The sequence below is a fragment of the Lactuca serriola genome, chromosome 1, assembly GCF_051521515.1.
Source record: "Lactuca serriola cultivar US96UC23 chromosome 1, Lser_US96UC23_V15, whole genome shotgun sequence".
Lineage (NCBI taxonomy): Eukaryota > Viridiplantae > Streptophyta > Magnoliopsida > Asterales > Asteraceae > Lactuca > Lactuca serriola.
Window position 1 is genome coordinate 23,860,295 of NC_136408.1, and position 72,089 is coordinate 23,932,383.

A 72,089-nucleotide genomic window follows, 5' to 3' on the forward strand; every position below is an offset into this window, starting at 1 on the left:
GTCATTATTTAAAAAATCATTAAGAATTATATTAGGCAATACGTTTTCTATTATTAATAAAATCACAAAAATGCTAATAAATACTACTTCATTAAGCATAAATATCATTTTCAATATTTATTTACGTACCATTCTTTTAGAATTCATACAAAGTGTTTGGAGTGAAATATTTAGTCGTAAACTAATTTCAAACTAAGTTTAGAACTAAGTACATCACTTTTAAGCAACAAAGTTTTCAATTTTATGTTCAAAAGGGTGCATACTTATTTGATAATGAATTACTTAATATTCTAATAAAAAAGATAAGAATGAGATTTAACATGCTATATTCTTTAAGAATATAACTTATTAAAGTTTAATTATTTCAAAATTCCAAATGGCAATCTGACTAAAATAAAAAAAATACAATAGCAAACAAATTACATCAACAACAAATATTCTAGTTTGGTTGATTTACAAACAAAATTACTTGCACAAAAACCATTTTGTCTTGTAGATCAATTATCATTCTTGAAAAAATTCATACTAATTGCTTTAAAGAATAGAAAATTTATTACCGAAGGAATTCAAAAACTAGACTTGACTTTTACATGCTTTATTCCCGAAGAATATGATTGCCTAATTCTTGAAGAATATAACTACTTTATTCATAAAGAATTTGACTACTTCAGGCGATTATCTTTAAAATTTCATGTGTTAATCAAACAAAAATATGACTGCTTTAATTGTTTTATAAATTTCACATGTTAATTAAACACGTAGGAATAAAAACCTCAATATTACATCACCAAAAATATTATGTTATAAAAATGATTTTATTTTCATATTAAATATTATTAATTGTATTGTAAAATATTTTTCTTAAAGAATTATATGTTATTATTTTGTATATGAGGTGTATTATCTAAGAATGTGACTTAAGAAAAATTTGTATTCAATAAGACCGAGAAACTGAAAGACTAAAAAAAACTATTAAACAAAATAATATTCTTTATGAATGAAATAACCAAAATATTTGTTCATGTGTTAAATTAAGACGTATTATGAAAAAAAATAATTTAATTTAAATAACATGAATAACATATGAGATTTGATTTGAATTTTATTAATTAATTTTATATTGTTGCCTAAAATATAGATAATTAACATTTCTCTCTCTTTATTAAATATCACAATTGTCCTAATAATTAATAATTGTAATTATATAATACATGATACTCCATGTTAATAATATGTACCTCAAGATCACATTCTTTCATTCTTTTTAATCTAATAGTTAGAATTTGGTCACACATTCATACAATATTTGTTATACATATTTGATCATAACTATATATATATATATATATATATATATATATATATATATATATATATATATATATATATATATGGAAAGAGAGAGAGAGAGAGAGCTAGGTTCAAATGTTTTTAGCAATTATTGTGTGCATGTATGCACCAATAAGAAATTAGCAAATAATTAAATAATTAATTAAATCAAAAAAGGTATTTCTGGTTTTTTACATTTTTAATTAATGGGATCATTTAATAAAATCCCTGCAATTAAGGAAACAAAATAAATAAGTTTGACCTCTCTCTTTTATCTCACGTTAGTTCTTCTTCTTCACCTACAAAAGAAAAGGAAATCAAGGAAGTCGGCCATAACTTCACTTATCCCAGCAACCCGTCTCGTCACCTGTCCTCAATCCTTCTTTCACTTTCGTTTCTGTTATCGTGCAATTACGAACACAATTGATCGTGAAATAAAGACCAACACTTCCTTGAACACTTTTCTAGATGGTTTTCTTAATGTCAAATCTTCGATTTTAGAGGTTTTTTTCTTAGCTGGTCGCAATCAAGTTCACAATCTGAAGTTTAGATTCATCAGGTTCATTATTTTCTCCTTCTTTGACTTCATATATTTCTGTGATCCAAGTAAATCTAGTTTTTTCTGATATGTTTGATATAATTCTGCCATGGACTCCATGTGTTCGATAAATTGCCTCAATGAAAAAATAGTTAATAATATTTAATTTTTTAATTTCTCTCCAACAAGAAATCTGATGCCTTCTGCTCCAACCAGAACTTCAAAAAATTAACAGTGTAATTTTTATATACAGAGCAATGGTCTCGATTTGGTAATTACCACAAAATTTTGATTATGAGCGTATCTGACAACAATTCTATCGGAATGGAAGATCAAGATTTAATTTTGTCACAATGGAATCTCGACTTTATGGCATGGAATTTCAAATTACTTGTTAGTATTTGAAGGTATACACTCTTTTTTTTTTGTAAATTTAGTCACATTCATGTATTTAATAATTACATATGTTATATGTTTCATCAAATGGAGTATAAAGATATGAGCATCTGATTTTGCCAGCCAAATGTTTGTTAAAATGTTTGAATAAGATATTCTAGCCAATTTTTTTTTGTAATCTTTGAACTATCATATCTCTCTCTCATACTAACTTGGAATGATCTGAAATTTTTTTCTGCATATTCTCCTTTGTGTTAGCTATAAGTTAGGTTCCAATGTCAATTTAATTGGATTAATATTGGTTGAGTTGTAGTCCTTCGAACATGGGATGTTACAATTGTATTCTCTGTATTCTATCAGAATGTATTCTACTAGAATAAAATCGATGTATTCTGCCAGAATGTATTATATGTATTTTGTCATATTCTATGTATTATACCAGAATATATTAATTGATAGTTAATTACAAGTAACATGTTTTTAACAATTATTAGTTTTTGTTGTATTTGTGATAGGAATGGCTGGAAGAAGGCGTTGAAGACCTAATACGAATAACTTGAAGAATGAATAAAGTTTGATCATACACACAATTTAAGAATGTTGTTATTTTTTATGAATTTTAATCATTTTTGTTGATACTCTTTTAGAATATGTATAACTATATTAAAATGTATAAGGATTTTAGTCTGTAAGAATATGTATGAATTGTATTTAAGGTCAGATGTATAAGAATATATTAGAATGTTTGTTATTTTTCAACATCTGATTCAAGAATTTTGTTTATCTTCAATAATATTCTATTAGAATAAAATTCTGAAAAAACATCATTCTAACAAAAAATATCATGAGAGAATAAAATCGGTTATGTTTACAAATTACGTTAGAATTAAAATTGAATTAATTAAAAAATTCATATTTTTTTTAAATTAGGAGAATTAATCATCCCTAAAAATCCAAAAATTTCCTTTTATAAATGTAGTTAATTGTCCAAAATACCCTTTTGATAAAAATTGTGTGATTATGTGGTACATGTTACCCCATTGTAATATCATACACTCTCAAATCATGTCCATTGATTAATTTCATCCTGTGATCCAGATCTGTGCATTCTGAGACACAATACTTAGTAAAAACAAAATAACATAAGCATATATATATATATATATATATATATATATATATATATATATATATATATATATATATATATATATAGGCAAAAGTTCAACAAGGAACCATTTTAAACCATAGAACCAAGAAATCATTATTTTTTCAAGTTTTAGATCTTATTATTTATCGAAAAAAATCTAAAATTGTAGAAATTCTTAACTTTCTATCTTCTTTCCGTTGATATCAAATTCGATAATTTTTTCTTCTACTTTTTTTATCTGTTCGAATTCACATTGAATCTGCACTATAAATCATTAATTTTGTATAAATTTATTGTATAATCTGCACAAATTCACAATATGAATCTGCATAGATTCAAAGTATGAATCTGCACAGATTTCACATGATGAATCTGTACAAATTCACAATGTGAATCTGAACATATCATTTTTTTCATCAAATTTGATATCAATGGATGGAGGATAAAAAGTTATGAATATCTATATTTTTAATTTTTTTTATGAAAAATTCGCTCTAAAAGTTGAAAAAAGATTGGTTCCTTGGTTCTATGGTTTAAAATGGTTCATTGTTGAACCCAATATATATATATATATATATATATATATATATATATATATATATATATATATATATATATATATATATATAATCCTATTATGCACAACGCGGGAAATTTACTTAGATCAAATTCATTTGAAATTTTCACAACAACAAAAGAGTTTCTAATTTGTGTATACTTATGATTTAAAAAATAAAGTTATTATTCACTACAATCAATCGTACATGCACACAATAAATAGTTAGAACACACTAACCTAACCATATATATATATATATATATATATATATATATATATATATACACACACACACACACACATGGGCAAAGCTTTATTAGGGCGAGGTTGGGGCGGGGTTGTGGCCCCCCTGATTTTTTTGTTACAAATAGCCTCCTATACTTTCATTTTATATATATTACACCAAAAAATATAAAATTTTGACAGTGGCCCCCTTCTCACCGATTTTTATACATTTTATATTTTCGCCCCCCCCCCCCCCCCCCCCCCAAATCATATGTTGAAGTTCTTCCCTATATATATATATATATATATATATATATATATATATATATATATATATATAGAGAGAGAGAGAGAGAGAGAGAGAGAAATGATTAAATGAGAACACCAAAAATGTTGAGAACGCGAGAACAGTTGTAAACCAATCATTTTATAAGGGCATGAAAAAAATTTTACAATATAATTAAATATGGAAAATTGATGGGCAATTAATTAATTCCTAAAATCATGAGATTTAATATGATTAATAGATTTTTAAAACCTAATTATTAGGAATGCTTATATTCTATTTTTAATTAACAAAATCAATAAAATGATAAAAAAACATTTTTAACATAATTTAAAAAAACATTTTTTTTGTTTTATGTTTATTTTTACCAACTACATCAAAAGATTGACGAATTAATCATTTTATCCAAATATTTGTAGTCATACATGAATAAAACATATTTGTAAATCATATTTGAATCTGATAATTATCTTGAATAAATAAATGAATTAAGTTATATTGATAAATTAATAAAACACAATTTATAGATTAAAAATTGTCATACAACTATAATAATGAACGAATAAAACACATTAAATATATACATAGATTTTACATTTATTCATAAATAATAACAAAAAAATATATTGTAATATTTATCTATTTCTAATTATCACAAATGAATAAAACATAAACAAAAGTTAGAATACAAATACTATTATTCTATAATTATAAATGAATAAGTCAATATCTTTTCCATTTTGTTGTGTTTGGTTGTATATTAGCACTCCAAAATTGCATTGTAGAAACATTTTGATTTTTTCTGCACATCATTAAATAAAAAAGACAAACACCAATAACATTTATCAACATCAAAAAGATACAGAAAAACTCAAATGACTTCATGTCATAAATGAATAGGCATGAACAAATTATGAAGTACATATGATTGCTATAATTATAATTATATTCATACATGAATGTATACCGTTAATTATAACTGAATACACCAAGCTCATTAAATAAGATATATTGTAAATATAAGACCAAAGTTAGCTCCAAATTTAAAGAATCAACTAAGAGAGTTGGACACACCAACAACTTACTTCCAAAATTACAAACATTGGTAGATAAAATAACTATTTATATTTCTAGTTCACAACCAAATAATTGATTTGACTAGAGACGAAAAACAATAAGAAATTATGTCGTTCAAAGAAAATCATATTTGCAACAAACTCAATCGGGTATAAAAATGATTCATTATAGAAAAGACATGAACTAGATTAAAAAAGTAATAACCAAATAAAAACAACTCAAAAGGAGAGGCACACATAATCCTATCAGTTAATCAACATGAGATGTATAGAGAAAAATGTAATGAAAAGAAAAAAGCAAATACTTGGGCAGTAGCTCTGGAAAAAGGAAAGGAGAGGGAAGAAATCACCACAATCAAAGTAACAAAAAATGTATCCTATTTTCCAGAATACGTGAACCCTTTTTTTTTCTAGTCAAAGTAACATAATGACTCCATATAATAAATGAATAGGCATGACCAAATGCTTGTTCTGGAAAAATAAACCAAGTGTAAAAGCAAATTTCTTTTGAAGTTCAAAATACGCAGATGTCGCCTAATGCTTATCCTGATTGAAGGCAGAATAATTTCATCTTTCTGTGTTGTTTAAGATGGATGTCCAAGTGTAATTTGAAGAGCTTCCAAGTACATATCTAGGGATACTATGACAATTTAGAGAAGAAATTCTCTCAACACAAAACAACAAAAAAGAAGGAAGGATTTCATCTGTCTTCAACAATGATGAATCTGAGTCCCAATTTAATATCATTGGAAAGCAATTTAATATCAATATTGTAATTCAGTTTGCTGGAATTTGACCTACGTACACAACAGAAAGAAGAATCAAAACTTACCAATTGTTGATTTATAGGTTCAATTTCATAGGAAATCCTGTCAAAATCCCCCCCCCCCTTCCCCCCCCCCCCCCCCCCCTTTTGCATCGCCAAACTTGTACCCCCCTTCATGATCCTTTTTTTCCTTCCTTGTCAATCGACTACAACGACATCAAGAGTGAATTGGTATTGTTGAGTTCATCGTAGCCCAAGGTGGATTGAAGGCTTCCTTCTCGTCACTCCCTTTCTCTCGCTCGTCTCTATTCCCTTCCTCTAAATGCACGACGCAAAGCACACAATCCCAAATCGGCGGTTGGACCAGAAACAATGTCCGCCTAGAAAAACGGACTAAACCATAAATGCTTGAGTTTGTGAATTGTAATGGTCTGATTAGGGTTGCGGGTTGCGAAAGGTGATGGTGCGAACAGGAAGAAATCATGGAATACAAATGATGGAGGCGGTTTATTGATTCAACCCTAGGGGGAGAGAGAGAGAGAGAGAGAGGGAGAGAGAGAGAACGAGAAAGAGATGAATAGGAGGGCAAGTAATTTGAACAGAAACATGAAAGAGATTGAGAAATTATAGGAACGGGTTAAAGTTGCAATTACCATTATAGCCTTATGACCTTTTACGAGTTACATTTTAGTACCTATAGTTTTAGAATTTACATAAATGACCCGTTTGATAATAGCTTCATATCCGAATATTTAGATGGTTCAGATTCATTCTCGCGTTCTCAATTTTTTAAGTGTTCTCATTTGATCCTACTCGTATATATATATATATATATATATATATATATATATATATATATATATATATATATAGAGAGAGAGAGAGAGAGAGAGAGAGAGAGAGAGTTAGGTTCAAATGTTTTTACTATCTATTGTGTGCTTGTAGGATTCATTATGGACCAATTATTTTAGTTATTTTAAGAAAGTAATTAATGCATATTAAATGCTGATGTTATAATTAATGCTTGTTATATCTTTAACATCTAATATGCATTAATTACTTTCTTAAAATAAATAAAATGATTGGTCCAAAATCAATCCTACATGCAAACAATAGATTGTTAGAACAATATAACCTAACCCTATATATATATATATATATATATATATATATATATATATATATATATATATATATATATATAGAGAGAGAGAGAGAGAGAGAGAGAGAGATGTGAGTTCAATTGAGAAGATAAAAAAGGTTGAGAATGGGGGAATCATTCTCAGCCACTCATTTATTTTTGCCGCAAAAACCTCCGTCGTACCAGCGGAAATGGAAAAGGAATAGACATGTGTTTTCCAAAAAAACATGTTTCCTTAAACTATGCTAATCATTACCTTAATACATACAAAAACATAGTTTTTTTCGTTTTTTTTTTTATTTTTCAGAAGCTATTTTTATCGAAAAATGATTTTAAATATACCAAAATTCATGATTTTTTATTCTCTACAAATAGACATCCATATTGATATAGTTTTACGATAAAATAATTTTTTTTTTTATATTTTCAGTTATTGTTATTCATAAGTGAATAAAAATAAATCAGGTTTTTACTACATTACATTCGTTATTCATTTATGAATAAAAACTATGATTTTTTTTTTTTACAATTTAAGTATCATTCATATATGAATATAACATATAATAAACATATTATATTAATATTTAAATATTAGACGATGCATTCACTTATGAATATTACATAGTTTATTCACTTGTGAATATTAGATTATATATTCACTTATGAATATTATATGATATTTTCATATGTGAATATTACATAGTATTACATGGTATATCAAATGTGAGAATTACATAGTATATTCACTTGTGAATATTAGATGATATATTCACTCATGAATATTACACAATATATTCACATATGAATATTACAAGGTGTTTTCACAAATATATATAATTTTTATATGTTATTCACATATGAATAACATACAGACTTGCATATTTGTTTTTTCTTTTAATAATCATATATTGATTCAGGTGAAAAAACATATTCATATGTGAATATAACGTGGTAATTTAGTTTATGCATTTCATCAAACAGTTAGAGTGCATACAAGTTAACTTTTTTAAAAATGTTAAAAACATGATACTTTGGCTGGTGGGGGAGTGTTCCTCTAGAAATGTTGGTTATGTTGATTGTAGGAAGCTACAATGTGGTGGTTTTTCATCATCTGCTCCTACTCCAACTTCACATTCTGTTCCCATTACACTAGTGGTTGCCATGGAAATCGATCCCTAAGACGTCGCTTATTTTCGCTTAGCGGTCGTCGGAGAAGGACAAAGATAAATTTCGAGGTCGCCGTTGACTGAGATGGTGACGATAACCCTAATCGGAATTGGATCTGCAATGGTGGTGCTAAATCGTCTCCTCTGACGGCGGTGCCAGATCGTCGCCATCAAGTGGATTTCGTGACCCAGATTCAGGTTGCTTATGTGTAGATTACAGACGAAGATATTGATGGAGTCCAAGACAAATTTGCCACCGCTCATTATTGTATTTGGATTATTTACAAGTTTGCCACCGTGCGTTTTTTAAGCTCATTAAATGATTGGCTGAGAATGGTTCCCCCATTCTTAACTTTTTTTTTTCTCAATTGAACTCTCCTCTCTCTCTCTCTCTCTCTCTCTCTCTCTATATATATATATATATATATATATATATATATATATATATATATATATATATATATATATTGTAGTTCTTATTCCAAAAAGATAACCGACTATAAAAGAGATGATGATTCGTTTTTATGCCCAACCTTCTAGACCGATCATCAAGTGACAATTTGAAGTTTGGAACCCCATGAATCGCACCTCAACTTTGCGATTGTAATCGATAATCTTACATTGAATTACATCTCGGGACCTCAACTCTACAACCAACTTTCTCTTAAAAAAATGTTAGCCATTGAATACATCATGTGCGATTTGTGTTTTTAACTAAAACGTAATTATATATTTTTGCTGTTTTATACAATAGGATAACAATTGTAAGTAAAAATCGGTTTATGGAGTTGATCTATTCTTGATTCTTTTTTAGATACATCTCGATTTTTATATTGTCTCATGCATGTTTGATATAATAGGCAATTTTTTTTTTTTTTTTTTTTTTTTTTTTTTTTTTTTTTAATTTTTTTATTTAAGAAGTTTTATTTTGAGTATTAAGTAAATATGATTTATGTTATATTTATGGATAATATCTTTTGGAATGTATTATAGATTTATAGTTGTGTAATTTTAATATTGTAAATTTGTCGGGTTAATAAGGTAAATATTTGTTTATGCGGTGGATATATATCCTCTCTAATAAATGAAAGTTTTTTTTTTGCCACTTGTCAATCTCTCATTAATTTTGACACTTGTCATTTTGTGGTATTTTTGAAATAAACATTATCTACTTGTCAATTTCTGATTTGTTTTAATTTTTAAAATTAAAGTCATATATTTATATATGTAAAGTATTAAATATAATATATATGAAATTAAATTGCAATGAATACATTTTTCCTTTCTTATTTTAAAGTTTTACATTAAAAAATATTTACTGCTTACATTTTAACGTTTATTTTTTTTTTAAAATTAATTTGTATAATATACGGGTTTCCACCTAGTATTCAATTATTTAAAATCAAACGGGTTATAGAAACAAATTTTAAAATTTTGCTAATGGGTTTGAATCAAGGTTGTTTTTGCTCTAAATAGATCTAGTTTTGAAGCTTTGGTATCACAACAGTTTGATCGACTAGGTCGGTTTGATTTTGGCACAATCATATAAGTGGATTTATAGTAGTACTCGTAGAGAAAATATTGATTGGTTTAGATGGTTAAGAGATTCAAACGTAAAATTTTTTATGATAATAAAATATTATATTTTATCCTAAATTTATATAAAAAATATATATTATGTATGAATGTCTCCCTTAATTTAACTATTGAACCACTTATTTTTCTCTATTTTGCAATCTTTTTTAATAGAGTGGTCTTCAAAATGAGGTTCCTTTCTTAGTCCGGTTTTGTTTACTATTTACGAGGCCTACCAGGACATTTTTTTCGTTCGGCCCAATACTTGAAGTACACTGTATACCATCTTTATTTGATCTTAAATTGACTTTTCGTTTTGATAATTTTGGTTCTACAATAAATGTGTAAATACGTATATGGTTGACAGTTGGTTGTTATTTAATGATATTAATTTATATAGCTTTTTTTTATAAAGAAATAATGCTATAAAATTACTTCAACTTTCAAAAAAAAAAAAAAAATTACTGTAGCATTATTTTTTAATTAAATAGTTTTTTCGAGTATAAATATCTTTATTTGTATGAATATTTATAACATGAAAATAATTATTTAGGATAAAAATGTAAAAAAATTTATAATTTTATGGTTTTTTTTGTGATTTGTGTTTTATATTAACATGAAACCTATGATACTAGGTATAAACAAAAAACTTATATAATTTTAGTTTTAACGTACCAAAAAAATAATGTTAATATCCATATATTTTAAAAAGTTTAGAGGTTTCTATGTCAATATCCTATTTCCTTTTAATAAATATAGTAGTCTATAATCTATATAGCAATGATAATGACGGGTTTTCTCAAAACTTATGTAAGATTTGGTTCCGTTTAAAATTTGTTGGTAAAAGCCATCTTAAAGTGAATAATTCAAAAAAAATAAAGTCTATCACAATTAGATCCTGGCATCCTGCATGTACCACTTATAGATAAAGCGTAAATATTGAGAGCAAGTAAAGTAATGATGTATACCTGTTTACATGAATCGTAGCTTTTTATAAACACTTCATTGTCATCTGTACTCAAGAAAGACGCAAAAACATATTAAAAACTGATTTATTTTTTTATAACAAAAGTCTGTGCTCTTTCTGATGTATTTGAGCAAATAAATTTCAAAGGTTATCTTATATCATAATATGATTCTTTGATGAGATTTTACAAGGCTTACAGAACTAGAAACCGACACATCAAAAGTCATTCGTTCCATGAAATATGGGTCAACCTGGGGGCTTCGTATCATACACATATAATACATTCATATATAGAAATGGCACATATAACACATGTGTAGATAGAAATGGCACATATATTTTTATACTTTTATATAAATAATATATTTTTAAAACCAATATTAAATAATATATATAAATCAATAAACCAAATAAAACACTTTATAGAAAATAGTTATCAACAAATTAATTTGTGTTTTTGTTATCCTTGTAACATAAAACAATCAATATTTTCTTTCATGATGTAGCTTAATTCGTTTCGTGATGACATGTTGTAGGTTGTAATAAACTGATAGATTTGAATTTTGACGATGATAACAGTGCAATTTAAAGTCAACATTACCATAAACTCAACATTACCAACATTTTTTAAAAAACACGAACAACACTACAAAAGTTCTAAACAATATTATATGGTGTGGCTTTAATACAACTTAATTAACACTCGTATTCATATTCAGTGACGTAGTCAAAATTTAATTTTAAGATATCAAATAATTTACAAAATATGAACAAGTAGCAGGTCCACTTCAAATGGTAACAAAATGTACAATGTATGATTTTAACTTAAATTGTTCATTTAAGTTAGAAATAATTGATTAATTAAAATAATAAAAAAATATAAATATACAAAGTTAATGAGTGAAAAATTCAGTGTGGAGATTGAATTGCAATTTGATCCATTCAAAAAATTATTGGCTTTATTTTTTAATCGACATGTCTCAACGGGTAAATTATTTCATTCGTTGTGAATCTAAGTTTTGAATGGGGTGTGCTATGTTACAATTCACATTCTTAACATTATTTATTCAAAAGAAATATAATTATAGTATATAATATATATTTCACCTAAACTTTGTCTCGCGTGTGCCAAGACCCACTCTTCTATCCATGTAGCTACGCCTGTGCCTGTACTTTTGTTATCGTGTAAGTTTAGTTCTTTATATCCATAATGCACAACTTAATTTCTTAAGTTTAAAAGATAATATAAATGAAATACAACTTAATTACTTTTTTTAGAACGATAAATCTATTCTATTCAACTTCTACAATTCTCCTAAATCTCCATCTGTGTCCCTCACGAGACTTGAACCTCGATTTTAAAGAGGGAGGATTATGTAAATGAAATTTACAAGCCTACAAGGTAAGTATTGTTTTTCGTCCTCGGCTAATTAATCCAACTGTGTGAATTAACTAACATGAAAGATCGAGGTTTTGTAAAATGAAAGAAGTTGTAATATCTACACAATTATTGATAAAATGTTGAATGATGATGAAAATAAATCTTTTACAAACCTTATTGTATATTTCGGTTTAAAATAATTACAAATGGAAAACATATCACAAAGTTAGAATTTAGAAACCGTAATATGTCGTGAGTACGACTTGTGAAGTTTTCAAAAATTCATGCGTTGAGATTTACCTAATATATGGTCCTCTACACGATTATATTGATGTTGTTCGTACATCATACACCATCAACGGCCACAATTCGATTGTAAATTTACCTGATATTCCCGTGCAAATTAAATCTTCATTGCCAATGATTTCCATTAAAGGATGAATATTCAAATCAAGAAACGAGAAGCTTACACGTGGGGAATAATAATTGGTGGAGGTTGTAGGAGTACTAAAAGCAAGGAGGAAATCTTGGTGGTGGGACCAACTAGCAATGTCACATGTGCCGTGCGAACAAAACAGCCGGACACGTGGAGGAAGATTAGCCAGTCAGGATGTCGTAATCATCAGATGACGCTTTTTACGTGTCCATTGTTCATGGGACCACCAACGGGATCCATTCATCCAGACCGTTTGTTCCGGGTTATTGGATTTCCTTTTCCAAGTTTTTCACTTTGAATTAAAATCCGATGGATTAATTCAATATCCAAAATTATGATCGAATTTTTTAAACAGTATAGTTTAAAACATTATAAAAGATTACATACATTCTCAATAACCTTCAAAATATTAAACTCTTTTATATCAAAATTTTAATCTTCCTTGTTTGACCTAAAATCAATGAAATGTTATATACAACATAGAAATGCCTTTGAATTTCTATGGGTAAAAATATAGGTATTAAGTACTTTGATATTAGAGGTAATAAAGTGTATTGACTATATTGAATTTATCTTAATTTAGCCGCTTAGTTATGTTTAAGTTGTAAAAATTATGACATCTCTAATTTCACAATAAGAAAATACCGATTTTTTATGTTTTATTTAAAAATCAGAGTATCATTTTGAAGAATAATATTACAGAATTTGTTCCCAAAATATGATAAAGATATTATCGAATCATTTTCGAATAAATGTATTTTAATTATATTAAAAACGTTGGGATGTAATCGTTAATACAATACATAAGCATAAACGGAAATAACAAAGGTCTTACAAACATCTATTATTCTACTGGCTTATAATTCATAAATCTCTCATCTGATCATCACACCTATGTCTTTTTGTTACTACCTGTGATACAATAAACTTAGTGGGGCAGACTTGGAAGTCTGGTGAACACATAAGGTTTTTAACCCACAATAATTAAATTCTTTATTTCCATCAAATCATTTAACCCGATTACCCGTTCATGTTATCCTTACTTTCTGTCTCCAAAGCATCTAATTTAAGGGACCTATTATAAAGATTATCTTCGAGATAGACAATAATGCTTAGGGGATTCATCAGCAATATATGTCTATAAGGCTACCATGAGGGGGATGGAGTACAACTGGTGAACAATTACTTCAAAAACACATACAGGTTGTGAGCCTGTCAGCGTTCCACTGGACTGTCTAGAATAGTTTGTGGTCGTCATCTATAGTCCGCTAGATGACTTGATCATCTTTAAAATCAAGGTCTCTCATCATTTATGATTTATCTCATCTTTCATCTTTCATCATTTATATCATCTTTCGTCTACTCATCTTTACCTAACATATTTATAGGTATAAAATACATATACTGTTTAAATCAAGTAAAAAATATATAAATCATTTATCCAACATAAATATCAAGAACACAAATAATATACACATATAGCATGAATTTATATTAAATATTTCTTATCTATGTGTAAAATGAAAGTAACTATACACTTACTTGTTAAATTGACGATTCGAAATTCGGACAACACTTCGCTTCTAATAATTGTCTTTTCCTTTGACGTAACCTAGTATAATTATCACTAATTCTTAATCTAATATTTATTGCGACTAATTATTAGTTTAGATTCATCATTAATTCGAAGTCTACTGATCTAGAGTTGATAAATGACAACCAGGTAGGATCCATTTGATATACAAAATATAATGATTGAAAATCTCACTTTAAACACCTCTCTAAATTCAGCCTAAACATCATCCTCGTAGGTAGGATCCTAAGATCGTAGGATCGGGATTCGATCCGATCCTACCTTCCCTAGATTTGATGTTGATTATTTATTATTATTATTTTTTTGAAAATGATATTTTTTTTACCATTTTATATCTTTTACCCTTTAGAAATTTACCGCTTATCATTTTGTGTTGTGACTTAAGACTAATATTTTAAAGTTTTTATAACTTTTAAACGAAAAATTGAATGTTTGAAATATTTTTCATGTTTTAAAATTATAAATAAAAATTATGTTTTATTTTTATAGAATCTTAGGATCCTGATCATGCAAACCAAAAAACGATCTTACATAAGATCTCGATCTTGACAACCTTAAAATAAATACAACTACAATGTTATCATAAGTATCATAAATCATAAATAAAAATTAAATACATTGTTTATATTGGTAACAACAAAAAGATATGTTGTTATTTTTTATGAGCGTTTGTTAGTACCATGAAATTTACCTCTTCATATGAAATGGATAATATTATTTGGAGACCTCGGAGGTGTTCTCTATTTCTTTGTTTGTAAAACAATCACCTTGTTTTTTGATGCCCAGTTCTTACCACTTGTTAGTCATGGTGCTCTTCATATGAATTATTTCGTCGTTTCAAAATAAATAAATAAATAAATACGTAGTAATAAACAAAATACTCTATACTTTTTAGAGTTCATAACGTATTAGACATAAGATGTCCCTACTTCAAATATTATTAATGTTTTTTTTTTTTGGTACATTTTTTTTTTGTTTTTTTGTACAAGTCATATAATAGTTTTTATTCTATATTTGTCTGAACTTTGCTCCAATGCTATTAACTATTTATGAGGTGGGCAACAACACCCTCATTACTTGGCAACTATACATCACCCTTTACATTTCTGTTTTTTAAAAGCTTGTTCGTAGTTTTTTTTCATACAATACAAATATTGATCAATCAAGTTTGCCGTATGGATTCAATTGTCACCCCACATAATGTAATTTGTTTCATATGCTTGATAGCAAGTTCAACTTGCTTACAAACCATAGGTTTGTGGAATATTTATAAATTCTTCTTTATTGTATTAGATTTTTAGCGATAGTTGATGACTTTTAAGATAATATTACAATTGTTTTTTCTATTGAACATAAAAAAAGTCATGTTTACATCGTAACCTTGATTCTACCATTTTTGTCTTCAGGTTCACAAGTGGTTGCTTCTACAACGCAAGCAATGATGATTATTTGATACGTTTTTTAAGAAATTTTCAGAATAAGAATATGTAGTCCCGTTAAAACTTGTATATTAACTTAGCTCAAGTATAGTTTGATCTTTTGTTTTGCTTAAATTAGCAAACTTTTTATGGAGTTAAGTTTGAAATCGACAAATTTCTAACATTTTTAATTTTCCAATTGTACTATAGCGTTAGCATGTGAATTTATTTGGTGTATAGATATTGTGCACCTTCGAAAATAAAAGATATTTTGGTCCCTATAACACCATATAAGGTAATCTACTAATGGTTTGCTTTTCTTATAAGGCTTGTCTCTTTATATACCTAAAACCTACTAGGTAGAAAAGTATATGTCGCCTATTTTGTAAAAAAAACATCAACTTTATTAATCTATATTGATCATTGTAAAACCTCAAACTTCGTTAAATTTAAGATTCATATTTCCCCATAACCATGAGATAAAACACTAGTTGAATCTTATTACATTAATAATAACCTTTAATGGTTTTTTAAGGTGAAAATAATCAAAGTAGTGATGATTGGTTCAAAGGCAGAATGTTTCATTAATTAGATCTTGATCAAAAGGCAGACAAAATAAAATTACCCAAAAAGAATGTATGGAGCCCCGAAATTCCCTCCTCACACAAATATTTACTTTTTACCCCCACGTGGCATCATCTCGTTCACCATTTACCCCTCCCACTTAAATTATTTCTATTTATAGTTCATCTCACCAAATTTTCTCACTTTTCCCCCCACCACTACCCTTTCTTTCTTTTTCGTTCTTCCGTTATATTTCATCATTAACAAATTCTTGGAATTCAATCTTGAATGCTGGAAGACGAAAGGAGAATTAAAATGTCATCGTTGAGGGAAAAAACCGCTTCTTTACCTCCAAAAATCAGCAGCAACGCCGTGCATAATTCTGATCCTAACCTCTCCGCTAATTTTAATTTCCCGGCCAACGACGACGACGACGGCTATAACAACCGTCGCAGCGACGCCTCCGCCAATGAACCCAACCGTATAAGCTGTGATGCTTCACCTATTACGATGTCACCCTGGAACCAGACTACTCCTTTCCAGTCATCTCCTTGGTTAAGTGGTGCCGCCGACAGCTCCGGTCATCAAAAGAATGATTTCGTTGGGTCTATTGTCCGGGAGGAAGGCCACATTTATTCACTTGCAGCCACCGGTGATTTACTTTACACCGGATCCGACAGCAAAAACATCCGTGTGTGGAGGAACATGAAGGAGTATACAGCGTTTAAATCCAACAGTGGGTTGGTGAAGGCTATTATTTTATCCGGCGATAAGATCTTCACCGGCCATCAAGACGGGAGGGTTCGTGTTTGGAAGAAGAACCGAAAGAATCCCAGGAACCATAAACGCATCGGTACATTCCCGACGTTTTTCGACGTCTTGAAGACGTCGATGAGGCCGAAGAATTACGTGGAAGTGAAGCGTAAATGCACCACGCTTTGGATCAAACACTGCGATGCAATTTCTTGTCTTAGCATCGAAGAAGGAGAAGGTCTTTTATACTCAGCTTCGTGGGATCGAACGTTCAAAGTTTGGCAAACGTCGAAATCGAAATGTTTAGAGTCAGTGAAGGCGCACGATGACGCTGTGAACTCCGTCATCAGCACGAAATCCGGCTTGGTGTTCACCGGATCGGCGGACGGGACTGTGAAAGTCTGGAAACGCGAAGGGAAGGGGAAGACGATGAAGCATCATCATGTGGAGACGCTTTTGAATCAAGAATGCGCAGTGACGGCGTTAGCGGTGTCGAAAAATGGTTCCATTGTGTACTGTGGTTTGTCCGACGGGTTGGTTAACTTCTGGGAGTGGGAAAAACAGTTATCTCACGGCGGTTTTCTCAAGGGCCATAAGTTGGCGGTGCTTTGCCTTGCTTCCGCCGGAAATCTCCTGTTAAGCGGCTCAGCTGATAAAACGATATGCGTGTGGAAGAGAGAAGGGAACGTCCATAATTGTTTGTCGGTGCTGACGGGGCATACCGGACCGGTGAAGTGTCTGGCCGTGGAGAGGGAGGATGGGTCGAGCTCCGGCGACGGAAAATTGGTGGTTTATAGTGGCAGTTTGGATAAATCAGTGAAAGTATGGAATGTGTCGGAGAAGTCGCCGGAGACGCAACAAATGGTAACGATGCCATCTTTGAAGGAGTTTGCCGTGTTGTAGTTATTTGGACCGATGATCTTAGAAGATTGATTCTGATTTCGTTTTAGACGCTGAGATGAGGTTTTAGTAGTGGGGAATGGGGATCTTTACTCGATATTTATATATCCGTTTATCATAATTCGATAGAATTAATTTCAAAATTCAAATGGTCCGATTTCATCGTAACATCGATTATTATAGTTATATTTCAAAAAACCCACCCTTAATTGTTGTTTAATTTCTCATATTTTAGCTCGTTTAGGTATATCTTTCATGAGTAATGCTGCTTGGAATCCCATTTCAAAAGTTATTGTTATGTTTGTGTCAGTTCACAACCAAAAGCCTAAATCAAGAAATTGGAGACAGAGTTGATGAACATGATTGATATTTATGTCATTTGAATGCAAAAGATGATTCATATGCTAGCTTTAGTGTCCAATAATGTTGGCTATATAGAGTCTCATGTACCTATGTATGTTGAGACTATCCATCTTTTTAAGGGGTTTTTTGAATTGAAATTTGAAAATCTAAGTAAGACTCCAAATTATCCTTACCAATCTAACTAATATGTAAAATGAAAGAAAAAGGAACGAAGAAAAGTAACGCAGAAAATGACTCGATTTGGTCGGAAGTGTAGTTCTTTGAATAAAAGGTATCACACATTAACAAACCTAGGAAATTTGGACCCAAAAATATAGAGTTTGGATATTGCTTCATTACAAATATCTCACATTACATATTTCTTATTGAGCTCGCACATGATTTATTCCTGCCTTTCTATACAAAAAAACGTAACTCAAAATCTTGATTGATATTAAAACCGAAAATTAACAAATCAAACAACATTTTGACAAGATTGAAACTCGTAATTGGAAAACAAAACCAACATTTAACCATTTTTATGTACTGGAGATTACCAAATGAAATCCAAGATTCTAAAGATGTAGATGATGGCTGTTTTGTTGTCTTTTTATTTAAAAAAATATTCATGATTTTTTGTCAAGTGTTTTTTTTTTCAAAATAATAAAGTTTTGATTTTCTAATATATAAGAAGCATTAACCGAATTATTAATTCTAAATAAAAGTTACTATAATTAAATATGATAAATATTAATTATATATAATATTATCATAATTAAATTTAAAATACATTGATTATAAAAAATATTATTTATAATTAATGTTTATCCTATTTAATTAAATATGAGAATATTTTTTATAATTAAATCTTTAATTAATGCTTTTTATATATTCGCATATATTAGAAAATCGTAGTTATGACTTTTCATAAATAAGGTAAGGACTTTGGGTTTAAGAACTTCTTTAATAGTGAAATTGTCGCAACATTTTATGTTTCTTTCTTCATTGTACTTTATCTTGCTTCCTTAAAAAGAAGTACAAAAAATGTCGATTCAAATAAAAATAAGAAATCAATACAACAAACAAACATTTTGAACTGATCTGAGACAGTACTATATCAAAACATCAAGGAAACATTGCTATCACCAGGGAAGATTTTAAAATTTAGAAAACTCAAAATAGCAAAGTTTAACAGTATTCGAGTATTACATTCCATTTCACAAAAACAAAATACCAATATACCTATATATAGATTTATGACACACGATCACAAGCATCCTTGCAAGAACAAAAGGGAAACTCGTGCCATTAATTCATTATTACCAACGTAGAAAGAAGTGTGTTGTTGAAAATATATTTGTGGAGTAGAGTTCAAGAAACTAGCTTAGTTGTATAAATTGGGTGCTAATCGAGGTGAGATGAGAACGCTAAGCGGAGTAGCTTTAGAGGTTATCATCCCTGGGTAGTGTTCGCTCATATCAGTAGGTTCTCCGGTTGGAGTTTCAAAATCAAAGCCTTGCAATAAAGTGGCGAGTGTCAATTGCATAGACTGAACTGCTAATCCTATTCCAGGACATGTTCTTCTTCCGCTGCTGAATGGAAAGAACTCATACGACTGACCCCAAACATCAATGTCCTTCTGAGTCGTCAAGAATCTTTCTGGTTTATACTCCTCCGGTTGGGGCCAAAACTCTGGATCACGTTGGATGTTCCACAGGTTGACCATCAGTCTCGTCCCTTTCTTAACTTTGTAACCCGCCACAATGCAGTCTTCAACGGTCTGGTGAGGAGCAATGATTGCACCCGGTGGGTATAAACGCAGTGATTCCTTGATGACGGCGTTAAGGTAGACAAAGTTCTTTAAATCTGATTCTTCCACTACTCTCTCCCTTCCAACATGTGTCTCGATTTCTTCGTGGGCTTTTTTTAGCACCTCAGGGTGATTCACCAGCAAAGCTAGAGTCCATGTTAGAGCCACCGTTGTTGTGTCTGCTGCGCCTCCTATAATCGTCTGTTCATACACATGTACAAACCAACAAATTAGTTAAATAAGACATCAAGTTTTATATATTATGTATGTATATAGCTATAGCCTATAGGTATATATATCAAGAAAGACTTAATTACCGAGCATGTAGCTTTCACAATTGTTCCTTTATCGAACACCGAAAGATCCTTGTCTTGTTCGCTATTCAAACGGGTCAGCAATGATGCCACAAAAACTTCGTCTTTGGGATCCACAGGCTTCCCAGAACTCATTTTTTCTCTCTGCTCCCTTAACCAATCTTCCATAATAACGTCGTATTCTTCAGCGGTTTTCTTTACCTTTCTGTGGAAACTGAAATCCAACCATCTTAGCCAAGGAATGACATCACCAACCACCACTGTCCCCAGTTCATGGACGTAATCCTTGATGGTGTTCTTCACATGATCACCTTCTTTATCACCAGTCGTATATCGTCTCCCTGCTATCATCCTCAGAACCACATTAAATACCAACGTCTCAAATCGTTTCTCCATTTCTTCGACGACTACCTTTCCCGTAGACCCTTTGCCTTCCGCCCAAACTTTATATAAATCGTTCATCAAGAATTTCACTTCGGAGGTCCGAACATGTGAAAGCATCCGAAGACGACTTGGCGAAAGGAGATCAAGCACGGCTATCTTTCTCAAGCCTCGCCAGTAAGGACCATAAGGAACGAATCCAAAGCTCGCAAAATTGTAGCCGAGAAGTTCAACTGCAGCTGATCTGGGTCTGTCTGCAAACGACTTGTCGTTGGTGGTGTAGCACTCTCTTGCCATTTCTGCACTGTTGACTACCAGAGCTTCATGAGCACCAAGATTTAGAGTGAAGATTGGTCCGTACTTTTTGCCGAGGGATGCAAGTACTCTGTGAGGTAGACCACCTTCGCCGCTAAGAAGATGAAGGTGCCCGATTATTGGCAACGCTCCCGCTGCTCGCGGAGGTGCTTTCACATCTCCGGTCTTTCTCGTAAACACGAAACGGAGGATTAATATAAGAGAGAAGATGCCAGCAAGTACTGTAAATATCGCAGGGAAAGACATGGTTTATGGTGATCAGTTCTATAGTGCGATCGAAGTATTTATAGGAGACGAGGGTTCCTTTTAATGGAGGGCTAATTTATTAAAAGAAAATTGGCTGATAGGGAATTAAAATTCCTTTTTTAAATGGTACTAGTCAACATTGTCATGTAAGGTATGGTCAAATCTATATGCCTCTCGACTTTAGTCAATCAAATCGTCCATTGACGATTTTAATCTAAAATGTTAATCTTCGACTAAAATATATTAATATCATAATATTTTTATATTGAAGATTTGAAAATAAGCTGTGTTTTTCAATTTAAAAAATAAAAGTGGTAACATTTTATGAGGAATATGTTTATTTTCGGCACTTTATTCGACATTTTTTCTTCACGGCAGGTTACTAAAAGGTTATTAAACACACAAAAAAAAAAAAATAATAAAATAAAATAATTATACATAATACAACCATATATATTAAAAAACAACAATAAACCCAATGGCCTCCCTCAACATACCATCATGTTCAAACAAATATGCCAACATCACAACACCTCCAAGACATCTCACTTAGCCTTCCAATCAGCATATTCTGGTTCATCCCCATCACAAAGTGTTAAAAGCGGTTTCCAAATTTCGAAGGATAGTGTCTCAGTTTAAGATCAAATTGATGCATGGATGGATGAATGGATTTGTTATATATTATAATTTTGCTATATAAAAAAATAATAATTAAAAAGTCTTAAATTAAGGGAGTTAATAAAGGGTTTGTTGTGAAAAGTAAAAAAAAAAAAAAAAAAAAAAAAAAAAAAAAAAAAAAAAAGCAAATTAATCAAATCATTTTACGGACTAAAATGGACTATTAGTTAATGGGCTTAGATTATGATCTTGGCCTCTTGGGTTACCAAAATAGGCTTAGCTTATGGCTTATTAATATTTGATTGATGATCAAAGATATGGCCTTGAGTCAGGACTCGTCTTTTTTTAATTCATTAAATAGGAATTTAATTTTTAATGACCAATTAATTTATGTATTGATTTTTAATTAATCGCCCAGATATGTATTCATTGGCAGTTACAATTTCAGTTATTTGACAATTAATAATAGGGGTTGATCCGTAAACAATAATATTTTTTCATACACAACAATTCATGCTTTAAAATGTTGTAAACATAATTTGTTGTGTACGGATAAAAGACGTTGTGTACGAATCACTTCCTGTTAATAATATTTTCTTTTAGAAATTAAATATCTTCTTACACTTTATTATATACTTATAAAGGAAGCATTTTTCCTTTCACCATATTCATTTGAAACTCTCATTCATTTTTCCTTTCATCACATTCATTTGAAACTCCTATGACTTTTCAATTTCTTTCTAATAATGATTATAACTTGGTTAATAAGGTTAAATAAATATAAAACCTAAAGTGTAATCATATATAAACTAAATTTCAATATTAAAAGAATATATTTGCTTCTACTTATAAAGTTATGTTTTTAACTTTTAACATATTATACTTAATTTATTAGGTCTAATATGTTGTTGTATGCATACCATTATTATTTTAAAGCTACAACTTTTGAACAATTTATATAAAATACTTAAATTGTAGGATCAAATTAAATATAAAATTTAGTTTAACTTAAACAACCTAAAGAATATTTTGCAAATAGTTAAAAGTGATAAATTATAGTGTCTTTCTAATAATGATTATAAGTTGGTTAATAAGGTTAAATAAGTATCAAACCTAAAGTTGTAACACCGTAAATTTTCAAATAATTTTTCTTTTTCAAAATCACATAATGTATCACATCACAAATCAAAATCCATAATCAATACTGTTTTTAAAACAAATCCCAAGATCTCTACACATAATAAACTCCATCGGTGTGTGTACGTGTCAAGCCGTCGCCTTCCCACGGTCCTCGCTGGTACCTGAGACATCAAACACAACAACTGTAAGCATAAATGCTTAGTGAGTTCCCCAAAATACCACATACCACAAATACGCCACTCGAGGCTAAATCCGACCCTCTGGTCTAGATGACTCGGCGGGACCCTCCAGTCCCGCAGCTCGTCGGACCCTCCGGTCCAGTCACAGCTCATTGGGCCCTCTGGCCCGGTCAGAATCGTTGGGCCCTCCGGCCCGGTCAAAATAACCATACAGCATACAAATAACACATAGCACAAAATCTCTAAGACAACACATAATCTCATAGCACATAAGACCCTCTGGTCAACTCGAAATACCACTCAAGGTAATGTATAGTGAGAAGACTCACCGAGTCACTCACCCGACTCGGTTACTCAACCCCTGGTTCGTAATCGTTGAACAACCCGCACCAACTCGCCGAGTCTTGGGAATGGACTCGGCGAGTGCATTCCATGCACAACCCCAAACGACCTTCTGAGGCCAGATCCGCTTCACTAACTCATAGATCCAGTCTCCTTAAGCTTATTGACCACGTAAAGTCCAAGTCTTGATGTTCATCAAGCATTGAATAGCTCACGAATGGTGTTTTAGCCTCAAATACATTGATCCCAAGCCAAAACCTCCATGGATGCATATAAAGCTTTGGTAAAGAGGTACTCTGGACCTCTATGGGTCCAGATCCAGGACCTTAACTCGCTAAGGGACCATGAGGACACTAGATCTAGCCACAAATGGGTTCAAAAGCCCTAAATCTACATGAACATCACAATAACAGAGAAGGATTCGAGATTGTACCTCAGTTGTGATGTTCTGGACCTCAAATCTTCAAGAGTCCACCCCTCTCTTGCTTCCTCTTGGCTAGATCTCCTCTTTCCTTGCTAGACAACAACTCCAAGATCAATAATGGCTCCTTCCCTCACTTGAATCACTCAATCGCTCTAGGGTTTCACTCTGGGGACTGATGAGTGCAAATGACGGCCATAAGGCCCTTTAAATATGCCTCAAACCCGAGAAATTAGGGTTTCATTAAACAGCGTGGACTCGTCGAGTCCGGACGCGAACCCGCGTCCAAATCCGCGATCATACTCGGCGAGTCTAGGCTCCAACTCACTGAGTCTCCTCACAAAACACCAAAATAAATAAATAAATAATACCTGAGAATCCGGGCTGTTACAAAAGTGTAATCATAAATAAACTAAATTTCAATATTAAAATAATATTTTTACTGCTACTTATAAAGTTATGTCAACATATTAAACTTAATTTATTAGATTTAATATATTGTTGTATGTAAACCGTTATCAGTTTAAAGCTACAACTTTTGAACAGTTTGGACAAAATACTTAAATTGTTAATTTAAAAATAACATTACAGGGTCAATTTCAATATAAATTTCAATTCCATTTAAAAAACCCAAATAATATTTTGTGAATAGTTAAAAGTGATAAATTGTAGTTCTAAAAGCAAAAACTAAATTGTAATATCAATTTAACTAAAATATTTTCTAAAGATATTTTTATATTGGTTAAAAAATTTCAAATAAGTAGCTTAAAATAACTTACAATAACAATAGTTAAAAATACCTCTATATGAATGATTATATTGTTACCATTAAAATTAAAAAAAAAAATTTGTTAGATGTTTTAAATAATTACAATGTTAAGTAAATAAATTTTAAAAAATTAATTAACAATAACAACAACTATACATAACATTAAAGCATATATTATATTTAATTTTATTTATGAGTAACCCGATGGTAGAGTTCATTCAAAAGATTGAGATTATGCAGTTTTAATAGATGTATATATTATCATATAATTCATAATAATCAATATATTATATCAACTTAGTATACAAATTATTATATCAAATTTAACAACAACATTATTGTTATATTTAAAGAATATATATTTGTAAAGATTCCAGCTATATAAATGCTTCTGCGCAACGCGCGGGCATTCGCCTAGTTATTTATATTTATCGTCCGTCCATATAAAACGTAGACATGTGTTATATTTAGTTACATATTTAATAAAATTGATAATATTTTAGTCCATTTGTTACCATTTAATGTGGATATATGAATAGTAGGAATAAAATTTTGGAGGATGTTTTATTTCTCATTTTCTTTTCTTCTTTTCAAAATGAGAAATTAAATATCTTTCTACTTTGTTTCTTATATATCTTTCTATCTATATCTATTTGAAATGATGACAAGTATATTAAAATATTATCAATCTTATAAATATGACATGTGTCATAGTTTCATTAGCTAGAAAGATAAGTTTTTTATCTTCAAAATATATCAACAACAAGGGAATTTTTCGTGTTAAGCCGCGACTTAGTAGACCACAATCTCTTATCTGCATTTGTAATCTTCAACTCTAAATATGTTTAATTGATTTGTTTACTATCTATAAAGATTTTATAGTCTTTTTTTTTCGGTTTTTCTTATTTTCATAGATTGTTTACTAAACACCTAACATTGATTGTTTACTCCACACCTAGCAGCAACTATCCTAAATTATATTTTATATGTGTCATCGATTCTCTTGTTTTCTGTCTTCGTTATACTTCGGTTCTAATATGAATTTTCATCAAGAATTATTTGAAGTAGAATATATCAAGGACCCAAATGATATATGTGAATTATAAACTTCCAAAGAAAGTGATGGAAATTTGTTAGTTTCACTTCATACATATCATTCTTTCAAACGACAAAAAGAAAAAACAAAACATAAAGCAAGATAATGCTTTTACAACTAAGCATAGAGCTCCGATGGAAGGCGTGGGGTCAAAAGCACCTCCAACGGCATCTTTTTAGGAATAGTCATTCCAGGGCTCTCAGCCATATCCACCGGAAGACCTCCTGGAAGATCCAAATGAAACGAATGAAGAAGACGAGCCAAAGTCAAATGAAGCACTTGAAGCCCAAACGTAGCCCCGGGACAAGAACGTCGACCCGACCCGAATGGCATGAGCACAAATTGTTGTCCTCTGAGGTCAACATGTTCATACTCAACACCCATAAACCTCTCGGGATTAAATTTAGATGGATCAGTCCAAATCGTATTATCCCTTTGAATCTTCCATACATTTACTATCAATCGAGTTCCAGCTTTCACATTATACCCAGAAACTATACAATCTTCTATCGCCTCCCTTGGTCCTAGCAGCGGACCCGCCGGATAAAGACGCAGAGTTTCTTTAATTACAGCTTGAAGAAATACGAGGTTTTTTATGTCGGATTCCTCGACTTGTCTGTCTTTACCTACTTCATCGTCTAACTCCTGTTGTAGTTTCTTTAGAGCATCAGGATGATTTAGCAACAATGAGATAGCCCACGTTAACGTCCCAGCTGTCGTGTCGCTACCTCCTAGAATCAATGCCTGTAGGATGCATGCATATATGCATATATGCCTCGAGTGTTATAATTAATAAACTAATTCTGAAATTGCATTTGTAAGTTACCATTATCATGTAAAATTATATAACTTACCAAGCATGTAGACTTGATGCTTGTATCTGAATCATGCTCGAAACCTGAGAGTTGACCTTCGTCTTCAAGTGACAACATCACGTCGATAAAATCTTTTACGTCGTCTTTATTTCTCTCTGCATCTGATTTCCTTCTTTGCCGATGTTCATCGAGCCACCCTCCAAGAACCAAATCCAGATCCTTTGCGGTTTTTTTCATCTCTTTCTCGTATCCATGTAAATCCAACCACCAAAAAAAGGGAATCGCGTCTGATACTACGAAAATGCCAATCAACCGGAAGAAATTGCTGATGGCTTTCTGACACCTGTCGGCCTCTTGGCCACCACCTCCAACACCAAAGTACCTCTTTCCGGCCACCATCATCACAACTATGTTTAACATCATGTATTCCAACCATTTATTCAGTTCGACAGCCACAGGCAGACGGCCATTTTCAGCCCATCTCCCGTACAGCTCTTTGATCCCAGAGTTGATCTCCGACGAACGGACATCTTTGAGCATCTCGAGGCGGCGGTTGGACAAGAGCTCAAGGGTGGCGATCTTTCGCATTTCGCGCCAAAAGGGAGTGTATGGGGCGAAGCCAAACACCGCATAATTATAGCCCATGTGCTTCACTGCGGCGGTTTTGGGCCGGGAAATTAGTGCTTTGTCGTTAATGGTGAAACATTCTTTAGCTACTTCCCAGCTGCTGACCACAAAAGCACGACGGGTTCCGAGCCGGATATTGAACGCTGGACCATATTTGTCTGCCATGGCTCCTAGTGTACGGTAGAGAAGCTGGTCACCGCCAAGTAGGTGGAGGTGTCCGATGATTGGCCATGCACCACCGAGTTCAGGAGCTTCCCCAACTATCGATTTGGACTTGATTCGACGGACAACTACAACGTAGAAGAGGAATACTAGAAAAATGAGTAACAAAATTAGTTCGACTGAATAATTCATTGTGCATGTATTTTTGTCGCATGCGGTGGAGAATATGTGGCATGGGAGAATACATGTATACATACAATATATATACGTGTGTGTTTGTGTTATGAATCATGCCTTGAATTAATGTCATGGAAGGTGAAGCTTTGTTTGGTTGGATTTTGGAGTTCTATACGAGGGACTTGGCAAATATTAAATACATACCTAATAGCAAACCGTAATTTGACTTTATTATTAAAATGTATAAATGTGACGTATGATTTATTCAACGGTTTGGATTTATCGAAAGTAATGTATGGTTTTTTAGTTTATCCCAATGGAAGTTATTGATCTGATAAGTTTGGTGGAAGACGTTCAAATATTTCTTTTCTTTCGAGAGAAAATATCAGATTGGATTTTATCCATGATTTGACGCATGTCAAAATATTATTTAATATGGACTGATTTTTTTAGATAAAACTTATATTGTTTGTGCCCACACCCATGTGTCTTATCTTTGGTGCTCTCATTTTTTACCATAGATTCATAATAATAATAATAATATAATAATAATAATATATTTTTATTATTATTCTTATTTGTTTTGGAATATGCAAGAATCTCGAGTATACAGTGGAAACGATCATGTGGTGCATTTAGTCGTGAAAAAATAAGCCGTTTTCCGGAAAAAAAAAATTTCAAAAACAAATAAGGATTTTGAAAATGGGTTTAGTTCGTCTTTCTTTAAGATTGCCACAGCACAGTTTTTTTCTTTCTCTTGTGCGACTGCCAAATATTGTTCCAAAGACGACTTCAAGTTGTCCATTTTGGTTATTAGTTTATCGATGTCACCTGAAGCATTTCTCGAACAACTTGTCGCCGTTTTTCCCTTCGCTTGGCTCGGTCTCTTTTCATAAGACGAGTGGCTCTTGGAGCCTCTAAAGGCTCCTCCTTATTGAGGTCAATCCTGACATGCGCATCAGACGATTAACTATGCGTCGTTTTAGATGTTTTGTTTTTTTAGAAGAACTACTTGTAAAGGTTTTAGAAGCATCGACCTCTTGCCATTTTTTGACAATTTCAAAATATTCCAAACATGTAGAAATTTGAAATCGGCTCATTTCTGATTCCGGTACACTTCAAGAGCTTTTTGCAAAATAGTTTTGTCGTTTGCGCCATTTTGTCATTGTCGTTTGACACTCGAAAACACCTCATTAAACTCTGTCACCACTTTGAAATTGGTTGTTTCCGACCACTGGATTTTCAGAAACATCCACCTGCCCAGGAGCTAACGCCTTTTCTTCGGCCGGTTTCCATTGTTTTGGAGTCATCCTTCCACTTATTTTGGGGTGGTGGATTCTCTTCCGGCTCCGATTTCGTTTCAGGGACGACTTCAGGTTCCCCTTTAGTTTGGAATTAGGTTTGGAAATTCATTAGGAAGGCGGAGAGATCTGATAATGGATTGAAGTCAGTTTTCATTTGAGATGAGAAGTTTATTTGTGGTTGGTTTTGAAATTTGAGTTGTCTTTGAAATTATGAATGATTTTGGAATTAAGGTTGGTTTTGGTATTGTGTTTGGTTTTGGTATTGAGGTTGATTTTGGGTTTGAAATGGGTAGTAAACACCACTAAAGTGTAAATTTGGTGGAGGATAAATTGACTGATCGTTTTGATTTTTGAACGAAGTTCGCTGAAGAAGGTGAAATGTTTAAGTTTTGGGTGTTTTTTTTTGGGTTTTTTTTTGAACTTTTGGGTTGGTAAGAAGAAGCCATTTTTTTTCAAAAAATTTGTATTGTTGAGTGAAAATATGAAGATGGTGAAGTGGAATAAAATATAAGAGGTAGTGGTATTTATATTGGATAAAAAGGGAGGATTTTTTAAAAAAAAAATTAAAATTAAAAATAGCCACAAGGACCCTCCAACGTTCACAAATATTTAACCCAATACACTCTCTCATCGGCAACTATTAGCCGAGTTGCCGAGTCGAGTTTGGCATGCCGAGGGCTCGACCCGGTGTTTGCCGAGCCAGCCGAGGTGCTTGCCAAAGCCACTTCCAGTAGCCTAATGAGGCACTACTCACACTGTAACACCCGGATCTCGGATGAGAAATTTAAGAGTTTTAATGCACTTTGGAGAACCTACTCGACAAGTTGGTTGGTCCCGACTCGTCGTGTATGAGCTGAGTTGGCCGCATAGAATATGAAGCCTACTCGTCGAGTCGAACGGTGGACTCGATGAGTTGAGTATGTGTAGTGAAACCCTAATTTCTCGGGGTTGTGTCCTATTTAAAGGACCTTAACCCCTCATTTCCACCTCACCAGCCTCCTTACTCCCCTGTATGAAACCCTAATCGTCCATATTGATCTAAGAGAGAAAGAGAGTTAATCCTTAAGCATGCTAGTATACTTTTGGAAGAGAAAAAAAGAGTATCAACGCTTGGAAACGAGAAGGGAATGTTGGATCTGGTGTCATTTCATCTATGGCTTCTGTTGAAGATAAAAAGTCCCCACCTTGCTCCTTATTGTGATTAGATCTTGTTTTATGGAGTTTTAGGGCTTTTTCCATCTTCCCTAGAGACTTTGAGTGTGTTGAGCTTACCAAGAGGTCGAGACTTCAGATCTGGACCTTGTGAGGTCTCTAGAGCCCAAAGGTCCCACCTTTATCCAACTAGAGTATAGCTTTTATTCTTAAGACCCTAAATGGAACTTGTATTGGCATTTTAAGCCCTAAGAGCCATGCATGGACGTAAAGCTTACAGCTTTACGTGGTATCTCAGCCTTAGGAGGCTAGAACTAGAGTTTGGGGTTGTAAATCTGCCTTAAAATGTCTGAATGGGAAAAAGGTCTGAAGGGACTCGACGAGTCGATGAGCTGACTCGACGAGTCGGTTAGGGTTTACCCGATGCTTTGGACGCGTGACTAACTCAACGAGTTGAGATGGTTTTACCTATCTCTGGATTCAGAGTGGACTCGACGAGTTGATGAGACAACTCGACGAGTAGGTGGGGTTCCCTGGCCTTTTGGACGTTGCATGGACCTGACTAGTTGGCTAGCAACTCGGCGAGTAGAACCGGGTTTTCACGATTTACTGAGTTCTGAGGGACTTGACGAGTTCATGAATTGTACTCAGTGAGTTAAGTCAACATGGACTGTTGACTCGAGTGTTGACTTTAGGGTTTGGTCAAGACAAGGATTATGGGGACCGTAGAGGGGTAAAATGGTCTTTTACCCATCCCAAGAGTTAAAGAGAGAAAATAGCATTGATTTATTTAGAGTTGTTATTGGAATGTTAATTAGAGATAATTATCATATGTGTTAGGCGGAGGCTAGATCGGTGATTCATGTACGAGGTTTATTTGCTTGCTTACGAGGTGAATCTTCTTACTATACTTACCTAAAGTGGTAATCTTTGTGTGACCGGAGGGTCTTATGTGCTTATATTGAGTATTGTGATATCCTGCATTATGTCTTTGTGATTTATGATGTGTATTATTCTGAGCTTACTGAGTTAGGAAAGGAGGGTCCACCCGAGTTGTGGGACCGAAGGGTCCCACTGAGACACATTGACCGGAGGGTCTTATTCGAGCATAGCTATGAGAGGCTAATGAGATATGTGTGGTATTTTAGGGAACTCACTAAGCTTCGTGTTTACCGTGTTATGTGTTATGTGTTTCAGGTACTTCTCAAGATTACGGGAAGGCGCCAGTTTGATTGTACACACGAGATGGAGTTTGTTTTGAGGATCTTGGATTGTGTTTAAACAATTTATGAACATGTGTTTTTGATAAATTGTCATTTTGGAGAGTTGTGAATCATGTTTATGAGAATTATATGATTTATAAAATGAAAATTTTGTTTGAAAATTTATGGTGTTACAAGTTGGTATCAAAGCCTTGGTTTGAGGGATTCAGATTTACTCTCGGGTATGTATGGACACAAACTGAGGATTTGAGAAAAAATTTCTAAAAGAAATGATTTTTCTAAAACAAGTAAGAGTTTAAAGAGAAAACGAGATGAAGCAGTGTATACAATCAGCCAGAGCCCGAGCGGTGATTTCCCAAAATACCATTATTTGTTTGCATGATAAGATATTTATGAGATATTAGAGCCGCATGCCAGAGGATAGGGTAGGTATTATAGAAATTAGGGATAGAGTTGCATGATTCATGATGCCTTAGCCTAGGGAATGCTATTGATGGATATTACCTACTATTTGCTCTATATGTGCTGAGTCAGTGGAACGTCCGTGTTTCGAGGCTAAGCATTGATGCGATGATGTAATAGTCTAAGTCAACCATTGTAACTCATTTTAAAGTAATAAAGATGAATTACCTGAATATTATTTGAATTATGTGATTTTTTGTGATTATTACTTGATTATAATAATATAATAATTAAAGGACAAAAATAAGCGTCAAAATTAAAGTGTGAGATAAACCCGATATCTTTACATAAAGTTATAGTGGTCGTGACAAGGATTCCAGACATATAAGGAGCGCCGAAATCCGAGTTACCACGAAGAAGTTATGACTCGTCGAAGTTTCGCGACGGAACCGGCGACGCCGGGAGGCGTAAAAAAAGTGAATTTGCGATAGAAGACTTTTTGGCCTTAGTAATCTAAACCAAAGTCGCAGAATATGTTAAACCAAGAACATCCATAAAAAGAACGCCCAAATCTGACTTCGTATGAAGAAGTTATGATTTTTCTAAGATTCGGCTTAGAAGTGCACGACCCGAAACTCGAATTTTAGTTCGAGCGGTTTTTGGCTTACGCAGCCTAAATGAGAGTTGAATATCTCATTAATAGGAATTCAACGATAAAAATACAGTCGAAAACGGAGTCCATATGTAGAAGTTATGAATTCTAGATGGTGGTTTAGCAGTGTAATCTTCGCATACTATTAAATTTAAAATCGGTCAAGAATTAGCCGATGGAGTCTAAAGGAAAGTTGTAGATCATGTCCCCAACTACACGTGGATATAAAGAACGTCAAAAAGGGAGCTCGTATGAGAAAGTTACGGGGTTTAGAAGTTGGCAGGGTGCTGCAGCGAAATGGGTGACGTGGCGCAATCTGATGACGAAACGTGGCACCAACTCGACGAGTTGGGGTCAGAAACTCGGCGAGTTGGAGCTTTTTCCAGCCTATAAATACCACCCGAGAGCTCCTTCGTTTCTCACACTTTTTACCATTTCTTTCCCTCTCTACTTACTCTCTAAACACCGAAAACACCCCCAAAAGCCTAGGCAACTTCCCTAGCACTTGAAGAAAGCCCCGGAGCGCTAGAAGGCTCTGAGAAAAAGAGTTTTTCGTTTTGAAACTCTGCCTGCGCAGACCCCGGTTTTCAAGCAAACTTCTTAGTTTCGTCAAAGAAGATTGTTTTTAGAAGCGAGGTGCGGTCCGAATCACTTCGTATCAGGTGAGTGTATAGTCACTTTCATCTTACACATAGATATGAAGTATTTTATATAAATTATGTGCTATGTGTATATATATGCTATATGTTTACGTGAGATGTTTGTTGGATGAAAGATCTATACTTCTTTCTTTCAGATCTGAAACTTTTTCCTTTAGATCTACACTTTCTCATCTCAGATCTAAACTGTATACTTTGAGATCTATGTTGGACGAAAGATTTGAACTTCTTTCTTTCAGATCTGAAACTTTTTCCTTCAGATATACACTTTCTCATCTCATATCTAAACTTTTTCTTCATATCTAAATTGTATACTTTGAGATCTATGTTGGATGAAAAGATATGAACTTCTTTCCTTCATATCTGAACTTTTTTCTTCAGATCTAGAGCGTATATGTATTTTATGCTTTGAAAGTTATGTTGGATGAAAGATGTAAACGTTATTTTTCAGATCTAGACTGTATAAATATGTTATGCTTTGAAAGTTATGCTGGATGAAAGATGTAAACATTGTTTTTCAGATCTGGACTGTGTATGTATTTTATATCTACAAATATGTTGGGTAGAACAATGGGTAGATGAAATAGATGATGTGTGTTAAAATGATGAGAGGCCTCGATGTTTATGATGTTTAAGATGATCTAGTCGTCTAGCGGAGTATAGATGACGACCACGAACTTTTCTAAGCAGTCCAGATGAATGCTAGCAGGCTCGCAACCTGTAAGTGTTTTTGAAGATGTACTCCATCCCCCCACCCATGGTTGCCTTACGGACACATATGGCTGAGGAATCCCCTTAGCAGTAGTGCCCATCCCGATGAAATTCCTTAGGATAGGTCTGTTATAATAGACGCTTTAGGGACGTAAAGTAAGGATAACGGGAACGGGTAATCGGGCTAGTGATTTGATGAAAATAAATAATGAACTTATTATTGTGGGTTGAAAACCCTATATGCTCACCAGGATCCCCAACCTGACCCACTCAGTTTCTTGTATTATAGGTAGTGGCAAAAGTATATTTGGATGATTTGACGAGAGATTACGGATTTGAGGCCAGATAGTGTCTTGTGGCCTAAGATGTTTATTTCTTTTTAGTTTATGCTTATGGTCTGTATCGATGATTGAAATCCTAAGTTTTTATAATGCAATGAAAATACAATTCTTTAAGAAATTCTTTGATAAAATTTATATCATATTTTGTTTTGGGAACAAATTCCGCAATACTTTTCTTAAGAAGTTACTCTGATTTTTATTAAAAAGCATAAACGAAATTGGTCTTTTCTAGCCATAAAAATGGGGATGTCACATTCAGAGTACCCAACAAGAATCTTTTAGTGGGAGCTTTGAGTAGAGGAGTAATCTAGGAGAGATACCTAGATGTGTATGTGAGGAATCTACTGAGAGAGTAGTTGGATACCCACGAGAGGTAGGGTTGCCTGAGTTCGGTAATACCTTTAGAGTTGCGGATAGAGCGAGTGGAGTTGTATGCTAGAGTTGTTTTATGTGTTGGTGGAGGTGATTCAATGCTCGAATGCTACTTGCTTTGTGCTTTGTGGAAATTTTGAAGATAGGAGACAGCTACTGAGTGAATATGACGATATTCAGGAGGTAGATAGCTGGCATCATGAGGAGTTCTTTAGCAGCTGATGGCAGAAAAAGTATGAGAACCTAGGAAGAGCCTAGGGAGTGACCTTAGTCAAATAAGTACGTTGATGAAGGAGAGTATTCGCTGTAGAGCGAACATGTGTAACGAGATTGGTAATCAAGAAGGTTGACCAGCTACCTAGGAAATCTGGGACGATCCGTGTGGAAAGTATGGGTAGATGTAGCAGGTAGTATGGGCCCGTACTACTGAAAGCAGAGGACCCATACTCGAAACAGGGAAAATTCCAGAGGTTCTAACTAGCAGATTGAGGAGAGATAACATGGTTCGGGTACCATGATTCGTAGCAGAGTGTGTTTCCATCTTTACAAGTTATCCGAAGATGGGTGTTCGTACTGAGAATGGATATGGTAAACTGTGGGGCTAGAGGTCCATGTCGATTGAACCTCGATAGAGTGTATCTTGCAAGGAAAATTGAGTTTAGATCTCGAAGAGTTTGACTGATGAGCGACCAGTTAGAGTCGAAGGATTTGAGGAAGAGTGGAGATGATATGATATTGCTGTCTCGGTTGAGCGATCGGCGGATGGTTAAGATGTTACTTCTTTGACAAGAATTACACTACTTCCGCTTCTCGTGTGGAGAGAAAGAGATGGATGAGGACAAGGAGATGTCTTAGTCAAGTAGGGCATACTTCTTAGCAGCAGTTTCAGGGAATCAAGAGGAGTATATCTGGGTGGTGGCCCTCTTTGCCTACGTTGTGTACCGACTATGAGAGTGAGGTCTCTTGTTTTTATGATCATCCACGCGATGGGATGTTGGTTGAGGGATCCGAGACGAAGTGTGTGATAGTGCATTATTTCTAGATTGAGAGTCGTGACTAATTCACGATAGCTGGGATATCTAGCAGTGTGTCGGTATGAGATTTCCGGATGACTAAACGTTGGGAGGATGGATTTCATCTGAGATTTGAGATAATTGGAATTACTTGGTCTCTATCAGGAAGATCATCGAGTGTTACGTTGTACGTTCCAAGAGTCAAGTGTGATGTACCTGGAGAGACAATTTGTGAAGTAGACTGTTGGTATGCCAATTGGTGATGGTTTGAACCATGAGTGTGGGAGAATTAGGTATTCTAATGAGAGGATCAGCGAACAGTTCAAGTACGGTTAGAGAATTGGTAATGGAGATCTGCGGTACGGACACATGAGACTTGGTTTATTGGGGATAAGTCAAGGTGCAGAGCGAGATGATGCATGTTGTAGTGGTTGAGTCCGAGGCGGTTGGATCGTTTAGGTCCAGTTTCGACTATTGAGAATTTCTTGTTCGATATATGGGTTGTTATAGGTACTCCGAGATGGGCAACAGTTGATTTGGCAACCAACTTTAGAGTCGGTATGAGTATTCTCGCATGGTTTTTGAGCAGTAGAGGATGGGGTTTCAGATTGTCGTCAACGTGTTCTTAGTCATTGACGATTCCTCTGTGTCTCAAATTGTGAGTTGTAGTATTTCGAGGTTACGAGTTGTGCGAGTGGAATATCAGTGGTTGAGGCAAGACATTATGATATTCTGAGAGGGTGTATTGTGGCGTCCGAGTATGATGTCGTGAGAAGAAGATCAGTGGTCGAGGCAAGACATTGTGAGATTTTGAGAGGGTGTACTACGGTATCCAAGTATAATGCCGTGAGTGGAAGATCAGTGGTTGAGGCAAGACATCGTGAGGTTCTTTGATGGTCTACCGTGGTATCCGAGTATGATGCCCTAAATTTTGAATTATTTTGAGACTTGAGTTGTGAGATGGCAAGTGGAGTACCAAGTGACTATTTTTTGTTCCAGTGGGATCCCTTCAGCTAATTGTCATCAAACGGTATTATCCAAAAATGTGAATTACAGCGAGAGAAAGTGTTTTGTTGCAATGATTGTCGTCAAAAGTAGTGATACTTAATTTGGGTTGGTATGTGTACCTATTTATGATTGGACTGTGGATCATGAGTTACGGAAATCAGTGGGATGATGACTCGAGGATGATATTTTGGGGTGATAAAAGAGCGAGTGGATCCGAGTGCGAGTAAGCACTTGTGACTGTCATGGAATAACCTTGGGGTGAGCCCACGGCGAGCGAGAGAGTGTTGTGGAACTGCGGGGAGCTCTAGCTTTCACGATTCAGTAAGAGTGTGTCATAAGCATACGGGGAGCTGTAGTGTTCACGAGTCAGAAAGAGAGAGTATCGTATGACTACGAGGAGCCATAGCAATGTCAGAGAGAGAGAAAGTATTGTATGACTGCAGGGAGACGTAGCATACATGAGTCAGAGAGGGGGTATCGGAAGACTGCAACGAGCTGTAGCATTCATGAGTCAGCAAGAGAGAGAGAGTATAGTAAGACTACGGGGAGCCGTAGCACATGTTAGTCAGTGAGAGAGTGTTGTATAACTTCGGGGAGCCGTAGCCTTTACTAGTAATGGTGTGACACATAAGGGCTCTCAGGTCTAGGTAGCTTTGCCAAATGAGTCTGTGGGAACCTGGTGGCCGAACCAGGGGCCAGACTGGGGTCTCAACAAGGGTCAGAAACCGTGGTGTTTTGAGTTAGAGAGGGGTTGTCGCAAATCGGGAGGATCGAGGTGTAACGCATGCGTAGGTTCGTGGGACATGGGTCACGAGATGAGTACTAGGTTGGGACGAGTGGTTCTAATTCTGTGTCGGACTAGACTCTTGTGAGCGAGTTTGGCTCTATCTGTGTGGAGGACGAGTAGGTTGGGATTTCGGAGTTTTCAGAAGGATTTCATTATGAGTGGTATGTGCTTCCCAAATGATGTTTTAGACTTGGGTGAATCGGTTCGTTGGTTTGAGGTGGACCACGATGCGCATGAAGTATTAAGTAGTAGACGATCGAGGTCGTATGTGGGGTGAGATTTCAAATCGGTTGTGGTATTCGCTTGAGGTATAGTGAACTTAATGATTTGATTCGTCATGACAAGTTGAGATAGCTCTGGTTAGAAGAAATTTTGCACGTTGTTTTGTTGAGGGTACAAGGGGTAGTCTTGGAGATTCAACTGTCGAGTCGGGAGCTGACCCGGCATTCCGTGTTGGACAGAGCATTTGAGAGTGATTTGGGGGTTTTATGAGTATAGATATCAAATGTAACACCCCGTTTATTTAATAAATAAATAAACAAATTAATGAATGAATAGTAGCCCTAAGATAAATAATTATATAACAAGGTATTGGTCTCGTGGGTTAATTGTTACAATTTTAAAAGTCAGGGGTTAAAAATCCTAGTTCGGGATTAAATTTGAAAGGATTTCGGAAGTCAGGGTGCATTTGGTAATTAATGGACTTAAATTGAAAATATTTGAAGGCTTAATGGGCTTATTGGTAATCTAGGGATTTATTATGAAAGGAATTTATGGGATCAAGGTTTGAAAGGTAAGTTTTGGATTCAGTTTGTAAAGATCTCTGAGGGCAGGGTCTGTTTGGTATGTTTTGAATTTAAGTTGAAGTAGTTTTGGGAAGGAGGGACCGAATATGTAAATTTAGGTTAATTTTTAAACAGGACGGGAGTTTAAGAACCGTCCATTCCTCCTATATATGGAAGCATCGTTCAAACCAAAACCCTAGGGTCGCCACTCTTCAGCCGCCACCATCGCTTCAGAGCACCTTGTCAGCCGGTTGCATCACCAAACCATACCTCCGCCGCTACAACGTCGTCGAGTGTTGCCATCACACGCTTGTTGTCGGAGACGTCGGGGGTAACCGGAGGACCACCTAGGAGAGAGGAATCGTTGTGTTCGTTGCTGATCGAGTCGCGAACTACCGAGAAGTCACTGGTAAGGTCATCTGCCGCTTCTTCTTCCCATTCCCTTCGTCCTTTTCGTATTTTGACGTCTTGCTTGGCGGCTGTGGGCATCGACGACCATTGAACCACCATTTATGCCGTTCCGACGACCACAACCTCCTAGTCGGTGGTTGGATGGGTTGATCTCGAGTCGTTTCATGTAGGTGTTGTTGCCACATGTTGTATGTGTAAGCTTAGACTTAGAAACCCAACGCCACCACCTCATGGTGGTGGCTACCACCGTGTTCTGCCGCCCATTTTCGCCACCAGCCACCGTAGGAGGTGGTTGTGTGTCTGTTTATTATTATTTGTGAAGTAGTATGTGTGATTTTTGGACAGGAACCACCACCATCACCATTAGAAATGGTGGCTACCACCATTGTGCCGCTGCTGTTGTTTTCGGACCTCCGCACGCCACCATAAGGTGGGTGATCGTGTGCATTCCCGAGCAGGAGACGTATTTTGTGGTGTGTGTTTTGTCTAGCCGGAAAACCAAGAAAGCCACCACCACACGAGCCACCGTCGGCCACCACTAGGGTGGCTATGTGTGTGTTTATGTTAGGTAGTGTGTGTGTTTATTTTGGATTAAATCTTTGTAATTTTAATTAGCAAAAAGAATAAGGAAAAACAACTCAAAACCACCACCGTAAGTTGGTGGCCGCCGCCGTGAGCCGCCATTGACCACCACTACCCGAGGTAGTAGTGGGTGGTGCCCCACTAGCAAAACCCTAATTGACCTAATAAAACCCTATTGGGCTTAAAGATTTGTTGTGGGCCTATTGGGACATGTTTGGGTGGGAAACCCTAATTGGGGTTTAGAAAAACCTAATTTTAGATATGTGGGCCTTGGACTTATTGGACCCACTTTTGGGCCATCGGGATTGGGCTATGTGTTAAGCCCAACTACTCCATATCATTTATCTAGTAGATTAAAGGACTTAATGGATTAAGTCCTTAATGGGTTAAGTGAGAAACACTTAACCCTAATTGTCATTTTATGTGAAACTCTAATTTCACTTGGGCCTTAGGTTGGGCCTTTCTATTGGGCTTTGATGATTAGGATGATAATGGACCATCCAAGAACAAGCAATTGGGCTAGAATAATTTAATCGGCCTAGGGTAAGGCCCATGTAAGGGGTTTGGGACCAATTTGGAAAATTAGGCCATAGATGGGCCTTTATGATTATGAGATATTGGGCCATTAGAAATACCAAATGTTGGACTGGACTTTTTGGTTGGGCCTCAGAATGAGACCATGGGAAGGTTTGGGCCCAATTTGGAAAATTGGGCCATATGTTGGGCTTTGAGCCATATTTGGACTTTTGGGCATTTGGTTTGGGCCTTGGGCTTGAATCAAGCTAAGAAACGGATAAGCGGTCTTTTACCCCAAGCATGGACTTGGGTATATATGATGGAACGCAATTATTAATTAGGTGATATTTTGATGTTGACACACTCGGGAATCTGTCATCCAGCAGCTAGGGTTTTGTCAACAGGACTTCAGCAGTGTGAGGTGAGTTTTACTCTAGTAGGAATGGGTGTAAGGCACCAATGTCGGCCCGTTTATGTAGTTGCAGTATGTCGGGGTAAGCCCGATGCAATTTATATGTTTCCGGCCTTCAGTCCGATGTCAGGGCGGTCCCGAGAAGTAGTTATGTATGCTTGATGTCTTTGTGATTCATGCATGTTTATGTTATGTGCTATATGTTCCGGGCTTTGGTCCGATGTCGGGCAAGCCCGATGCAATATATGTGATTATGTTATATGTTTATGTTTATGTTATGTTTAGTTTATACCGGACTTCGGTCCCGATGCCGGGCGGGGCCCGATGCAGTGGGCGGGGCCCGGTGCAGTGGGCTTGGACCAAGTTATGTCGAACTTCGGTCCGATGCCGGGCGGGGCCTGATGCAGTCGGCAAGGCCCGATATTTATTATATGTGTTATTGTATGGTATGTGGTAGTTTGGGGGAGCGCACTAAGCTTCATGCTTACAATTTTCAGTTTTGGTTTCACCTCTTAAGTTTTCAAAAGCGGAGCTCGGGAAGATTGCAGTGCACACACCATTTGTTCAGCCTGGGATGTTTATACTCTGATATGTTTAATAGATGTTATGTTATTTTTGAGATGCACGACTTATAACTTTTATATGTCAAGAGATAATTATGGTTAAGTTACTGATTTAAAATAAAATTTTCAGACTGTAGTTTTAGGATGTTTCATCAGAGGATAGTTTCGAGCGGGCAAGATCATTTTATTGTGTTTGAGGACAAAGTATTGAGGCTCATTTTTTAAGATGGGTTCTAATATCAGTACAGGTGGTGGGTCCCTGGAGAGATGTGACCCTTTCGTTCCTTTTGAACTACGATCTGGATCGATTGGTATATCTGACATGGGTGATTAGTAGCCAATTATTGGTTAACGACTATTTTCTATCAGTCGCAACAAGAAAATCCGAGTCGGCAGTGTGTTATCAGGATCTGTTAGTCGATGGGCGAGTAACAGGTTGATATCTTGCATGGGCGGTCTAGCAGAGAGACAAACCACTAGATTTTCCAGATTCTGGAGAGTCAGAACTGGTACCGCAGAGGCATAGGGGTCCATCCTACTTCGGGATTGGGACTTCCTGATTAGGTTCGGGGGTCTTGGAAGGGAGATTCTTGTATGATATGAGATTTTTGGTGGTGCTTCTCGGGGTATTGGGTTTGATCTATGTGTTGTCAAGGAGCAATTTTGAGGGCGAAACCTAATTCAAGTGGGGGAGAATTGTAACACCCCGCATCCTGGATGAGAAATTTAAGAGTTTTAATGCTGTTTGGAGAACGTACTCGACGATTTGGTTGGTCCCGACTCGTCGTGTAGGAGTCGAGTTGGCTGCGTAGAATATGAAGCATACTAGTCGAGTCAAAGGGTCGACACGACGAGTTGAGTCTGTGTAGTGAAACCCTAATTTCTCGGGGTTGTGTTCTATTTAAAGGACCTTAAGCCCTCATTTCTGCCTCACCAGCCTCCTTATTCCCCTGCGTGAAACCCTGATCGTCCATATTGATCTAATAGAGAAAGAGAGCTAATCCTTGAGCCTGCTAGTGTACTTTTGGAAGAAAATAGAAGAGTATCAAGGCTCGGAAACAAGAAGGGACTGTTGGATCTGGTTTCATTTCATCTATGGATTCTGTTGAAGGTAAAAAAAATCCCCACCTTGCTCTTTATTGTGATTAGATTTCGTTTTATGGAGTTTTAGGGCTTTTTCCATCTTCCCTTGAGACTTTCAGTGTATTGAGCTTACCAAGAGTTGAGACTTCAGATTTGGACCTTGTGAGGTGCCTAGAGTCCAAAGGTCCCAGCTTTATCTAGCTAGAGAAGAGCTTTTATGCTTAAGAACCTAAATGGAACTTGTTTTGGCATTTCAAGCCCTAAGTGTCATGTATGGACGTAAAACTTGCAGCCTTACGTGGTATATCAGCCTTGGGAGGATAAATCCATAGTCTAGGGTTGTAAGTCTGTCTTAAAACATCTGAATGGGAAAAGGGTATGAAGAGACTCGACGAGTCGTTGAGCTGACTCGACGAGTTGGTTAGGGTTTACCCGATGGTTTTGACGCGTGACAGGCTCTCCGAGTTGATGAGACCACTCGACGAGCTGAGAGGGTTCACTCGTCTTTGGATTCTGACTGGACTCGATGAGTTGATGAGACAACTCGACAAGTAGGTGGGATTCGTTGGGCTTCTAGACGCTACATGGACTCGACGAGTTGGCAAGAAACTCGGCGAGTAGAACCGGGTTTTCGCGATTTACTGAGTTCTGAGGGACTCGATGAGTTCATGAATTGTACTAGGCAATTTTAGTCAACATGGACTGTTGACTCGAGTGTTGACTTTAGGGTTTGGTCAAGACAGGGATTTTGGGGACCATGGAGGGGTAAATTGGTCTTTTACCCATCCCAAGCATTAAAGATAGAAAATATCAATTTCTTATTTAGAGTTGTTATTGGAGTGTTAATTAGAGATAATTATCATATGTGTTAGGCGGAGGTAGGGGTGTAAGTGAGCCGAGCTACTCGCGAGCTACTCGGGATCGACTCGTTAAAAGATCAACTCGAGATCGAATTAAACGAGCCCGAGCCGAGCTCGAGCCCAAATATGAGGCTCGTTTATTAAACGAGCTCGAGCCGAGCTTCAGCTAGTGGGCTCGTGAGCCTAAATGAGCCTAAACGAGCCTATATATATATACATATATATATATATATGTGTGTGTGTGTGTGTGAGAGAGAGAGAGAGTGTGTATATATAGGCTCGTTTAAGCTCGTTTAGGCTCGCGAGCTCACTAAATTGTTCACAAGCCGAGCTCGAGCTTCATTTTAAGGCTCGAATCGAGCTCGAGCTTCTTCAAATTAAACGAGCCGAGCTCGAGCTTGGTTAGGCTCGGGCTCGGCTCGGCTCGTTTACACCCCTAGGCGGAGGCTAGATTTGTGATTTGTGTATGAGGTTTATTTGCTTGCTTACGAGGTGAGTCTTCTCACTATACTTACCTAGAGTGGTAACCTTTGTGTGACCGGAGGGTCTTATGTGCTTATATTGAGTATTGTGATATCTTGCATTATGTCTTTGTGATTTATGTTGTGTATTATTCTGGGCTTACTAAGTTAGGACCGGAGGGTCCACTCGAGTTGTGGGACTGGAGGATCCTATTGAGAAACATTGACCGGAGGGTCTTATTCGAGCATAACCATGAGAGTCTAATTAGATATGTGTGGTATTTTGGGGAACTCACTAAGCTTCGTGCTTACCGTGTTATGTGTTATGTGTTTCAGGTACTTCTCAGGATCACGGGAAGACGCCGGTTTGAATGTACACATGAGATGGAGTTTGTTTTGAGGATCCTGGATCGTGTTTAAACAATTTATGAACATGTATTTTTGATAAATTGTCATTTTGGAGAGTTATGAATCATGTTTATGAGAATTATATGATTTATAAAATGAAAATTTTGTTTGAAAATCTACAGTGTTGCAAGTTGGTAACAAAGCCTTGGTTTGAGGGATTCAGATGTACTCTCGGGTATGTCTGGACTCAAACTGAGGATTTGAGAAAAAATTTCTAAAATAAATGAATTTTCTAAAACAAGTAAGAGTTTAAAGAGAAAACAAGACGGAGCGGTGTGTACAATCAGCCAAAGCCCGAGCGGTGATTTCCCAAAATACCGTTATTTGTTTGCATTATGAGATATTTATGAGATATTAGAGTTGCATGGTAGAGGATATGATAGGTATTTCTGAAATTAGGGCTAAAGTAGCCTGATTCATGATTCCTTTGCCTAGGGAAATCTATTGATTGATATTACCTGCTATTTCCTCTGTATGTGCTGAGTAAGAGTACCTAGCAAGAATCTTTTAGAGGGAGCTTTAAGTAGAGGAGTAACCTAGGAGAGATACCTAGATGTGCATGTGAGGAATCTACTGAGAGAGTAGTTGGATACCCACAAGAGGTAGGGTAGCTTGAGTTCGGTAATACCTTTAGAGTTGCGGATAGAGCGAGTGAAGTTGTATGCTAGAGTGGTTTTATGTGTTGGCGGAGGTGATTCGATGCCCGAATGTGGCTTGCTTTGTGCTTTGTGGAACTCTTGATGATGGGAGACAGCTACTAAGTGAATATGATGATATTCAGGAGGTAGATGGCTGGCATCATGAGGAGTTCTTCAGCAGCTGATGGCAAAAAAGTGTGAGAACCTAGGAAGAGCCTAGGGAGTGACCTTAGTCACATGAGTACACTGATGAAGGAGAGTATTTGTTGGAGAGCGAACATGTGTAACATGATTGGTGATTGAGAAGGTTGAGCAGCTACTTAGGAAATCTAGGACGATCCGTGTGGAAAGTTTGGGTAGATGTGGCAGGTAGTATGGGCCCGTACTACTGAAAGCAGAGGACCCATACTCGAAACGGGGAAAATTCCAAAGGTTCTGACTAGAAGATTGAGGAGAGATAACATGGTTCGGGTACCATGATTCGTAACAGAGTGTGTTTCTATCTTTACCAGTTATCGGCAATGGGTGTTCGGACTTAGAATGGATATGGTAAATTGTGGGGCTAGAGGGCCAAGTCGGTTGAACCTCGATAGAGTGTATCTTGCGAGGAAAATTGAGTTTAGATACCGAAGAGTTTGACTGGTGAACGGCCAGTTGGTGTCGTAATATTTGAGGAAGAGTGGAGATGATATAATATTACGGTCTGGGTTGAGCGATTGACCGATGGTTAAGATGTCACTTCTGTGACGAGAATTACACTACTTTCGCTTCTCGTGTGGAGCCAAAGAGATAAAGAGCTTCCGGTATCATAGTTTGAGGTAAACCCCGTGGGGTAGTATATAGTTGCGATATTTTCACCAGAGTAATTATGGTATGTTTGCTGCGAGGTATTTCTTATAGCGCGAGAGAGTCATCAGTGGGGACTGTGATGGATGAGGACAAGGAGATGTCTTAGTCGAGTAGGACATACTTCTTAGCAGAAGTTCCAGGGAATCAAGAGGAGTATATAGGGGCGGCGGCCCTCGTTGCCTACGTTGTGTACCGACTGTGAGAGTGAGGTCTCTTGTTTCTATAATGATCTACGCGATGAGATGTTGGTTGAGGGATCCAAGATGAAGTGTGTGATAGTGCATTATTTCCAAATTGAGGGTCGTGACTAATTCAGGATAGCTAGGATATCCGGTAGTGTGTCGGTATGAGATTTCGGGTTGACTAGAGGCAATCATGTTGGGAGGATTCTGAGGATTTCATCTGAGATTCGGGACAATTAGAATTGATTGGTCTCTATCGAGAAGAACATCGAGTGTTACGTTGTACGTTCCAAGAGTCAGGTGTGATGTACCTGGTGAGACAATCTGTAGAGTAGACTGTTGGTATGCCAATTGGTGATGGTTCGAACCCTGAGTGAGGGAGAACTGGGTATTCTAATGAGAGGATCAGCGATCGATTCAAGTGTAGTTAGAGAACTGGTAACGGAGATCTGCGGTACAGACACATTATACTTGGGTTATTGGGGATGAGGCAAGATGCAGAGCGAGATGATGCACGTTGTAGTGGTTGAGTCCGAGGCGGTTGGCTCGTTTGGGTCCAGTTTCGACTATCAGGAAGTCAAAACATGCAAATTGAAACACAAGAATAATACTAATCCTATATGGCCCCAACCACTTTTAAGAGTAAATAAAACACCTTTTATTTAAACACCATATTTATTACTCATTATTCATAGGATAATGTTTCGAATAATCAACTTTATACTTGAATCAAAACAATAGTCATGCCATGCTCCAAGCATGCACACTATGTTTTCCTAAACAATAGCTATGCTATACTCCATGTATGCACACTATGTTTGTCTATGATCCTTACTTTGTGGAATAGATCAATTGAAGATAATTCCAATGGTTCTCATTTAACAATCCCAAATCCTTATCGTAAATGTAAGAATTCCAAATTCCTACCATTTACCGAAATCTGTTAGATTCTAAACTTAAATGCATTGATCATCTTGTAATGACTATGCATAAAGTAACAAAGACTTGTCAACTGACATTTACAAAGTATTCCAATGGAGAGCAATTCCATGGAAATGAAGTCTCAAATTCAAAGTAAATTCCTTTGAACATCCTTCTTGCATTAAGTTTTCTAATCTTACATAGATTTAATGAATAACTTCCACCTATGGAAGCATTTCCACATTCCTATTTTGACTATAACTTATGAACAAGAGTTTCCGCCTTTTAGAATATGTCAATATGGTCCTTCCAAAACTTTACACCATACTTCCAACTGTCCATGAGAAACCAATCTTTGGTAAACCTCAGATTGTCCTCGACAATTGCTTAATCATTTTATTCATATCCAATTCTAGACCTTTCCCCTCTTAATGCCATAGGCAATTGGAAAATTTAGAAAGGATAAATATTATAGTACATGTAATCGATCCTATACCTAAAGCATATGGGACACGATTCATGATGTATCACATAAAGACATGATCCTAGACCAGTCTTTTGCTACAATATTTTTTATAAATTGCCATATTTTCATAATTCGACTATGAAGAGGGATGTTGTAATCATAATTGAATTTTGAGAACACAATATATATAGAATTTCCTTATGTTGAACCATTCCAACATAAAATTCATATATATATATATATATATATATATATCCTTGACTAAAGATGATTAAAATCTCAATCTAAGCTTTTTAGAATTGAAATGAAGTATAATTTCCTCTTCCTTAATTATAGCAAAACAACTTTTCCCAATTGAAACTTTTGTTTTCTATAATTAACAGTTAACATAATAATCATGCTCCCACTAACATGATAATTATTAACATAACACTTATACTCCCACTAGCTTTTACATGTATCCAAAAATCAGCTGGAGTTCTAGAAATAAATACTTTATTGACTTTCTTACCAAAGTTTAGATTTCTGATATGAGATGCTTTGATAAGACTTTATCAAAATCATACACCTTTCCTTAGATAGCTCACATGTGTGTCTAAACAATTTCTAGAACTGTGAAAATGGATGTCGTGATCATAGTCTCAATTTTTTAGACCTTTGCTATTTCTCACAAGTCCATGTTAGTGTGCCGGTTAACCACACATGCTCCACTAACGACTTTAAGAATGCAAATATCACAATTGCTATCTACTTAAAATCTTTTTACTGAAAGCGTTTCCTCGCCATCATTTTCATGAATTGGAGAGAAACCTTATGACACTTAGATTTTATGGTGTATGTGTTCCTATCTATGTGAGTTTGTCATAACCATAATCACAAGACAAGTTTAGTGACAAATCCAAGCTCATATGGACTGGACCTGTTCAATCTAAATTTCTCGCCACCTGGCAGCACAAGGGCCTACCATTGCTTCCAGGTTGTTATGCAACCAAATGATAACTCATAGAGCTCACAAGCACAATCAACTTTAACTAGAATGGGCACAGAGACAAGAATATGTGAACACGATAGGTTACAAACCTTAAGTCGTGTGCTAGTAATAAACAACAGGTTTTATTCTTGATTAGTTCTTGAAACTCTTTTACGATCTTTAAGACTCCCAATGACCTCTTGACATATAAGTTTCTCTTTGTCAAATACCATTACTTGACAACAAATATTCAAGAGCTAGTGCGAAATCTTATCAAGACAAACACTTCACACAATTGGCCTTAGTTGGTCTTTGTTTTATCCAAAACATCACAACTTACCAATTTCAAATGTACAAGAGTAAGAAAATATTTTACTCTACATTTGACAAGTGTTATAAACTTTCTTAAGATTATGTCACTCAAGTTACAATCTTGGAGTATGACTTAAGGACTTGTTTTGGAACGAAGTATGACTCATCTTCTTGATTTAACCATTTCAACAATTCACGATTCCTCTTCTTAGCCAAAAAAATGCACCAAGATGTCCTTAGAGGATCAATTGTGACATGGTTTTTCCTAATCATTAAGATGATCATAAAACATGATACTGAAGTACTCTCCCCTCTTTTTATATTGGAGAAACTTTTATCTTTCTGCTTAATTTGATTCTACTCATTCGTCTTGTCATACACTAAAACTTTTCCAATGTTTCAGAATTATACTTAAACTTGCAAGCACAACCATATTTACTAAACTTTAGTAAATCATGACAAATAGCCTTATCGTTCTTTGTGGTGGACCTGACCAACGCACACCCAAGTGTACCCAATCCCCTAGTCCTTCACTTGACTCACATATACATGTAAACAAGGAATTAGTCTTACTTTTCCAAAGATGAAAAAGTCTCATTCATCATACAATACAAGTTGCATGATTCCAAGTTTCTATCCAACTGAAACTTGGGTGATGAGAATGTTTCTTTATTTTGTAAATTATGAGACTACCACAAACGAAAGAATCAAATCCATTTTCCAATGTTGCTATCAATGGAATCATATAAACAACAATTTTTTAGAAATGCCATTGTGAGGAAATTTAAAATCAAATCAAAAAATTTCTTTTATTTAAAACTTGCGGAAAAAACTTAACCTTACAATGCAAATGCATATGAAAAACTTGTTGCTTTCTATTCCTAAGCAATATATCATAACTCTTAAGTAGCAGCTCACAATTCTGATCTTCAGATCATGCGATTGAAATCCATCTCTTCACGAACAAAATTAGCTTACTCTTCCTTTAAGCTTCCTTTCTTCGATTCTACAAAACATCAAAATGTGACCTAGTCACATCATGTAATAAAAATCTCCAAATAGGAACTTAATAGATTCAGATAATGGACTTTACCCGAAGTAGAGTCAAACTTGTTGATTTTACCATCCTTGTCATCTTTCAGGCAAATAGGACAGCTTCGCAACCAATGCTCCTTCTCTTGGCAATAGAAACATATGGACTCTTTGGTAATGGTACATGGAACTATTTCAGACTTAACGTTTCTCTTTACCATTTGGTCAACTGTGTTGACTATGGCCGATCCCTTTCCATTGGGAAGAGAAAGCTTTTCTGGACTTCCAATGTTATCATTTTCAATGTCTAAGTATGTTTGGGAAGTAGATCTTCCAATCAAATTTGCTTTACTAGTGTTTCAAATCATTATTGATTCAACAACAACAAGCAAATAGGTAAGATCATTAAGGGTCATGTCATAGTCTGTTACATAGTATCCCTTAAAGAAGTCACTATGTGACTTAGGAAGTGACTAAAGAACCCAGTCAACAACCAACTTCCTTCAGACTTTGACAACCAACTCTCCCAGCCTGTCAATATTTGACTTCATTTCCAAGATGTGAGTGCACATAGACTTGCCAATAGGGCTTGATTGACCTTGAATTATTCAAGTCTTTAAACATGTGGGTTAGGGGGATTATTGGAGGAGATGGAGAAAGCTTGTTCCAAGAGATTTGGGAAGATCACAGTTGTCTGAACTAGACATCTAAAATGGGAGAAATTCAAGTTAGTTGATTTAAGTCCTTAATATAACACCCAATCTGAAACATTAAGGCTAGAACCCAATACAATATTTTATAACTTGGAAGAGGGATGTCGTAATCCAAGCTATAAAATATTTGAAGTTAGGCGAATGACGATTCACCAATTTCCACAATGAAAACCTAATAGGGTATTGCGTTTTAATTGGATTGAAACTCCTAGATCTTTTGAGATTCATTAAACTTTTCAATGGCATGTTTAAATCTCGGTTGTGCCCTCTCAAGTTTGTGACTGGGATGCCGAGGATCACAAACAAGGTGTGAATAACCATGCAAATTAACTTGGTACCCTTAACTTTATCACCTAATCGACGTTCCGGTGACCCACACGCGCTCCACCAATCTATGATAAACATTAAGTTACCCTTTGCCACTCTTACTAGTCCATATTAGTGTGCCGGTTACCCACACACGCTCCACTAACGACTTGGTAAGGTACAAAGTGTAATTTCATGGGTTAGCACCAAATTCACATTTTCCTAAAGTAAATAAGATTGGGGATTTAATAAAGTTTAGTTACTTTATATTCATCATTATACTTTTAATAAAAGGAGAATTAATGTCTTGTCCTACCCGTTCAGCTAACGACCCTCCACCAGTCAAGGAAGCGGTGAGTGAGAGTGGACACCCATTAAACTGTCTTTTTATAGGCAGTAACCTTATACCCCCTTATAGACTGGCTTCGTGAATGAGGCATACTAACGGTAAGACTGACTTTGTTCTTATATATATATATATATATATATATATATATATATATATATATATATATATATATATATATATATATAACTATTAACTATTAATATTATAATAGTATAAGGGTTGAATTTTAACCTTTAAAATTCTAAGTGTTTAACTTGGAATTAAAGTGTTCATGGGGGAAACTTTACAAATTTCAAAACTTGAGGGCAAGTTTTGAACAATTCAAAAAACTTTTGGTATCCATAACATGTGAGTTTAATATGGATTTTAATGGCAAGACTCTTGAAAATCCATAACTTGAGGACAAGTTATGGATGTCATAAAACAATTTATGGGAAAAAAACTCTTCAAATTCATAACTCATGACTTTTAAAGACTCATTAACAAGAAAGACTTTTGGTTTTCCATAACTTAAGGAAAAGTTATGGAATCCATTAAAGGCCATTTAGATCATCTAATAAACAAACAAACATGTCAAGAAAAACTATGATCTAGATAAAACTCACATGAACAAGACAATTCAAATCAAACAATTTTCATGTAATTAGCCTAACCATTAAACTAATACAAAACATGAATCTTATGACAATTATCTTTTGAATTGGATTAGAATGATCATTACCACATTAAAAACAGGTTTATAAGTTCAAAAACAGCCCAGGGTAATGATTATAGTCCAATTCCAGACTTAAAAGTCGAAAATCTACTCTCAGGGCCTCCTACTCGTCGAGTGTATGAACCTGCTCGATGAGTAGGATGAATTTGTTCATGGAATTGGCGAGTCCCCCAGTGGATTTGGCGAGTCCACATTCCAGACAGCCAGAAAATAGATTTTTTCAGCAATTGCATCAAGTATAATTGAAAACCAAGCCTAGACTCTGATACCACTGATGGGTTTTGTATACTACAACATCCTGTGGTGCACATACAACCCTAAATACCTTGGATCTATGTTTTCACAAATTATACATGCAAATGGTTTCCAAGGCATTAAACCTATAACTAGCATGCATTTGACATAAACCATATAAGATACTAGTTAGGGTAACATACCTTTTATGTAGCTTGAAGTCGTGATGTATTTGGCCTTAAGAGCTTAACCCCAATAGTGTGGAAGACTCAAATGAAGTCACAACACATCATGGACAAAGGATGAAACTTGAGAGATATTCATACACACCAAAACCATCTATATCCTCCAAGAATACATTAGTTGTGTTTTTGGATATGAAGTAAAATATTTATATGTGGAATTCCAAAGGTCATGGGTTAACCCAAACCCATACCCATGGGTTTATGATCCATGGTTCATGTGGCCCAACTCTTTATGTATCCACACATAAACTTGATCCAACATGAATCATAAGCCCAATGCATATAAATATAACTAATTACCATAATTAGTCCCCATAGATTCAATTAGTCTCTTTTGATCACAAAATTAATTCCAAATTAATTGTTGATCAATACTAATTAAAACATATGATTTCATATTAATATATTATAACTTATAATATATTAATAAATCATATATAACCTTCTCTCAAGAATCCATCCTAATAATTGTCCTGATGATATGCAACCCAAATGGACCATGCTACTCTCGGGTCAAGCACATACCAATATTAGTTATGGGATTAGACATCTAATCCAACAGTATGCATTTCGTTTTGTTGAGTGTACAAGGGATAGCCTTGGAGATTCAACCGTCGGGTCAGGAGCAGACCCGACACTCCGTGTTGGACGGAGCATTTAAGAGTGATTCGGGGTTTTATGAGTATAGATGTCAGAGGATAGTTCCGAGCGGGAAAGATCATTTTATTGTGTCTGAGGACAGAGTATTGAGGTTCATTTTTTTAGATGACTTCTGATATCAGTACAAGTGGTGGGTCCCTGGAGAGATGTGAACCTTCCATTCCTTTTGAACTACGTTCTGGATCGATTGGTATATCTGACATGAGTGATCGGTAGCCAATTATTAGTCACCAACTTCTTTCTATCAATTGCAACAAGAAAAGCAGAGTCGACAGTGTGTTATTGGGATCTGTTATTCGATGAGCGAGTAACAGGGTGATATCTTGCATGGGCGGTCTAACAGAGAGACAGACCATTAGATTTTACAAATTCTAGAGAGTCAGAACTGGTACTGCAGAGGCAGAGGGGTCCGTCCTACTTCGGGATTGGGAGTTCCTGATTAGGTTAGGGGGTATTGGAAGGGAGATTCTTGTATGATATGAGATTTTTGGTGCTGCTTCTCGGGGTATTGGGTTTGATCTATGTGTTATCGAGGAGCAATTTCGAGGGCGAAATCTAACTCAAGTGGGGGAGAATTGTAACACCCCGCATCCTTGATGAGAAATTTAAGAGTTTTAATGCACTTTGGAGAACATACTCGACGATTTGGTTGGTCCCGACTCGTTGTGTAAGAGTCGAGTTGGCTGTGTAGAATATGAAGCCTACTAGTCGAGTCAAAGGGTCGACGCGATGAGTTGAGTCTGTGTAGTGAAACCCTAATATCTCGGGGTTGTGTCCTATTTAAAGGACCTTAAGTCCCCATTTCCGCCTCACCAGCCTCCTTACTCCCCTATGTGAAACCCTAATCGTGCATATTGATCTAAGAGAGAAAGAGAGCTAATCATTGAGCCTGCTAGTGTACTTTTGGAAGAGAAGAGAAGAGTATCAACGCTTGGAAACGAGAAGGGACTGTTGGATTTGGTGTCATTTCATTTATGGCTTCTGTTGAAGGTAAAAAGTTCTCGCCTTGCTCCTTATTGTGATTAGATTTCGTTTTTATGGAGTTTTAGGGCTTTTTCCATCTTCCCTTGAGACTTTGAGTGTGTTGATCTAACTAAGAGGTTGAGACTTCATATCTGGACCTTGTAAGGTCCCTAAAGTCCAAAGGTCCCAGTTTTATCCAGCTAGAGAATATCTTTTATGCTTAAGACCCTAAATGGAACTTGTTTTGGCATTTCAAGCCCTAAGTGTCATGCATGGATGTAAAACTTGCAACTTTACGTGGTATCTCAGCCTTGGGAGGCTAAATCCATAGTTGGGGTTGTAAATCTGCCTTAAAACATCTGAATGAGAAAAGGGTCTAAAGAGACTCGAGGAGTCATTGAGCTGACTCGACAAGTTGGTTAGGGTTTACCCAATGGTTTGGACGCTTGACAACCTCGACAAGTTGATGAGACCACTCGACGAGTTGAGAAGGTTTTACCCGTCTTTGGATTCATAATGGACTCAACGAGTTGCTGAGACAACTCGATGAGTAGGTGGGGCTCCTGGCCTTCTGGAAGCTGCAAGGACTCAACGAGTTGGCAAGCAACTCGGCGAGTAGAACTGGGTTTTCGCGATTTACTGAGTTCTGAGGGACTCGACAAGTTCGTGAGTTGTACTAGGTGAGTTTAGCCAACATGGACTGTTGATTGAAGTGTTAACTTCTGTTAACTTTAGGGTTTGGTCAAGACTGGGATTATGGGGACCATGGAGGGATAAATTGGTCTTTTACCCATCCCTAGAGTTAAAGATAGAAAATAGCATTGATTTATTTAGAGTTGTGATTGGAGTGTTAATTAGATATAATTATCATATGTGTTAGCTAGAGGCTAGATCGGTGATTCGTGTATGAGGTTTATTTTCTTGCTTATGAGGTGAGTCTTCTCACTATACTTACCTAGAGTGGTAATCTTTGTATGATCGGAGGGTCTTATGTGCTTATATTGAGTATTGTGATATCCTGCATTATGTCTTTGTGATTTATGTTGTGTATTATTCTGAGCTTACTGAGTTAGGACCGGAGGGTCCACCCGAGTTGTGGGACCGGAGGGTCCCACTGAGACACATTGACCGGATGGTCTTATTTGAGCATAGCCATGAGAGGCTAATGAGATATGTGTGGTATTTTGTGGAACTCACTAAACATCGTGATTACCATGTTATGTGTTATGTGTTTCGGGTACTTCTAAGGATCACGGGAAGGCGCCGATTTGATTGTACACACAAGACGAAGTTTGTTTTGAGGATCCTGGATTGTGTTTAAACAATTTATGAACATGTGTTTTTGATAAATTGTCATTTTGGAGAGTTGTGAATGATGTTTATGAGAATTATGTGATTTATAAAATGAAATTTTTGTTTGAAAATTTACGATGTTACAAGTTGGTATCAGAGCCTTAGTTTGAGGGATTCGGATGTACTCTTGGGTAAGCCTAGACTCAAACTGAGGATTTGAGAAAACTTAAAAGAAATGATTTTTCTAAAACGAGTAAGAGTTTAAAGAGAAAACAAGACGGAGCATGTGAGGAATCTACTGAGAGAATAGTTGGAGTAATCTAGGAGAGATACCTAGATGTGCATGTGAGGAATCTATTGAGAGAGTACTTGGAGTAAAAGAAATCAATTTTCTAAAACAAGTAAGAGTACCTAGCAAGAATATTTTTGAGGGAGATTTGAGTAGAGGAGTAATCTAGGAGAGATACCTAGATGCACATGTGAGGAATCTACTGACAGAGTAGTTGGAGACCCACTAGAGGTAGGGTTGCCTAAGTTCGGTAATACCTTTAGAGTTGCGGATAGAGCGAATGGAGCTGTATGCTAGAGTGGTTTTATGTGTTGGTGGAGGTGATTCAATTCCCGAATGTTGCTTGCTTTGTGCTTTGTGGAAATCTTAATGATGGGAGACAGCTACTAAGTGAATATGACGATTTTCAGGAGGTAGATGGTTGGCATCATGATAAGTTCTTGAGCAGCTGATGGCAGAAAAGTTTGAGAAACTACGAAGAGCCTAGGGAGTGACCTTAGTCAGATGAGTACACTGGTGAAGGAGAGTATTCGCTGGAGAGCGAACATGTGTAACGAGATTGGTGATCGAGAAGGTTGAGCATCTACTTAGGATATTTGGGACGATCCGTGTGGAAAGTATGGGTAGATGTGACAGGTAATATGTGTTGGATTAGATGTCTAAGCCCATAACTATTATTGATATGTACTTGACTCGAGAGTAGCATGGTCCATTTGGGTTGCATATCATCAGGACAATTTGTTTGGATGGACTTTTGAGAGAAGAGGTTATATATGATTTATTAATATATTATAAGTTATAATATATTAATATGAAATCCTATGAGTTAATTAGTATTGATCAAGAATTAATTTGGAATTAATTTAGTGATCGAAAGAGACTAATTATGTTAATTAGTTACATTTATATGTATTGGGATTATGATCCATGTTGGACCAAGTTTATGTATGAATACATAAAGAGTTGGGCCACATGAACCATGGATCATAAAACCCATGGGTATGGGTTTGGGTTTTACCCATGACTCTTAGAATCAACACATATAAACACATATATGATGACCTAAAAACCGCCAACCCTAGTGTGGATACATGTTCTTGGAGTTTATGAAGGTTTTAGAGTGCATGGAGATTCTCTCTCAAGTCCTACCTTTGTCCTTGATGTGTTGTGATTCCACTTGAGGCTTCCACACTATTGTGGCTAAGCTCTTAAGGTCAAATTGATGGGTTTTAGCCATATGAACATTCCTATGTGCACATACAAACCCTAATGCTTGGATCTAGGTTTCTCTAATTGAACATGCATTGAATCCAAGACTTTTGAACAATAGATCTAGGTAATAACATAAAAAAAATAGATCTAGAAGATTACCTTAAGTTGCTTGCTTGAATCTTCTTGTCCTTGGAGCTTAGAGTCACAATTGTCACTCCTCTAATGGCTTACAAACACCAACTTAGCAAGAGGATGATTAGAGAGAGTGGGGAGGGAGCTAGAAATCGGCCAGGGTTCTTCCAAAGGCAAGAGTGCCGATTTCCTTGAACCCTTGGGTCTATTTATACTTGTAAGGCTCCTAGGGTTTCACCCTTAAACCCTAATTGGATAACTTAGGCCCTAAGCAATCCAATACCCTAATGATAAGCCTTGTACGAATTCTAGATCTATCCTAAGCCCTCAAAACCGTCCCCCCCTTATCCATAAGGGATTATAGCCCAAAGTACAACTATCATACAATTGACAGTTTATGCCCTTCTATTTAATTAATCTCTTTAAGTCACCAAATTAATTCCTAATTAATTTATGACTTATATTAATCAAATAATAATATTATTATTCCTTATATTATTCTCATAATATATTAATAATATTTCTTCTCTCATTATAAATCATCCTGTCAAGTTGCTATGGTGAAGGCAACCCAAAAGGACCATGCACAACCGGATCAAATACTTGCCTAATATAGTTTCAGCCTTAGACACTATTCCAACAGTCTCCCACTTGGATAAGTCTAGTAACTATATATACAAGTATAATCCGATTAGTAATCGTATCTCTCAAAGACGCTGTCAAACTCTGATCTTATCAATCTTGTCCTTTAGATAAGGGATCGTACAGTCCTTTGTTTAGATATCATGCTGACAATTCTATGGAACCAATTTGTCTCGCAATTGGTTTCTCGATCTCAGATTTATTTGACATAGAACTTAATTGAATACATCAATTCAGTTCTGACCGGGCCTGGCACATAAGTCAAATCAAATCATCGAGCGGCCGAGATATCGCTTTTACCCTCTTAGGATAAAAGTAACAGATAAACTTCGACTTATATGCATTTACTTATTTACCAATCAATTATACACAACAATTCGTTTTATAACATCAATTTACTGATGCGGTTTCGCATTACCAATGTACAACCAATTAACAAATAAAAAACCATATATCTAGGTTTTAAGAACATATGATATTATCGTCTTGCGATCACCCTTTTATCACATTCCATAAGGTGATTCCAGCAAGCGCGGGTTTGTTCCAATGCTCAAAGCTAGTTCATAAGCACTCATGAACGTTGCAGCAAACTTTTGCAATGTCTAACACCATTTAGACAATCTACACACCAATTCATGACAATCTTCATTCATACCTACTTCCAACATATGAACGATTGTGGACAATTTGAATAATTCGATTATTCTTAATAAACTCAATTATTCTGGAAGTCAAAACATGCAAAGTGAAACAATAGTTAAACAATTAACATAAGACAGTAACATTACTCATAAATAATACTCTTTTATTTAATCATCAAATGTTAATTACATTTATCTATTACACGTTTCTAATACTATCTAATCTATACTAATATCATCCTTCAGCCCAATACTCCTAGCATGCTGCAAGTGATTAACCCTGCTCAGTCCCTTCGTAAGCGGATCTGCTGGGTTATCTTCTGATGATATCCTCTTAACCACGAGTTGTCCTTCTTCTACTCGATGTGTAATAAAGTGATATTTTTTGTCGATATGTCTAAATCTACCATGATCCATCGGTTCCTTGGTCAATGCAACCGCTCCTTCATTATCACAGAAAATCTCCATGGGCTCCTTTATGGCATGTACAACTCCAAGATCACCGATGAAGTTCTTCAACCATATTGCCTCCTTCGACGCTTCGCTCGCTGCAATGTACTCTGATTCGCACGTTGAATCAGCTATGGTTTCCTGCTTGGAACTTTTCCAAGTTACTGCTCCTCCATTCAGGGTAAAGACCCATCCCGACTGCGAACGGTAGTTGTCCCTGTCGGTCTGAAAGCTGGCGTCACTATACCCTCGCACCTTCAAGTCATCACTCCCTCCGAGGACTAAAAACCATTCTTTGGTCCTCCGAAGGTACTTAAGGATATTCTTGACCGCAATCCAATGGGCTCTGCCAGGTTTCCCTTGATATCTACTAACCATGCTCAAAGCAAAGGCTACATCAGGGCGAGTACAAGTCATAGCATACATGATTGAGCCAATTGCGGAAGCGTATGGTACTCAGCTCATTTCTGCTATTTCGGCTTCGGTACTCGGTCTTTGAGTCTTACTCAACTTGGCATTACTTTGTATCAGTAATTCTCCCTTCTTCGAGTTTTCCATACTAAAACGTTTTAGTACTTTATCTAAGTAAGTGTTCTGACTAAGTCGTATTAGTCTCTTACTTCGTTCTCTCACTATCCTTATTCCCAGAATATAGGAAGCCTCTCCGAGGTCCTTCATAGTGAAGCACTTCCCGAGCCAGGACTTGACCTCCTGCAGTGTCAGGACGTCGTTTCCTATGAGTAGTATGTCATCGACATACAGAACGAGGAAGCTTACTATACTCCCACTGGCTTTGACATATACACACGATTCATCTTCACTTTGTACAAATCCAAACTCTTTGACTTTCTCATCGAAGCTAAGATTCCATCTGCAAGACGCTTGCTTAAGTCCATAAATGGACTTCTCAAGCTTACACACTCTATTTGGATGCTTTGGATCAACAAAACCTTCTGGCTGAGCCATGTAAACATCCTCAGCCAATTTCCCATTAATGAAAGCGGTTTTGACATCCATTTGCCAAATCTCATAATCATGAAATGCGGCAATTTCCAGCATCACTCTAATAGATTTTATCTTTGCAACTGGTGAGAAGGTCTCGTCATAGTCAACTCCGGGAGTTTGAGTAAAGCCCTTCGCAACCAATCGCACCTTATATGTATGTACGTTTCCATCCACGCCGGTCTTCTTCTTGAATATCCATTTGCACCCAACGGTCTTACGTCCGGGCACATTATCAACCAAATTCCAAACTTGGTTGTCATACATGGACTGGATCTCGCTGTCCATTGCCTCTTTCCATTTCGCAGACTCCGGGCCTGCCATGGCTTCCTTATAGCTATTAGGTTCATCTAGATTTATTAGTGTACTATCACTAATATACGTATCCCCTTCGGTAGTAATATGAAAACCATAAAACGGGGGTTGAAATCTAACTCTTTCGGAACGTCTAAGAGGTAAGGACTCGTCAATCGGTTCAACCGGAGTTTCCTCCTCGGGTTGAGTGCCAGCGGTAGAGGTTCCTTCATCTATCGACTCTTGAATCTCTTCAAGCTCGATTTGCCTCCCACTGTCTCCTTGGCTTATGAGCTCTCGCTCTCGGAAAAATCCTCTCCTTGCAACAAAGACAACATTATCCTTCAGTCTATAGAAGAGATATCCAAAGGATTTCTGCGGGTAGCCGATGAAAATACATCGCTCACTATGAGGTTCGAGCTTGTCGTGAGTATCTCGTCTTATGAAAGCCTCGCAACCCCAAAACTTGATATGTGCTAACAAGGGAGCCTTCCTTGTCCACATTTTGTGAGGTGTTTTGGCAACCTTCTTAGTAGGGACTCGGTTAAGGATATGGGCGGCAGTCTCTAAGGCATACCCCCAGAATGAGATAGGTAGTGAAGCACGACTCATCATAGAGCGGACCATGTCTAACAAGGTTCGATTACGCCTTTCTGCCACACCATTCAACTGCGGTGTCCTAGGTGGTGTCAATTGTGAAACTATTCCACACTCCTTGAGATAGTCGTGGAATTCAAGCCTTAGGTACTCTCCTCCTCGATCGGATCGAAGCATCTTGATTTTCCTGCCCGATTGATTCTCCACTTCATTCTTGAACTCTTTGAACTTTTCAAACGTTTCTGACTTTTGTTTGATTAAGTAGATATACCCATATCTACTATAGTCATCGGTAAAAGTCACATAGAAGCGGTTCCCATCCTTTGTGGTTGATCTAAACGGTCCACATACATCGGTATGTATGAGGTCCAATAGACCCTCACCCCTTTCACATGTACTAGTGAAGGGTGACTTGGTCATCTTTCCAAGCAAACAAGACTCGCATGTGTCATCTTCCCTAAGGTCGAATGACTCCAACACTCCATCCTTTTGGAGTTGGGCTATGCGCTTCTTGTTGACATGTCCAAGACGACAATGCCACAAGGATGCTCTATCCATACTAATGGAAGAATCCATGCATAAAACATCATTTCCTAGGTTATCTACAATCATAACAGTTTCATAAATTCCATTAAATGAAAATCTAAATCCTTGTCTAAACAAACCATGAAATGAAATGATGTTTCTTGCCATTTCTGGCGAATATCAAAAATTGTTCAAATCTAAACATAAACCATTCCTTAGCACTAGAGAATACACTCCAATCTTGGTCACAGGCGATGATCTTATGTTCCCCATGATTAGATTTATTCTTCCATGCTCCACATCCCTATTTCTTCTTAGTCCCTACAATTTAGAACAAATGTGGTAACCACACCTGGTATCGAGGACCCAAGAAATAGCATGAGACAAATCATTAGATTTAATTGTGTATATACCTACGAAAGACGGCTTGATCTTTCCTTCCCTGATGGCTTGTAGGTAGTCTGGGCAACTTCTCTTCCAATGCCCTATTTTGTGGCAGTGGTGGCACTCTGCCTCCTTTGGGTTAGGGTTAGGCTTAGCGGGATCAACTTTTGTCCCACTAGAAGAGGAACCATCTCGGGACTTTCCCTTACGGTGGCTCTTAGACGGAGCCTTCCTCTTCTTGCCTCTTCCTTGCCCAATGTCCAAAACAGGAGCAACGGGTGGATTGGGAGTGGGTGCAATAGACTTGTCCTTGAGGTTGCTCTCAGCAACCCTAAGGATACTTTGGAGCTTACTTAGGGTGACCTCTTCCTTGTTCATGTGGTAGGTCATCCTAAATTGGTTGTAACACGGAGGCAAGGAGTGAAGCACCATGTCGATCGCCAAGTCTTCCCCAAAGTCAACATTCAACTTGCGAAGACGATCGACATACCTTTGCATCTTTTGCAGGTGCACGGTTAGAGATTCTCCATGACCCATTTTGGCGGAGATCATGTTAGTGAAGATCTCGTAACGTTCCTGCCTCACGTTTTGGTGGTATCTCTCCAACAAGTCTTGGTGCATTTTGTACGGATACATGTCCTCATAGGACTTTTGGAATTCGGCGTTCATTGTGGCTATCATGATGCAATGAACCTTCGTTGCATCACGTTCATGAGTCTCAAAAGCAGTCATTTCAGCCGGAGTAGCAATTTTCTGGGTTGATCTTCTCGAGCTTCTCATCGAGGACATACTCCTTGTCCTCGTAGCGAGCAATTGTGCGAATGTATCTTATCCATTCGCTAAAGTTTGTCCCATCAAAAGTCACCTTTTGGCAAAGGCTCATCAATGTAAACGAGCTAGCAGCAGCGTTGTTCGCGTTCGACATCTACAAATAGAAAGGACAAAGATTGATTAGAATATGAATCCCTAATAATCACCCAATAAGAAAAATTAGGGCTAGGATCCAACAACAATATTTACATATTAGAAAAGGGATGCCATAATCTAACATGCAAACAATTTGAAGGTAAGTGAATGACGATTCACTAATTCTCCACCATGAAAACCTAACTTTAAGTTCTAAATGTATTGAGAATTCCTAGGTTTCGATGAGATTCATTGAACTTTTCAATGGCATGTTTAAATCTCAATATGCCCCTCTCGTTTGTGACTGGGATACCGAGGATCACAAAGTGGGTGTGAATTACCATGCAAATTCACACGGTGCCTTCATTGTAACAATCACCTATTCGATGTGCCGGTAAACCACACACGCTCCATCGAACTATGATAAACAATGAATCACCATTTGCCACCTTTGCTTAGAACCAATTCGTGTGCTGGTAAACCACACACGCTCCACTAACTTCTTAGCAAGGGTACAAAGTGTAATTTCATGGGATTGCATCAATTCACTTTTCCTAAAGTAACTACGATTGGGAATTTTTGAAAAACATGTAGTTACTTTGTATTTCATATTATACTTTTAATGAGGAGATGAGGTTTCCCTATCCTACCCGTTCGGCTAATGACCCTCCACCGATCAAGCAAGCGGTGGGTGTGAGTGTACATCCATTAAGCGCCATTTTATAGACCGCAACCTTATACCCACCTTATAGACCGGCTTCGTGAATGAGGCCTACTAACGGTAAGACTAGCATTTTAATTATACACACACACACACACACACACATATATATATATATATATTAATCTTGTAATATTATATTAGTATAGGGTTGAATTTTAAACTTGTAAAATTCTAGGGTTTGAAATTTAAATTGTCTAAATTAAACTTTTAATCACAAAACATAAATTTCAAAACTTAAGGGCAAGTTTTAAACTTTTCAAAACATAGGGGATCAAATAACAAATAATCTAAATTAACATTTAATCACATAATTATCTATATTTGATTTATTTAATTATTTCTTGCAAAACAATTTACCAATTTAATTAAAATAATTAATCAACTATCACATAAGGAAATTAATATTCAATTAATTGATAAATATCTTCAATTAGGTCAAGAATATACTCAAATATATCTTAAAATCGGATTTATATTGACATATTAAGATTAAGGTAAGTATCCAAAAGATAAACAACAAGAAATCCCAAAATTAGCTCTTTCTGACGCTCGAACTCGCCGAGTTGAGCCTACTCGCCGAGTCCACTATGGGACTCGCCGAGTTCATCAGGCAGAATGACAAAATTCGAATATTGCAAGCAACAATCAAGCAACCAATGCATCAATTTAATAGAAACCAATCTAGGCTCTAATACCACTGATGGGTTTTAGCCATATGAACATTCCTATGTGCACATACAAACCCTAATGCTTGGATCTAGGTTTCTTTAATTGAACAAGCATTGAATCCAAGACTTTTGAACAATAGATCTAGGTTATAACATAAAAAAAAACTGATCTAGAAGATTACGTTAAGTTGCTTGCTTGAATCTTCTTGTCCTTGGAGCTTAGAGTCACAATTGTCATTCCTCTAATGGCTTACAAACACCAACTTAGCAAGAGGATGATTAGAGAGAGTGGGGAGGGAGCTAGAAATCTTCCAGGGTTCTTCCAAAGGCAAGGGTGCCGATTTCCTTGACCCCTTGGGTCTATTTATACTTGTAAGGCTCCTAGGGTTTCACCCTTAAACCCTAATTGGATAACTTAGGCCCTAAGCAATCCAATACCCTAATGATAAGCCTTGGACGAATTCTAGATCTATCCTAAGCCCTCAAAACTGTCCCCCCTTATCCATAAGGGATTATAGCCCAAAGTACAACTATCATACAATTGACAGTTTATGCCCTTTTATTTAATTAATCTCTTTAAGTCACCAAATCAATTCCTAATTAATTTATGACTTTTATTAACCAAATAATAATATTATTATTCCTTATATTATTCTCATAATATATTAATAATATTTCTTCTCTCATTATAAATCATCCTGTCAAGTTGCTACGGTGAAGGCAACCCAAAAGGACCATGCACAACCGGATCAAATACTTGCCTAATATAGTTGCAGCCTTAGACACTATTCCAACACAAATGCATCAAGACTTCCAGCCATATGAAAAGGTATGTTACACTAACTAATATCTTGTGTAGTTTACATCTTTGTATGCTAGTTATAGCCTTAATACCTTGGAAACACCTTTGCATGTATAATTAGTGAAAACATAGATCCAAGGTATGTAGGGTTGCATGAACACCTTAGGAGTGTTAGAATGCTCAAAACCCAATAGTGGTATCAGAGCCTATGCTTGTTTTCAATTATACTTGATGCAAATTGCTGTAAAATGCTGAAAAAAATCGATTTTCTGATGTTCTGGATAGTGGACTCGCCGAGTCCATGCACAAATTCATCCAAATCGTCGAGTCGGTTGATGCACTCGACGAGTTGGACCCCCAGACAACATATCTTCGAGTTATAAGGCTAGAATTGGTCTAGAATCATTACCTCAAACTGTCTTGGACTTATAAAACTTGTTTTTGATGTGGTAATGATCATTATAATCCAATTCAACAGATAATTGTCAAAAGTTTCATGTTTTGTATTAGGTTAATGATTAGGCTAATTACATGAAAATTGTTTGATTTGAATTGTCTTGTTCATATGAGTTTAATCAAGATTATGAATATTGCTAGACATGTTTGTGATAGTTGTTTTCAATCCAAATTAATCTAAAAGTTATTCATAATATGTGTTTTTGTAACTTGTCCTCAAGTTATATGAAAAGTCTCATTAAAAAAGTTATTAAAACCATAGGTTACAAAATGAAGAGTCTTTTGTCATAAATAGTTTTATGAACTCCATAACTTGTCCTCAAGTTATGGATGTTCAAGAGTCTCTCCATTAAAGTTTTTTAAAACTTTAATTAAACTCATAAGTTATGAAAATCTAAGAGTTTTGAAAAGTTTCAAAACTTGCCCTCAAGTTTTTGAATTTGCAAAGTTACCTCCCCATGTATACTTTAATTCCAAATCAAACCCAAGAATTTTAATAGTTTAAAATTCAACCCGTATACTATTATAATATTAAAAGTTAATGATTATATATATATATATATATATATATATATATATATATATATATATATATATATATTACCGTTAGTAGGCCTCATTCATGAAGCCAACCTCTAAGGGGGGTATAAGGTTACTGCCTATAAAATGGCAGTTTAATGGGTGTCCACTCTCACCCACCTCTTCCTTGACTGGTGGGGGATCTTTAACCGAACAGGTAGGAAAGGACTATAATTCTCCCTTCATTAAAAGTAAAATGATAAATACTAAGTAACTAAACACTTATAAATTCCCAATCTTAGTTACTTAGGAAAATGTGAAATTTGGTGCTAACCCATGAAATTACACTTTGCACCCTTGTTAAGTCGTCAGTGGAGCGTGTGTGGTTAACCGGCACACTAACATGGGACTAACAATGTGTGGAAAAGGGTGACTTAAGTTTTATCATAGATCGGTGGAGCGTGTGTGGTTAACCGACACATCGATTGGGTGATAAAATTAAGGGTACCAAATCAATTTGCATGGTTATTCACACTTTGTTTGTGATCCTCGACATCCCAATCACAAACTTGAGAGGGCACAATCGAGATTTAAACATGCCATTGAAAGTTCAATGAATCTCAAAAGATCTATGAGTTTCAAATCCAATTAAAACTTAATAATTTATTTTGTTTTTCATGGTGGAAATTGGTAAATCGTCATTTACCTACCTTCAAATATTTTGTAGCTTGGATTACAGCATCCCTCTTCCAAGTTATAAAATAGTTTGTTGGTTCCTAGCCTTAATATTTCATATTGGGTGTTATGTTAAGGACTTAAATCAACTGAAACTTGAATTTCTCCCTCATAGATGTCTAAGTTCAAACAACTATGGTCTTCCTCATCCTTTTGGATAGAGCTTTCCTAAAGAAGATGATATCCCAAATGGTAATCAATGTTAAAGATCAATCCCTTTGTTGTGCATTAATGGGACTAGACATCATACTTCTCTTCCTCCACCTCCTCCAATAATTCTCCCTGACCCACAAGTTCAAGGTCACTCAATCCCTATTTGGCAAGCAAAATCTATATGTGCTCACACCTTGGAGATTAAATCACATATTGACAAGTCGGGAGATGTGGGTGTCAAAGTCTTGAGAAAGTTGGTTGTTCAATCACTTTTTAAGTCACATAGTGAGTTTAATTTGGGACTACTATGAAATAGACTATGACATGACCCTTAATGATCTTACCTATTTGCTTGTTGCTGCTAAATCAGCAATGATTTGGAGCACTGATAAAGCAAATCTGATTGGAAGATCTACTACCCAAACCTATTTGGACATTGAAAATGGTGACATTAGAAGTCCAGAAAAACTTTCTCTTCCCAATGAAAAGGGATCGGCCATGGTCAAGTCGTTTGACCCAATGGTAAAGAGAAAGGCTAAGTCTGGACAATCAAGTGTACCATTTCTAAAGAGTCCATATGTTTCTTTTGCCAAGAGAAGAGACATTGATTGCGAAGCTGCCCAATTTACTTGAAAGATCATAAGGATGGTAAAGTCAAAAAGTTTGACTCTACTTCAGGTAAAGCCCAATATCTAACTCTATTAAGTTCCTATTTGGATATTCCTAATATGTGATGTAATGTAATTGCATTTTGATGTTTTGGAGAATCAAAGGAAGCTTAAAAGAAGAGTATGCCGATTCTGATCGTAAGGTATGGATTTCAATCGCATGGTTCGGTGATCGGAATTTTGAGCTGCTAGTTAAGAGTTATAATAGATTGCTTAGTAAGAGTTAACAACATGTTTTTCATATATATTTGCATTATAAGGGTAAGTTTTTCAGCAAGTTTTAAAATAAAAGAAAAGTTTGATTTTATTTATTTTAAGTATCCTTACAATGGCATTTGTGAAAAATCGTCGTTTATATGTTTCCATCTGATAGCAATATTGGAAAATGGATTTGATTCTTTCATTTATGGTAGTGTCATAATTTACCAAATGTGGAATGATTCTCATCACCCAAGTTTCAGTTGGATAGAAACTTGGAATCATGCAACTTGTATTGTATGATGAATGAGAATTTTCATCTTTTGTAAATTAAGACTAATTCCTTGTTCACAGGAACATGTGAGTCAAGTGAGGGACTAAAGGATTGGGTACACTTGGTTGTGCGCTGGTCAGGTCCACCACAAAGATCGATAAGATTATACATTATGATTTCTAAAGTTTAGTAAATATGGTTATACTTACAAGTTTAAGTGTAATTCTGAAACATTGGAAAAGTTTCAATGTATGGCAGGACGGATAAGAAGAATCATATACGGCAAAAAGATAAAAGTTTCTCCAATCTGAAGAGATGGGAGAGTACTTGAGTATCTTGTTTTATGATTTTCTTAGTGATTATGGAACCATATCACAATCGATCCTCTAAGAAAACCTTAGCATGTTTGTTTGGTTAAGGAGAGGAATTATGAAGTGTGGAAATGTTCAAATCAAAAGATAAATCATACTGTGTTCCAAAACAAGTCTTAGAGTCATACTCTAAGATTGTAACTTAAGTGACATAATTTTAAGAAAGGTTTATAACACTTATCAAATGTAGAGTAACATGTTTCTTACTCTTGTACATTTGAGATTGGTAAGTTGTGATGTTTTGAATAAGACAAAAACCAACTAAGACCAATTGGAAGAAGTGTTTATCTTAATAAGAATCGACACTGACTCTTGAATAATTTGTTTTGTCAAGGAATGGTTCTTGAAAAGAGAGTATTATATGTCAAGAGGAAAGTGGGAGTCTAAAAGATCCTGAAAGAGTTTTAAGATCTAATCAAGAATAAAAACATGTAGTTTATCACTAGCACACGACGTGAGGTTTATAACCTATCATATTGACATATTCTTATTTTTGTGCCCATTCCAGTTAAATTTAGCTTTTCATATGAGTTCTGAAAGTTCTCAATTAGTTGCATAACAACTTGGAAGCAATGGCAGGCCCTTGTGCTGCCAGGTCGCAAGAAGTTAAGACTGCACAAGTTCAATCCATATGAGTTTGGATTGGTCACTAACCTTGTCTTCTAATTATGGTTTTGACAAATTCACATCGATAGGAACACATACACCATAAAATCTAAGTGTCATAAGGTTTCACTCCGATTCATTAAAATGAAGGTAAGGAAACTCTTTCACTAAGTAGATTTTAAGTAGATAGCAATTATGATGTTTGCATTCTCAAAGTCGTTAGTGGAGCGCGTGTGGTTAACAGGCACACTAACATAGACTTGTGAGAAATGGAAAAGGTCTAAATAATTGAGACTATGATTAAGACATCCCTTTTCATAGTTCTAAATTTTTTTAGACACACATGTGTGTTATCTAAGGAAAGATGTACGATTTTGATAAAGTTTTATCAAAACATCTCGTATAAGAAATCTGAACTTTGGTAAGAAAGTCAATAAAGTATTGATTTCAAGAAGTCCAGCTGATTTCTGGATACATGTCAGAGCAAGTGGGAGCATAAGTGTTATGCTAATAATCATCATGTTAGTGGGAGCATGATTATTATGTTAAGTGTTGCAAGTTAGAAATGTTAATTATAGGAAACAAAAGTTTCAATTTGGGTTTGAAAAGTTGTTTTGCTATAATTAAGGGAGCGGATTTTATACTTCATTCCAATTCTACAAGCTTAGATTGAGATTTTAATCAACTTTAGTCAAGGATATATATGAATGTTATGTTGGAATGGTTCAACATAAGGAAATTCTATATATATGGCGTTCTCGAAATTCGATTATGATTACGGCATCCCTCTTCATAGTTTAAATTGTGAGAACATGGAAAATAAAAATTTTATAGCATGAATCGTGTCCTATATGCTTTGGGTATAGGATCGGTTACATACATTCTAAATTTTCCAAATGCTTAGGGCATTAAGAGGGAAAAAAGAATAGAACCGGATATGACTAAAATGATTAAACAATTGTCGAGGACAATCTGAGGTTTACCAAAGATTGGTTGCTCGTGGAAAATTGGAAGTATAATGTCAACTTTGGAAAGGATTATATTGACATATTTTGAAAAGAGGTAACACTTGTTCAGAAGTGATAGTCAAAATGGTAATATGGAATTGTTTTCATAAGTGGAAGTTGTTTTCTGAATTTGTGTAAGATTAGAAAACTTAATGCAAAGAAGGATGTTCAAAGGAATGTAATTTGAATATGAGACTTCATTTCCATGGAATTGATCTCCATTAGAATACTTTGTAATGTTTGTTGCCAAGTCTTTGTGACTTTTATGCATAGTCATTACAAGAGAATCATTGCATAAAAGTTTAGAATCTAATATATTACAGTAAATGGCAAGAGTATGGTATTCTTACATTTACAAAAGGGATTGGGATTGTGAAATGAGCATCATTGTAGTCGTGTTCAATTGATCTATTTCACAAAAGAAAGGACCATAGGTAAACATAGTGTGCATGGTTGGAGCACGGCATGACTATTGTTTTAATTCAAGTATTAAGTTGATAATTTGAAACATTACATGGATAATGAGTAATCAATATCGTGCTTAGATAAAAGGTGTTTTTTATTTACTCTCAATGTGTTGGGGCCATATAGGATTAGTATTATTCTTGTGTTTTACTTTGCATGTTTTGACTTCCCGAATAACTAGGTTATTCAAACCATTTACAGTCGATCATACATTGGAAGTAGGTATTGAGGCAAGACTGTCATGAACGGGTCTGTAGTCTATCTAGGTGGCTAGACTTAGTTGCAGTGTTCATGAGTGCTCCTGGAATAATATTCGAGTATTGGATTAAACCCACGCTCATTTGAATCACTTCATGGATTTTATCACGAGTGAATCATGAGACGATAATATCTTATATTCTTCAAACCTAGAGATATGAGTTGTTGACTATGAGTTTGTTATACATTGTTTGTACGAAAACACATCACTAACTTGATGTTATAAAACGTGCCTTTGTGTTTGATTCAACAAGTAGTTAGTACAAGCATACGAGTCGAAGTTTATCCATTCCTTTTACCTCATAAGGATAAAAGCGATATATGTGGGCCTCTCGATGATTTAGTGATGACAACCCTAAGTGCTTGGCCAAGCCTGGACTGATTTGATTTGTTAAATTAGTCAGTTGTCATAAATCGAAAATTAGGAAACAACAAATGGACAGAGAGAATGATTATAATCCATGTCTCAGTCCATATAATATATAGATTGGACGAATATATGATCACTTATCTAATGGACTAGTCATTTGATTTGTTTAGAGTTTGACAGTGGCTTTAAGAGCTATGATTGCTAGTCGGGTTATGAAGTCGTACTTGCAATAATAGTTTTAGACTTATCCAAGTGGGAGACTATTGGATTAGATGTCTAAGATCATAACTATTATTGGTATGTACTTGACCCAAGAGTAGCATGGTTCATTTGGGTTGCATATCATCAGGACAATTTGTTAGGATGGACTTTTGAGAGAAGAGGTTATATCTGATTTATTAATATATTATAAGTTATAATATATTAATATGAAATCATATGAGTTAATTAGTATCGATCAAGAATTAATTTGGAATTAATTTGGTGATAAAAAAAGACTAATTAAATCTATGGGGACTAATTATGTTAATTAGTTACATTTATATGTATTGGGCTTATGATCCATGTTGGACCAAGTTTATGTATGAATACATAAAGAGTTAGGCCACATGAACCATGGATCATAAAACCCATGGGTATGGGTTTGGGTTTTACCCATGACTCTTAGAATTCAACACATATAAATACATATATGATGACCTAAAAACCGCCAACCCTAGTGTGGGTGCATGTTCTTGGAGTTCATTAAGGTTTTAGAGTGCATGGAGATTCTCTCTCAAGTCCTAACTTTGTCCTTGATGTGTTGTGATTCCACTTGAGGCTTCTACACTATTTGGGGCTAAGCTCTTAAGTCCAAATGCATCAAGACTTCCAGCCATATGAAAAGGTATGTTACACTAACTAGTATCTTGTGTAGTTTACATCTTTGTATGCTAGTTATAGGCTTAATACCTTGGAAACACCTTTGCATGTATAATTAGTGAAAACATAGATCCAAGGTATTTAGGGTTGCATGAACACCTTAGGAGTGTTAGAATACTCAAAACCCAATAGTATGGGCCCGTACTACTGAAAGCAGAGGACCCATACTTAAAACATGGAAAATTCCAGAGGTTCTAACTAACAGATTGAGGAGAGATAACATGGTTCGGGTACCATGATTTGTAACAGAGTGTGTTTCCATCTTTACCAGTTATCCGACGATGGGTGTTCGGACTGAGAATGGATATGGTAAACTATAGGGCTAGAGGGCCATGTCGGTTGGACCTCGATAGAATGTATCTTGCGAGGAAAATTGAGTTTAGATCCCGTAGAGTTTGACTGGGGAGCGGCTAGTTGGAGTCGCAGGATTTGAGGAAGTGTGGAGATGATACGATATTACAGTCTGGGTTGAGCGATCGGTCGATGGTTAAGATGTCACTTCTGTAACGAGAATTACACTACTTCCGCTTCTTGTTTGGAGCGAAAGAGATAAGAAGCTTCCGGTATCATAGTTTGAGGTAAACCCCGTAGGGTAGCTTATAGTTGCGATATTTACACCATAGTAATTGTGGTATGTTTGTTGCGAGGTATTTCTTATACCTTGAGAGAGTCATCAATGGGGACTAAGATGGATGAGGACAAGGAGATGTCTTAGTCGAGTAGGGCATACTTCTTAGTAGTAGTTCCAGTGAATCAAGAGGAGTATATCGTGGCGACGAACCTCGTTGCCTATGTTGTGTACTGACTGTGAGAGTGAGGTATCTTGTTTCTATGATGATGCACACGACGGGATGTTGGTTGAAGGATCCGAGACGAAGTGTGTGATAGTGCATTATTTCCAGATTGAGAGTCGTGACTAACTCGGGACAGTTGGGATATCCGACATTTTGTCGGTATGAGATTTCAAGATGACTAGAGCCAGTCACGTTGGGAGGATTCCAAGGATTTCATCTGAGATTCAGGATAATTTAAATTGTTTGGTCTCTATCGGGAAGATCATCGAGGTGTTACGTTGTACGTTCCAAGAGTTAGGTGTGTTGTACCTAGTGAAACATATGTGGAGTAGACTGTTGGTATGCCAATTGGTGATGGTTCGAACCCCGAGTAGGGGAGAACTGGGTATTCTAATGAGAGGATCAGCGATCGTTTCAAGTGTAGTTAGAGAACTGGTAATGGAGATATGCACTACGAACACATGAGACTTGGGTTATTGAGGATGAGGCGAGGTGTAGA

The 72,089-nt window shown here is 35.8% G+C and overlaps 2 protein-coding genes and 1 pseudogene across 2 annotated transcripts; 1 reads left to right on the forward strand and 2 right to left on the reverse strand.

Moving 5' to 3' along the window:
• Nucleotides 1-16,754: 16,754 nt before the first annotated feature.
• Nucleotides 16,755-18,569, forward strand: LOC145075028 (protein JINGUBANG pseudogene; annotated as a pseudogene).
• Nucleotides 18,570-19,609: 1,040 nt separating this feature from the next.
• Nucleotides 19,610-21,643, reverse strand: LOC145075105 (strychnine-10-hydroxylase-like). Its single transcript, XM_079021439.1, has 2 exons — nucleotides 20,690-21,643; nucleotides 19,610-20,573 (listed from the first exon to the last, which is right to left on the reverse strand). Exons 1-2 carry the CDS (start codon nucleotides 21,626-21,628, stop codon nucleotides 19,947-19,949), a joined length of 1,566 nt encoding a protein of 521 aa, XP_078877565.1. The 5' UTR covers nucleotides 21,629-21,643; the 3' UTR covers nucleotides 19,610-19,946.
• A 4,509-nt stretch (nucleotides 21,644-26,152) lies between these two features.
• Nucleotides 26,153-28,041, reverse strand: LOC145075201 (xanthotoxin 5-hydroxylase CYP82C4-like). Its single transcript, XM_079021534.1, has 2 exons — nucleotides 27,048-28,041; nucleotides 26,153-26,937 (listed from the first exon to the last, which is right to left on the reverse strand). The coding sequence occupies exons 1-2, from the start codon at nucleotides 27,987-27,989 to the stop codon at nucleotides 26,311-26,313; spliced, it is 1,569 nt and encodes a 522-aa protein (XP_078877660.1). The 5' UTR covers nucleotides 27,990-28,041; the 3' UTR covers nucleotides 26,153-26,310.
• Nucleotides 28,042-72,089: the final 44,048 nt, after the last annotated feature.

Coding starts and splice junctions, on each gene's coding strand:
- LOC145075201 (XM_079021534.1), bottom strand. CDS start 27,989: ATGAATTATTCAGTCGAACTAATTTTGTTACTCATTTTTCTAGTATTC. Junction 26,938..27,047: donor GCATCAAGTCTACATGCTTG/GTAAGTTATATA, acceptor TGCATCCTACAG/GCATTGATTCTAGGAGGTAG.
- LOC145075105 (XM_079021439.1), bottom strand. CDS start 21,628: ATGTCTTTCCCTGCGATATTTACAGTACTTGCTGGCATCTTCTCTCTT. Junction 20,574..20,689: donor TTGTGAAAGCTACATGCTCG/GTAATTAAGTCT, acceptor GTGTATGAACAG/ACGATTATAGGAGGCGCAGC.